The 60,948-nt window shown below is 47.0% G+C and overlaps 1 protein-coding gene across 1 annotated transcript; it reads right to left on the bottom strand.

Annotated features, from left to right (window-relative positions):
* Positions 1–230: 230 nt before the first annotated feature.
* On the bottom strand, positions 231–57,837 carry traf3ip2l (TRAF3 interacting protein 2-like). The gene is made up of 10 exons (XM_055943962.1): positions 57,685–57,837; positions 45,308–45,404; positions 39,522–40,171; positions 26,628–26,664; positions 26,425–26,510; positions 24,108–24,205; positions 22,853–22,921; positions 16,378–16,494; positions 14,199–14,273; positions 231–5,959 (listed from the first exon to the last, which is right to left on the bottom strand). Exons 2-10 carry the CDS (start codon positions 45,349–45,351, stop codon positions 5,813–5,815), a joined length of 1,323 nt encoding a protein of 440 aa, XP_055799937.1. The 5' UTR covers positions 45,352–45,404; positions 57,685–57,837; the 3' UTR covers positions 231–5,812.
* Between the last annotated feature and the right edge of the window lie 3,111 nt (positions 57,838–60,948).

The following is a 60,948-nucleotide window of genomic DNA, read 5'->3' as shown; positions in this document are numbered from 1 at the left end:
CTCAATGCTACAGATCCATAGACTAGTTGAGTCACCTGTAAACAGGGCCAGTTTGTCTGTGCAATCTTGCCAACTCATTGTTATGCAAAATCGTTTGGCTTGACAATAAGTAATGGAATCTACATGGAAATGATTATTGCAGTAATAACATTGTAGGAAGTCTAATTTTATTAAAGCTTCTGCTGAATCTGACAGTTCTGACCAACTAAACAAAGACAAAACAAAGGAAATAAAGTCAGGAACGGGACAGAAGTCTAATTTTATTAAAGCTTGTTTTGACCATTAACTAGCTGATAATACAAACATTCTGTTTACTGTCGGTCATCATCGTGTGTTATTGTATTTTATTTTGATGACAGTCACATGAATGACTAATTATATATCAGTGATGATACTGACATACAGTACAATCCATCATAAACATTTTCCAAACTCCCCAATGCGACTGCATCATTAACATATTCACAATTCTTAATTACAAAGAAAGACAGTGGGCAAACATAAAATGTAACATTAACACAATTTAAAATGTGTGTTTGTTTTGATTTTCTTTCTATGGTTGGATCGTGCAGGGCAGTCCTAAAAGACAACATGGTTGGATCAACATGGTTGGATCGTGCAGGGCAGTCCTAAAAGACAACATGGTTGGATCAACATGGTTGGATCGTGCAGGGCAGTCCTAAAAGACAACATGGGAAAAGGCATTACGTTTGCTGCTATTTGTACCTCCAGTACAGTTATTAAGAGGCGTTTCTTTGAAACTGGAACACTTCGTTGAAGGGAAGGTAACTTTGGAACACTTCGTTGAAGGGAAGGTAACTTTGGAAGACTTCGTTGAAGGGAAGGTAACTTTGGAACACTTCGTTGAAGGGAAGGTAACTTTGGAAGACTTCGTTGAAGGGAAGGTAACTTTGGAAGACTTCGTTGAAGGGAAGGTAACTTTGGAAGACTTCGTTGAAGGGAAGGTAACTTTGGAAGACTTCGTTGAAGGGAAGGTAACTTTGGAAGACTTCGTTGAAAGGAAGGTAACTTTGGAACACTTTGTTGAAGGGAAGGTAACTTTGGAACACTTCGTTGAAGGGAAGGTAACTTTGGAACACTTCGTTGAAGGGAAGGTAACTTTGGAACACTTCGTTGAAGGGAAGGTAACTTTGGAACACTTTGTTGAAGGGAAGGTAACTTTGGAAGACTTCGTTGAAGGGAAGGTAACTTTGGAACACTTCGTTGAAGGGAAGGTAACTTTGGAACACTTCGTTGAAGGGAAGGTAACTTTGGAACGTCAGTCATGTTGTTTTTCCCTGAGGATAGGTGTTCAGTCTGTCATCACACAGTTCAATATACACCTGAACTTTAACACACAGTACAGGTGAGTACAGTGTAGCTCGGGCTACATCCCAAAAGGCACCCTAATCTGTTTATAGTGCACTACGGTAGGACCCAAATCAAATCACCCGCGGACCGCCAGTTGGGGAACCCTGCTTTAGAATTATAGAGGGAAGAAGCCTCTGGCATGTGTCCTCTCATAATGATAAACAATAACAATATGCATCTCAAATGGCACCCTATTCTCCATATAGTACACTACTGTTGACCAGGACCCATAGGGAATATAGGGAACATGGCCCATAGGGAAAATAGGGATCAGGGCCCCACTATATAGGGATCAGGGCCCATATGGAATATAGGGATCAGGGCTCATAGGGAAAATAGGGATCAGGGCCCCACTATATGGGGAACATGGCCTATAGGGAAAATAGGGATCAGGGCCCCACTATATAGGGCATATAGGGATCAGGGCCCATATGGAATATAGGGATCAGGGCCTATAGAGAATATAGGGATCAGGGCCTATAGGGCATATAGGGATCAGGGCCCCACTATATAGGGCATATAGGGATCAGGGCCCATATGGAATATAGGGATCAGGGCCTATAGAGAATATAGGGATCAGGGCCTATAGGGAATATAGGGATCAGGGCCTATAGGGAAAATAGGGAACAGGGCCTATAGGGAAAATAGGGAACAGGGCCTATAGGGAATATAGGGATCAGGGCCTATAGAGAATATAGGGATCAGGGCCTATAGGGAATATAGGGATCAGGGCCTATAGAGAATATAGGGATCAGGGCCTATAGGGAAAATAGGGAACAGGGCCCATATGGAATATAGGGATCAGGGCCTATAGGGGATATAGGGATCAGGGCCTATAGAGAATATAGGGATCAGGGCCTATAGGGAATATAGGGATCAGGGCCTATAGGGAAAATAGGGATCAGGGCCCATAGGGAATATAGGGATCAGGGCCCCACTATATAGGGATCAGGGCCTATAGGGAAAATAGGGATCAGGGCCCCACTATATAGGGACCAGGACCCATAGGGAATATAGGGATCAGGGCCTATAGGGAAAATAGGGATCAGGGCTCATATGGAATATAGGGATCAGGGCCCCACTATATAGGGATCAGGGCCTATAGGGAATATAGGGATCAGGGCCCATAGGGAAAATAGGGATCAGGGCCTATAGGGAAAATAGGGATCAGGGCCCATAGGGAATATAGGGATCAGGGCCCCACTATATAGGGATCAGGGCCCCACTATATAGGGATCAGGGCCCATAGGGAATATAGGGATCAGGGCCCATAGGGAATATAGGGATCAGGGCCCCACTATATAGGGATCAGGGCCCCACTATATAGGGATCAGGGCCTATAGGGAAAATAGGGATCAGGGCCTATAGGGAAAATAGGGATCAGGGCCTATAGGGAAAATAGGGATCAGGGCCTATATGGAATATAGGGATCAGGGCCCATAGGGAATATAGGGATCAGGGCCCCACTATATAGGGATCAGGGCCTATAGGGCATATAGGGATCAGGGCCCCACTATATAGGGATCAGGGCCCATATGGAATATAGGGATCAGGGCCCCACTATATAGGGAATAGTGTGCCATTTGGGACTAATGAACTTGTCTGTCCTCCTCAGACAATACTTATACAGAGGCATAAACATGTCACAAGGCTCTTTGTTTGTGTTCAGTGCTGCTAGGGACAGACATACAGTTGAAGTCGGAAGTTTACATACACTTAGGTTGGAGTCATTAAAACTCGTTTTTCAACCACTCCACAAATGTCTTGTCAACAAACTATAGTTTTGGCAAGTCGGTTAGGACATCTACTTTGTGCATGACACAAGTCATTTTTCCAACAATTGTTTACAGACAGATTATTTCACTTATAATTCACTGTATCACAATTCCAGTGGGTCAGAAGTTTACATACAGTAAGGTGACTGTGCCTTTAAACAGCTTAGAAAATTCCAGAAAATGATGTCATGGCTTTAGAAGCTTCTGATAGGCTATTTGACATCATTTGAGTCAATTGGAGGTTTACCTGTGGATGTATTTCAAGGCCTACCTTCAAACTCAGTGCCTCTTTGCTTGACATCATGGGAAAATCAAAAGATATCAGCCAAGACCTCAGAAAAGAAATTGTAGACCTCCACAAGTCTGGTTCATCCTTGGGAGCAATTTCCAAAACGCCTGAAGGTACCACATTCATCTGTACAAACAATAGTACGCAAGTATAAACACCATGGGACCACGCAGCCGTCATACCGCTCAGGAAGGAGACGCGTTCTGTCTCCTAGAGATGAACATACTTTGGTGCGAAAAGTGCAAATCCATCCCAGAACAACAGCAAAGGACCTTGTGAAGATGCTTGTCACGTTCCTGACCTATTTATGTTAGTTTGTTATGTGTGTTAGTTGGTCAGGACGTGAGGTTGGGTGGGCATTCTATGTTTTCTGTTTCTGTGTTGGTTTTGGGTTGCCTGGTATGGCTCTTAATTAGAGGCAGGTGTTTGGCGTTCCTCTAATTAAGAGTCATATTTAGGTAGGCGTTGTCACAGTGTTCGTTGTGGGTGATTGTCTTCCGTGTCTGTGTAATTGTTTGCACCATACGGGACTGTTACGGTTTGTTCGGTTTGTGTAGTCTAATTGTCCTATTCGTGCGTTCTTCTTGTTTTATGTGAGTTCGTCGTATAGGTCTGTCTACACCGTTTGTTATTTTTGTTAGTTTATTCAAGTTCGTGTTTTTTTCGTTAATAAAATGTCATTTCACTACGCTGCGCCTTGGTTCCCTCAATACTCCTCCTCTTCCGAAGATGAAGAGGAGGAGGACCGCCGTTACAATGCTGGAGGAAACAGGTACAAAAGTATCTATATCCACAGTAAAACGAGTCCTATATCGACATAACCTGAAAGGACGCATAACAAGGAAGAAGCCACTGCTCCAAAACCGCCATTAAAAAGCCAGACTACGGTTTGCAACTGCACATGGGGACAAAGATCGTACTATTTGGAGAAATGTCCTCTGGTCCGATGAAACAAAAATAGAACTGTTTGGCCGTAATGACCATCGTTATGTTTGGAGGAAAAAGGGGGAGGCTTGCAAACCGAAGAACACCATCCCAACCGTGAAGCACGGGGGTGGCAGCATCATGTTTTGTGGGTGCTTTGCTGCAGGAGGGACTGGTGCACTTCACAAAATAGATGGCATCATGAGGCAGGAAAATGATGTGGATATATTGAAGCAACATCTCAAGACATCAGTCAGGAAGTTAAAGCTTGGTCACAAATGGGTCTTTCAAATGGACAATGACCCCAAGCATACTTTCAAAGTTGTGGCAAAATGGCTTAAGGACAACAAAGTCAAGGTATTGGAGTGGCCATCACAAAGCCCTGACCTCAATCTTATAGAAAATTTGTGGGCAGAACTGAAAAAAGCGTGTGCGAGTAAGGAGGCCTACAAACCTGACTCAGTTACACCAGCTCTGTCAGGAGGATTGGGCCAAAATTCACCCAACTTATTATGGAAAGCTTGTGGAAGGCTACCCGAAACGTTTGACCCAAGTTAAACAATTTAAAGGCAATGCTACCAAATACTAATTGAGTGTATGTAAACTTCTGACCCACTGGGAATGTGATAAAAAAAATGAAAACTGAAATAAATCATTCTCTCTACTATTATTCTGACATTTCACATTCTTAAAATAAAGTGATCCTAACTGACCTAACACACGGAATGTTTATGAGGATTTAATGTCAGGAATTGTGAAAAACGGAGTTTAAATGTATTTTATCTAAGGTGTATGTAAACTTCCAACATCAACTGTAGGTTATCACACTGTGTTCCAGGACTACAGTCAGTTCACAGAACAGTTAAAACACATCCAGCTGAACATGCAGAGACAGTCACAAGCTGCCGTGACTGAAGCAGAGAGGATTGAGGTCTGTGCCTCATATGTTCAGTCCTTCTGTGCGTTCTAGGACTGTAGATCAACACAGCAGATAAAACAGTTGATACAAATCAGAACAGATCAATAGAACAGAAGAGAATTAAAACAGTTGTTTACAACAAATCATAGAAGATCCGTCTCCGGTTGGATCCTATAAAGATCCAGGTAAAGTATTTCACTGGTCCCAGATCAGCAACAGGTTCTAATCTGGAGGGTGAGGATGTCTTCAGAGCAGAGGTCCATTCTGACTGTTAGGTCACTGACAAACAGAGATTTTGTGTCTGAAAATTACAGATTGACTGAAGGACCACAGAGATGGTCTCAAAGAACATCCACAACTTGTCCCGTCTTTTTATGGATGCAACTTGTCCGAAAATAGTTGACTTAAGTTTCATTTACGACAGACAAAAAACAGACATTATGATTGAATCCATATTTATGGGTCTTTGTGTGGCTGAAGCCTTATGGTTTAAATCTGCTGTTTGTCCTCCAGTCCAGTGGGGGCGCTGTGCTGTTAGATGGGGATAGAGACGATGGTCGGTAGCTTCCCGATAGGAGGAGGGTTGTATTTCTCTATTCTCATCAGTCGACGTAGGACGTCATCTCTGTCCCTAGGCCAGCTGTAGACATGAGTGTTCTGGAGCCACGTCGGGACGTGATACTGAGGGAGAGAGAGAGAGGAGTGAGCTTCACGAGAAACACAGATAGATGAGACAGAATATGATGAACGTGTATTATTATTGACGTCACTAAGTCATCTGACTGACATCTGACTGACCAATAAACGCGACTTTGAATAACCCATCTCAACACTTGATCCCGCCTACTCGGCTCACTTGCCTTCCATTGGAAACGGCAGGATGTGGTCTATCTTAGTAGAACATCTTTGACACAACTGTAGTACAAGTATGGGTCCCCCAATATAGTGACTGGAGTATGGGTAGCTGTCCCCCAATATGGGGACTGGAGCATGGGTAGCTGCAGCCCAATATGGTGACTGTAGTATGGGTAGCTGTTCCCCAATATGGTGACTGGAGCATGGGTAGCTGTTCCCCAATATGGTGACTGGAGCATGGGTAGCTGTTCCCCAATATGGTGACTGGAGTATGGGTAGCTGCAGCCCAATATGGTGACTGGAGTATGAGTAGCTGTTCCCCAATATGGTGACTGGAGCATGGGTAGCTGTTCCCCAATATGGTGACTGGAGCATGGGTAGCTGTTCCCCAATATGGTGACTGGAGTATGGGTAGCTGCAGCCCAATATGGTGACTGGAGTATGAGTAGCTGTTCCCCAATATGGTGACTGGAGCATGGGTAGCTGTTCCCCAATATGGTGACTGGAACATGGGTAGCTGTTCCCCAATATGGTGACTGGAACATGGGTAGCTGTTCCCCAATATGGTGACTGGAGTATGGGTAGCTGTTCCCCAATATGGGGACTGGAGCATGGGTAGCTGTTCCCCAATATGGTGACTGGAGTATGGGTAGCTGCAGCCCAATATGGTGACTGGAGTATGGGTAGCTGCAGGCCAATATGGTGACTGGAGTATGGGTAGCTGCAGGCCAATATGGTGACTGGAGTATGGGTAGCTGTAGGCCAATATGGTGACTGGAGTATGGGTAGCTGTAGGCCAATATGGTGACTGGAGTATGAGTAGCTGTAGGCCAATATAGTGACTGGAGTATGGGTAGCTGTCCCCCAATATGGTGACTGGAGTATGGGTAGCTGTCCCCCAATATGGTGACTGGAGTATGGGTAGCTGCAGCCCAATATGGTGACTGGAGTATGGGTAGCTGCAGGCCAATATGGTGACTGGAGTATGGGTAGCTGTCCCCCAATATGGTGACTGGAGTATGGGTAGCTGTAGGCCAATATGGTGACTGGAGTATGGGTACCTGTAGCCCAATATGGTGACTGGAGTATGGGTAGCTGTAGGCCAATATGGTGACTGGAGTATGGGTAGCTGCAGCACAGTATGGTGACTGGAGTATGGGTAGCTGCAGGCCAATATGGTGACTGGAGTATGGGTACCTGTAGCCCAATATGGTGACTGGAGTATGGGTAGCTGTAGGCCAATATGGTGACTGGAGTATGGGTAGCTGCAGGCCAATATGGTGACTGGAGTATGAGTAGCTGCAGGCCAATATAGTGACTGGAGTATGGGTAGCTGTCCCCCAATATGGTGACTGGAGTATGGGTAGCTGCAGCCCAATATGGTGACTGGAGTATGGGTAGCTGCAGGCCAATATGGTGACTGGAGTATGGGTAGCTGTCCCCCAATATGGTGACTGGAGTATGGGTAGCTGTAGGCCAATATGGTGACTGGAGTATGGGTACCTGTAGCCCAATATGGTGACTGGAGTATGGGTAGCTGTAGGCCAATATGGTGACTGGAGTATGGGTAGCTGCAGCCCAGTATGGTGACTGGAGTATGGGTAGCTGCAGGCCAATATGGTGACTGGAGTATGGGTAGCTGTAGCCCAATATGGTGACTGGAGTATGGGTAGCTGTCCCCCAATATGGTGACTGGAGTATGGGTAGCTGTAGCCCAATATGGTGACTGGAGCATGGGTAGCTGTAGCCCAATATGGTGACTGGAGTATGGGTAGCTACAGCCCAATATGGTGACTGGAGTATGGGTAGCTACAGCCCAGTATGGTGACTGGAGTAAGGGTAGCTGTAGGCCAATATGGTGACTGGAGCATGGGTAGCTGTAGCCCAATATGGTGACTGGAGTATGGGTAGCTACAGCCCAGTATGGTGACTGGAGTAAGGGTAGCTGTAGGCCAATATGGTGACTGGAGTATGGGTAGCTGTCCCCCAATATGGTGACTGGAGTATGGGTAGCTGTAGGCCAATATGGTGACTGGAGTATGGGTAGCTGTAGGCCAATATGGTGACTGGAGTATGGGTAGCTGTCCCCCAATATGGTGACTGGAGTATGGGTACCTGTAGCCCAATATGGTGACTGGAGTATGGGTAGCTACAGCCCAGTATGGTAACTGGAGTATGGGTAGCTGTAGGCCAATATGGTGACTGGAGCATGGGTAGCTGTAGGCCAATATGGTGACTGGAGTATGGGTAGCTGCAGGCCAATATGGTGACTGGAGTATGGGTAGCTGTAGGCCAATATGGTGACTGGAGTATGGGTAGCTGTCCCCCAATATGGTGACTGGAGTATGGGTAGATACAGCCCAATATGGTGACTGGAGTATGGGTAGATACAGCCCAATATGGTGACTGGAGTATGGGTAGCTGTCCCCCAATATGGTAACTGGAGTATGGGTAGCTGTAGGCCAATATGGTGACTGGAGTATGGGTAGCTACAGCCCAATATGGTGACTGGAGTATGGGTAGCTGTAGCCCAATATGGTGACTGGAGTATGGGTAGCTGTCCCCCAATATGGTGACTGGAGTATGGGTAGCTGTAGGCCAATATGGTGACTGGAGTATGGGTAGCTGTAGGCCAATATGGTGACTGGAGTATGGGTAGCTGTAGGCCAATATGGTGACTGGAGTATGGGTAGCTGCAGCCCAATATGGTGACTGGAGTATGGGTACCTGTAGGCCAATATGGTGACTGGAGTATGGGTAGCTGTCCCCCAATATGGTGACTGGAGTATGGGTAGCTACAGCCCAATATGGTGACTGGAGTATGGGTAGCTGTCCCCCAATATGGTGACTGGAGTATGGGTAGCTACAGCCCAATATGGTGACTGGAGTATGGGTAGCTGCAGGCCAATATGGTGACTGGAGTATGGGTAGCTGTAGGCCAATATGGTGACTGGAGTATGGGTAGCTGTCCCCCAATATGGTGACTGGAGTATGGGTAGATACAGCCCAATATGGTGACTGGAGTATGGGTAGATACAGCCCAATATGGTGACTGGAGTATGGGTAGCTGTCCCCCAATATGGTAACTGGAGTATGGGTAGCTGCAGCCCAATATGGTGACTGGAGTATGGGTAGCTGTCCCCCAATATGGTGACTGGAGTATGGGTAGATACAGCCCAATATGGTGACTGGAGTATGGGTAGCTGCAGGCCAATATGGTGACTGGAGTATGGGTAGCTGTAGGCCAATATGGCACTGGAGTATGGGTAGCTGCAGCCCAATATGGTGACTGGAGTATGGGTAGCTGTCCCCCAATATGGTGACTGGAGTATGGGTAGCTGTAGGCCAATATGGTGACTGGAGTATGGGTACCTGTAGCCCAATATGGTGACTGGAGTATGGGTAGCTGTAGGCCAATATGGTGACTGGAGTATGGGTAGCTGCAGCCCAGTATGGTGACTGGAGTATGGGTAGCTGCAGGCCAATATGGTGACTGGAGTATGGGTAGCTGTAGCCCAATATGGTGACTGGAGTATGGGTAGCTGTCCCCCAATATGGTGACTGGAGTATGGGTAGCTGTAGCCCAATATGGTGACTGGAGCATGGGTAGCTGTAGCCCAATATGGTGACTGGAGTATGGGTAGCTACAGCCCAATATGGTGACTGGAGTATGGGTAGCTACAGCCCAGTATGGTGACTGGAGTAAGGGTAGCTGTAGGCCAATATGGTGACTGGAGCATGGGTAGCTGTAGCCCAATATGGTGACTGGAGTATGGGTAGCTACAGCCCAGTATGGTGACTGGAGTAAGGGTAGCTGTAGGCCAATATGGTGACTGGAGTATGGGTAGCTGTCCCCCAATATGGTGACTGGAGTATGGGTAGCTGTAGGCCAATATGGTGACTGGAGTATGGGTAGCTGTAGGCCAATATGGTGACTGGAGTATGGGTAGCTGTCCCCCAATATGGTGACTGGAGTATGGGTACCTGTAGCCCAATATGGTGACTGGAGTATGGGTAGCTACAGCCCAGTATGGTAACTGGAGTATGGGTAGCTGTAGGCCAATATGGTGACTGGAGCATGGGTAGCTGTAGGCCAATATGGTGACTGGAGTATGGGTAGCTGCAGGCCAATATGGTGACTGGAGTATGGGTAGCTGTAGGCCAATATGGTGACTGGAGTATGGGTAGCTGTCCCCCAATATGGTGACTGGAGTATGGGTAGATACAGCCCAATATGGTGACTGGAGTATGGGTAGATACAGCCCAATATGGTGACTGGAGTATGGGTAGCTGTCCCCCAATATGGTAACTGGAGTATGGGTAGCTGTAGGCCAATATGGTGACTGGAGTATGGGTAGCTGTAGGCCAATATGGTGACTGGAGTATGGGTAGCTACAGCCCAATATGGTGACTGGAGTATGGGTAGCTGTAGCCCAATATGGTGACTGGAGTATGGGTAGCTGTCCCCCAATATGGTGACTGGAGTATGGGTAGCTGTAGGCCAATATGGTGACTGGAGTATGGGTAGCTGTAGGCCAATATGGTGACTGGAGTATGGGTAGCTGTAGGCCAATATGGTGACTGGAGTATGGGTAGCTGCAGCCCAATATGGTGACTGGAGTATGGGTACCTGTAGGCCAATATGGTGACTGGAGTATGGGTAGCTGTCCCCCAATATGGTGACTGGAGTATGGGTAGATACAGCCCAATATGGTGACTGGAGTATGGGTAGATACAGCCCAATATGGTGACTGGAGTATGGGTAGCTGTCCCCCAATATGGTAACTGGAGTATGGGTAGCTGCAGCCCAATATGGTGACTGGATTATGGGTAGCTGTCCCCCAATATGGTGACTGGAGTATGGGTAGATACAGCCCAATATGGTGACTGGAGTATGGGTAGATACAGCCCAATATGGTGACTGGAGTATGGGTAGCTGCGGCCAATATGGTGACTGGAGTATGGGTAGCTGTAGGCCAATATGGTGACTGGAGTATGGGTAGCTGTAGGCCAATATGGTGACTGGAGTATGGGTAGCTGTAGGCCAATATGGTGACTTGAGTATGGGTACCTGTAGGCCAATATGGTGACTGGAGTATAGGCGAATGAGTGTGCCGAAAGGAATGGGTATATGGAAAGCGAATCAGCTAATTGGGCAAATTTGTTGTCACTCAAGACCGTTTTACGTGGCTGTTTGGGATTCACAACGAGTTGATAAGCCGGCGACCAGTGCACCATCAACATGCTCCCTACTGGGCACCTGTATCACGGGCATGTCACCATCAACATGCTCCCTACTGGGCACCTGTATCACGGGCATGTCACCATCAACATGCTGCCTACTGGGCACCTGTATCACGGGCATGTCACCATCAACATGCTCCCTACTGGACACCTGTATCACGGGCATGTCACCATCAACATGCTGCCTACTGGGCACCTGTATCACGGGCATGTCACCATCAACATGCTCCCTACTGGGCACCTGTATCACGGGCATGTCACCATCAACATGCTCCCTACTGGGCACCTGTATCACGGGCATGTCACCATCAACATGCTCCCTACTGGGCACCTGTATCACGGGCATGTCACCATCAACATGCTCCCTACTGGGCACCTGTATCACGGGCATGTCACCATCAACATGCTCCCTACTGGGCACCTGTATCACGGGCATGTCACCATCAACATGCTGCCTACTGGGCACCTGTATCACGGGCATGTCACCATCAACATGCTGCCTACTGGGCACCTGTATCACGGGCATGTCACCATCAACATGCTGCCTACTGGGCACCTGTATCACGGGCATGTCACCATCAACATGCTCCCTACTGGACACCTGTATCACGGGCATGTCACCATCAACATGCTCCCTACTGGGCACCTGTATCACGGGCATGTCACCATCAACATGCTCCCTACTGGGCACCTGTATCACGGGCATGTCACCATCAACATGCTCCCTACTGGGCACCTGTATCACGGGCATGTCACCATCAACATGCTCCCTACTGGGCACCTGTATCACGGGCATGTCACCATCAACATGCTCCCTACTGGGCACCTGTATCACGGGCATGTCACCATCAACATGCTCCCTACTGGGCACCTGTATCACGGGCATGTCACCATCAACATGCTCCCTACTGGGCACCTGTATCACGGGCATGTCACCATCAACATGCTCCCTACTGGGCACCTGTATCACGGGCATGTCACCATCAACATGCTCCCTACTGGACACCTGTATCACGGGCATGTCACCGGTGCTAGCTAACTTGGCATGATTTTAAAAGTTGACAGCAGTGTAATGTTGTGTTGACTATAAAGCAGCTACAGCAGCAGAGAGACAGAGAGATGGAGAGAGAGAGACAGAGAGCCAGAGAGAGAGAGACAGAGAGCCAGAGAGAGAGAGACAGAGAGCCAGAGAGAGAGAGACAGAGAGCCAGAGAGAGAAAGACAGAGAGCCAGAGAGAGAGAGACAGAGAGACAGAGAGAGCCAGAGAGAGAGAGACAGAGAGAGAGACAGAGAGAGCCAGACAGAGAGAGAGACAGAGAGAGAGACAGAGAGCCAGAGAGAGACAGAGAGAGACAGAGAGAGCCAGAGAGAGCCAGAGAGAGCCAGAGAGAGCCAGAGAGAGCCAGAGAGAGCCAGAGAGAGAGACAGAGAGAGAGACAGAGAGAGAGACAGAGAGAGACAGAGAGAGACAGAGAGAGACACAGAGAGAGAGAGAGAGCCAGAGAGAGACACAGAGAGACAGAGAGACAGAGAGAGACAGAGAGACAGAGAGACAGAGAGAGACAGAGAGAGACAGAGAGAGACAGAGAGACAGAGAGACAGAGAGCCAGAGAGAGACAGAGAGCCAGAGAGAGACAGAGAGCCAGAGAGAGACAGAGAGCCAGAGAGAGACAGAGAGCCAGAGAGAGACAGAGAGCCAGAGAGAGACAGAGAGCCAGAGAGAGACAGAGAGCCAGAGAGAGACAGAGAGCCAGAGAGAGACAGAGAGCCAGAGAGAGACAGAGAGACAGAGAGCCAGAGAGAGAGAGACAGAGAGACAGAGAGACAGAGAGAGAGCCAGAGAGAGAGAGACAGAGAGACAGAGAGCCAGAGCAGAAAGACAGAGAGCCAGAGAGAGAGCCAGAGAGACAGAGAGAGAGACAGAGAGCCAGAGAGAGAGACAGAGAGCCAGAGAGAGAGAGACAGAGAGACAGAGAGCCAGAGCAGAAAGACAGAGAGCCAGAGAGAGAGACAGAGAGACAGAGAGCCAGAGCAGAAAGACAGAGAGCCAGAGAGAGAGAGACAGAGAGACAGAGAGACAGAGAGAGAGAGAGACATAGAGAGAGACAGAGAGACAGAGAGACAGAGAGAGAGAGACATAGAGAGAGACAGAGAGACAGAGAGCCAGAGAGAGAGACAGAGAGACAGAGAGAGAGACAGAGAGACAGAGAGAGAGACAGAGAGACAGAGAGAGAGACAGAGAGACAGAGAGAGAGACAGAGAGAGCCAGAGAGAGAGAGAGCCAGAGAGAGAGAGCCAGAGAGAGACAGAGAGCCAGAGAGAGACAGAGAGACAGAGATAGACAGAGAGACAGAGATAGACAGAGAGCCAGAGAGAGACAGAGAGCCAGAGAGAGACAGAGAGCCAGAGAGAGACAGAGAGAGACAGAGAGAGACAGAGAGAGACAGAGAGAGACAGAGAGAGACAGAGAGAGCCAGAGAGAGCCAGAGAGAGCCAGAGAGAGCCAGAGAGAGCCAGAGAGAGAGACAGAGAGAGCCAGAGAGAGCCAGAGAGAGACAGAGAGAGCCAGAGAGACAGAGAGAGACAGAGAGAGCCAGAGAGAGAGAGCCAGAGAGAGAGAGACAGAGAGCCAGAGAGAGAGACAGAGAGCCAGAGAGAGAGACAGAGAGACAGAGAGACAGAGAGAGAGAGAGAGAGACAGAGAGAGACAGAGAGAGACAGAGAGAGCCAGAGAGAGACAGAGAGAGCCAGAGAGAGCCAGAGAGAGCCAGAGAGAGAGAGATAGACAGAGAGACAGAGAGACAGAAGTATATATTTTACCTTGTTGGCCCCAGGAAACAGGATAGGGATGAACCGGAAGTTCTTACTGCCGTTCTGAATGAACTCATTCTGCAGCTGCAGCACAAACACACAGAACATGTGACCCAGCGTTATGACACGGTCACAACCACATCATAATGACATAACATGTCATAAGCTGTTTTAATGACACTGTCATGGCACATTCACACCTGTTGTGACATATAGTGCGTTATTTTATGGCTGGTTATAACACCTACATGAGAGTGTCAAAAGCCACCAGACCTACCACACAAGGCAAACCATTTAACTACACCAAAATCTACATGTCAACAGTATGTTTGTTATAGAAAAAATAAAATGTAATTGACCATATTAAATTATCATTGTAATTGCGCACACATTGATGCCAGACAGCTGTTATGACATGGTTATAACCGTGTCATGTGTTATGACACTTGGTGTCAAGTAAAGAGTTACCAAAATGTTTGAATTCACCTCATTTTAACATCTGTCATTAAAAATAACTAGTTTTCCCATCTCAAGGTAAAAAAATTATGACTACAGTAAGTGTCTATTAAGTGTCAAATAAAGTAACAAGGTGGACCGTAACAGGGTGGACCGTAACAGGGTGGACCGTAACAGGGTGGACCGTAACAGGGTGGACCGTAACAGGGTGGACCGTAACAAGGTTGACCGTAACAGGGTGGACCGTAACAGGGTGGACCGTAACAGGGTGGATCGTAACAGGGTGGACCGTAACAGGGTTGACCGTAACAGGGTTGACCTTAACAGGGTTGACCTTAACAGGGTTGACCTTAACAGGGTGGACCGTAACAGGGTGGACCGTAACAGGGTGGACCGTAACAGGGTGGACCGTAACAGGGTGGACCGTAACAGGGTGGACCGTAACAGGGATGACCGTAACAGGGATGACCGTAACAGGGATGACCGTAACAGGGATGACCGTAACAGGGATGACCGTAACAGGGTGGACCGTAACAGGGTGGACCGTAACAGGGTGGACCGTACCAGGGTGGACCGTAACAGGGTGGACCGTAACAGGGTGGACCGTAACAGGGTGGACCGTAACAGGGTGGACCGTAACAGGGTGGACGGTAACAGGGTGGACCGTAACAGGGTGGACCGTAACAGGGTTGACCGTAACAGGGTTGACCGTAACAGGGATGACCGTAACAGGGATGACCGTAACAGGGTGGACCGTAACAGGGTGGACCGTAACAGGGTGGACCGTAACAGGGATGACCGTAACAGGGATGACCGTAACAGGTTTGACCGTAACAGGGTGGACCGTAACAGGGTTGATGATTTCATCTTAAATCAACCATAAATCCCCTTGTGACAGGGGGACAGAGACATTGTAGCCAAAATGCAACAGACTCAGTTTAAAGGTTACGTGAAGGCCTGGGGTGTATTCACTAAGGACCAAACAGAACCAAACAGGGAGGGACCTACCTGAATTTGTCCAATAAAAACGAGTTTCCGTTGCTAAGCTTTTTCTGTTTGGAGTAAACTGTTTTTGCTGCAATATTTTGCAACAGTGACCGACTAAAGAATACACCTCTGACCTGTTTGTGTATGTAGATTGTGTTGAGGTCTGACAGTGTTGAGGTACCTGTTTGTGTATGTCGACTGTGTTGAGGTCTGACAGTGTTGAGGTACCTGTTTGTGTATGTAGATTGTGTTGAGGTCTGACAGTGTTGAGGTACCTGTTTGTGTATGTCGACTGTGTTGAGGTCTGACAGTGTTGAGGTACCTGTTTGTGTATGTCGACTGTGTTGAGGTCTGACAGTGTTGAGGTACCTGTTTGTGTATGTAGATTGTGTTGAGGTCTGACAGTGTTGAGGTACCTGTTTGTGTATGTAGATTGTGTTGAGGTCTGACAGTGTTGAGGTACCTGTTTGTGTATGTCGACTGTGTTGAGGTCTGACAGTGTTGAGGGACCTGTTTGTGTATGTAGATTGTGTTGAGGTCTGACAGTGTTGAGGTACCTGTTTGTGTATGTAGATTGTGTTGAGGTCTGACAGTGTTGAGGTACCTGTTTGTGTATGTAGATTGTGTTGAGGTCTGACAGTGTTGAGGTACCTGTTTGTGTATGTAGATTGTGTTGAGGTCTGACAGTGTTGAGGTACCTGTTTGTGTATGTAGATTTTGTTGAGGTCTGACAGTGTTGAGGTACCTGTTTGTGTATGTAGACTGTGTTGAGGATCCTCTCGTCGTTCTCTAAGCTGACCGGTGATGAGGTCACAGTCTCATGGTACTTTGGACTGATGATGATGATAATGAGGTATTCCTTCTGTAAGGATGAGGCACGGAGGAGTTAGACACCTGTCTGACTGTCTCTTACACTGTGTTACTAACCTGTCTGACTGTCCTTACACTGGCCTGTTACTAACCTGTCTGTCTGACTGTCCCTTACACCGGCCAGTTACTAACCTGTCTGTCTGTCTGTCTCTTACACTGGCCTGTTACTAACCTGTCTGTCTGTCTCTTACACTGTGTTACTAACCTGTCTGTCTGTCTCTTACACTGTGTTACTAACCTGTCTGACTGTCCTTACACTGGCCTCTTACTAACCTGTCTGACTGTCCTTACACTGGCCTGTTACTAACCTGTCTGTCTGTCTCTTACACTGGCCTGTTACTAACCTGTCTGTCTGTCTCTTACACTGGCCTGTTACTAACCTGTCTGTCTCTCTGTCTCTTACACTGGCCTGTTACTAACCTGTCTGTCTGTCTCTTACACTGGCCTGTTACTAACCTGTCCGTCTCTTACACTGGCCTGTTACTAACCTGTCCGTCTCTTACACTGGCCTGTTACTAACCTGTCCGTCTCTTACACTGGCCTGTTACTAACCTGTCCGTCTCTTACACTGGCCTGTTACTAACCTGTCCGTCCCTTACACTAGCCTGTTACTAACCTGTCTGTCTCTTACACTGGCCTGTTACTAACCTGTCTGTCTTTCTCTTACACTGGCCTGTTACTAACCTGTCTGTCTGTCTCTTACACTGGCCTGTTACTAACCTGTCCGTCTCTTACACTGGCCTGTTACTAACCTGTCTGTCTCTTACACTGGCCTGTTACTAACCTGTCTGTCTGTCTCCTCCACTGGCCTGTTACTAACCTGTCTGTCTGTCTGTCTCTTACACTGGCATGTTACTAACCTGTCTGTCTGTCTGTCCCTTACACTGGCCTGTTACTAACCTGTCTGTCTGACTGTCCCTTACACTGGCCTGTTACTAACCTGTCTGTCTGTCTTTCTCTTACACTGGCCTGTTACTAACATGTCTGTCTGTCTGTCTCTTACACTGGCCTGTTACTAACCTGTCTGTCTGCCTGTCTCTTACACTGGCCTGTTACTAACCTGTCTGTCTGTCTCTTACACTGGCCTGTTACTAACCTGCCTGTCTGTCTGTCTGTCCCTTACACTGACCTGTTACTAACCTGTCTGTCTGTCTCCTACACTGGCCTGTTACTAACCTGTCTGTCTGACTGTCCCTTACACTGGCCTGTTACTAACCTGTCTGTCTGTCTTTCTCTTACACTGGCTTGTTACTAACATGTCTGTCTGTCTGTCTCTTACACTGGCCTGTTACTAACCTGTCTGTCTGTCTGTCTCTTACACTGGCCTGTTACTAACCTGCCTGTCTGTCTGTCTGTCCCTTACACTGGCCTGTTACTAACCTGTCTGTCTGTCTCCTACACTGGCCTGTTACTAACCTGTCTGACTGTCCCTTACACTGGCCTGTTACTAACCTGTCTGACTGTCCCTTACACTGGCCTGTTACTAACCTGTCTGTCTGTCTCCTACACTGGCCTGTTACTAACCTGTCTGTCTGTCTCTTACACTGGCCTGTTACTAACCTGTCTGTCTGTCTGTCCCTTACACTGGCCTGTTACTAACCTGTCTGTCTGTCTGTCTCTTACACTGGCCTGTTACTAACCTGTCTGTCTGTCTGTCTCTTACACTGGCCTGTTACTAACCTGTCTGTCTGTCTCTTACACTGGCCTGTTACTAACCTGTCTGTCTGTCTGTCTCTTACACTGGCCTGTTACTAACCTGTCTGTCTGTCCCTTACACTGGCCTGTTACTAACCTGTCTGTCTCTTACACTGGCCTGTTACTAACCTGTCTGTCTCTTACACTGGCCTGTTACTAACCTGTCTGTCTCTTACACTGGCCTGTTACTAACCTGTCTGTCTCTTACACTGGCCTGTTACTAACCTGTCTGTCTGTCTCTTACACTGGCCTGTTACTAACCTGTCTGTCTGTCTGTCTCTTACACTGGCCTGTTACTAACCTGTCTGTCTCTTACACTGGCCTGTTACTAACCTGTCTGTCTTTCTCTTACACTGGCCTGTTACAAACCTGTCTGTCTTTCTCTTACACTGGCCTGTTACTAACCTGTCTGTCTGTCTCTTACACTGGCCTGTTACTAACCTGTCCGTCTCTTACACTGGCCAGTTACTAACCTGTCTGTCTGTCTGTCTCTTACACTGGCCTGTTACTAACCTGTCTGTCTGTCTCTTACACTGTGTTACTAACCTGTCTGTCTGTCTCTTACACTGTGTTACTAACCTGTCTGACTGTCCTTACACTGGCCTCTTACTAACCTGTCTGACTGTCCTTACACTGGCCTGTTACTAACCTGTCTGTCTGTCTCTTACACTGGCCTGTTACTAACCTGTCTGTCTGTCTCTTACACTGGCCTGTTACTAACCTGTCTGTATGTCTCTTACACTGGCCTGTTACTAACCTGTCTGTCTTTCTCTTACACTGGCCTGTTACTAACCTGTCTGTCTGTCTCTTACACTGGCCTGTTACTAACCTGTCCGTCTCTTACACTGGCCTGTTACTAACCTGTCTGTCTCTTACACTGGCCTGTTACTAACCTGTCTGTCTGTCTCTTACACTGGCATGTTACTAACCTGTCTGTCTGACTGTCCCTTACACTGGCCTGTTACTAACCTGTCTGTCTGTCTTTCTCTTACACTGGCCTGTTACTAACATGTCTGTCTGTCTGTCTCTTACACTGGCCTGTTACTAACCTGTCTGTCTGCCTGTCTCTTACACTGGCCTGTTACTAACCTGTCTGTCTGTCTCTTACACTGGCCTGTTACTAACCTGCCTGTCTGTCTGTCTGTCCCTTACACTGGCCTGTTACTAACCTGTCTGTCTGTCTCCTACACTGGCCTGTTACTAACCTGTCTGTCTGACTGTCCCTTACACTGGCCTGTTACTAACCTGTCTGTCTGTCTTTCTCTTACACTGGCTTGTTACTAACATGTCTGTCTGTCTGTCTCTTACACTGGCCTGTTACTAACCTGTCTGTCTGTCTGTCTCTTACACTGGCCTGTTACTAACCTGTCTGTCTGTCTGTCTCTTACACTGGCCTGTTACTAACCTGCCTGTCTGTCTGTCTGTCCCTTACACTGGCCTGTTACTAACCTGTCTGTCTGTCTCCTACACTGGCCTGTTACTAACCTGTCTGACTGTCCCTTACACTGGCCTGTTACTAACCTGTCTGACTGTCCCTTACACTGGCCTGTTACTAACCTGTCTGTCTGTCTCCTACACTGGCCTGTTACTAACCTGTCTGTCTGTCTCTTACACTGGCCTGTTACTAACCTGTCTGTCTGTCTGTCCCTTACACTGGCCTGTTACTAACCTGTCTGTCTGTCTGTCCCTTACACTGGCCTGTTACTAACCTGTCTGTCTGTCTGTCTCTTACACTGGCCTGTTACTAACCTGTCTGTCTGTCTCTTACACTGGCCTGTTACTAACCTGTCTGTCTGTCTGTCTCTTACACTGGCCTGTTACTAACCTGTCTGTCTGTCTGTCTCTTACACTGGCCTGTTACTAACCTGTCTGTCTGTCCCTTACACTGGCCTGTTACTAACCTGTCTGTCTCTTACACTGGCCTGTTACTAACCTGTCTGTCTCTTACACTGGCCTGTTACTAACCTGTCTGTCTGTCTCTTACACTGGCCTGTTACTAACCTGTCTGTCTGTCTGTCTCTTACACTGGCCTGTTACTAACCTGTCTGTCTCTTACACTGGCCTGTTACTAACCTGTCTGTCTTTCTCTTACACTGGCCTGTTACTAACCTGTCTGTCTTTCTCTTACACTGGCCTGTTACTAACCTGTCTGTCTGTCTCTTACACTGGCCTGTTACTAACCTGTCCGTCTCTTACACTGGCCTGTTACTAACCTGTCTGTCTGTCTCTTACACTGGCCTGTTACTAACCTGTCTGTCTGTCCCTTACACTGGCCTGTTACTAACCTGTCTGTCTGTCCCTTACACTGGCCTGTTACTAACCTGTCTGTCTCTCTGTCTCTTACACTGGCCTGTTACTAACCTGTCTGTCTTTCTCTTACACTGGCCTGTTACTAACCTGTCTGTCTTTCTCTTACACTGGCCTGTTACTAACCTGTCTGTCTGTCCCTTATACTGGCCTGTTACTAACCTGTCTGTCTGTCCCTTACACTAGCCTGTTACTAACCTGTCTGTCCCTTACACTGGCCTGTTACTAACCTGTCTGTCTGTCCCTTACACTGGCCTGTTACTAACCTGTCTGTCTTTCTCTTACACTGGCATGTTACTAACCTGTCTGTCTCTTACACTGGCCTGTTACTAACCTGTCTGTCTTTCTCTTACACTGGCCTGTTACTAACCTGGCTGTCTGTCTGTCTCTTACACTGGCCTGTTACTAACCTGTCTGTCTGTCTGTCTCTTACACTGCCTGTTACTAACCTGTCTGTCTCCTACACTGGCCTGTTACTAACTTCACTATTGCCATTGCCTGTCTGTCTGTCTGTCTGTCTGTCTGTTACACTGGCCTGTTACTAACCTGTCTGTCTGCCATTGATGGGTTTTGTTCATAGCATAAACTCATGCCATATGTCACCCTATTCCCTACATAGTGCACCCTATTCCCTGCATAGTGCACCCTATTCCCTGCATAGTGCACCCTATTCCCTGCATAGTGCACCCTATTCCCTGCATAGTGCACCCTATTCCCTACATAGTGCACCCTATTCCCTACATAGTGCACCCTATTCCCTACATAGTGCACCCTATTCCCTACATAGTGCACCCTATTCCCTACATAGTGCACCCTATTCCCTGCATAGTGCACCCTATTCCCTGCATAGTGCACCCTATTCCCTACATAGTGCACCCTATTCCCTACATAGTGCATTACCATCTTTAAATGTTATGTAACCTTTATTAACCTTTAACTAGGCAAGTCAGTAAATAACTCATTCTTATTTACAATGACGGCCTACCCCGGCCAAACCCAAACCCGGACGACCAGGGCCAATTGTGCGCCGCCCTATGGGACTCCCAATCACGGCCGGTTGTGATACAGCCTGGAATCAAACCAGGGTCTGTAGTGTTGCTTCTAGTACTGAGATGCAGTGCCTTAGACCGCTGCGCCACTCAGGAGCCGTATGGGCCCAGGGCACCCTATTCCCTAACCCTATTCCCTAACCCTATTGCCTAACCCTATTCCCAACATAGAGCACCCTATTCCCTAACCCTATTGCCTAACCCTATTCCCTAACCCTATTCCCTAACCCTATTCCCTAACCCCAACACAGAGCACCCTATTCCCTAACCCTATTCTCTAACCTATTCCCTAACCCTATTCCCAACATAGAGCACCCTATTCTCTAACCCTATTCCCTAACCCTATTCTCTAACCCTATTCTCTAACCCTATTCCCTAACCCTATTCCCTAACCCTATTCTCTAACCCTATTCCCTAATCCTATTCCCTACATAGAGCACCCTATTCTCTAACCCTTTTCCCTAACCTTATTCCCTAACCTTATTCCCTAACCTTATTCCCTAACCCTATTCCCTATTCCCTAACCCTATTCCCTATTCCCTATACCCTATTCCCTATACCCTATTCCCTATACCCTATTCCCTATACCCTATTCCCTAACCCTATTCCCTAACCCTATTCCCTAACCCTATTCCCTAATCCTATTCCCTACATAGAGCACTCTATTCTCTAACCTTATTCCCTAACCTTATTCCCTAACCTTATTCCCTAACCCTATTCCCTAACCCTATTCCCTAACCCTATTCCCTATTCCCTAACCCTATTCCCTAACCCAATTCCCTAACCCTATTCCCTAACCCTATTCCCTAACCCTATTCCCTATTCCCTAACCCTATTCCCTAACCCTATTCCCTAACCCTATTCCCTAACCCTATTCCCTAATCCTATTCCCTACATAGAGCACTCTATTCTCTAACCTTATTCCCTAACCTTATTCCCTAACCTTATTCCCTAACCCTATTCCCTATTCCCTAACCCTATTCCCTAACCCTATTCCCTAACCCTATTCCCTAACCCTATTCCCTAACCCTATTCCCTATTCCCTAACCCTATTCCCTAACCCTATTCCCTAACCCTATTCCCTAACCCTATTCCCTAACCCTATTCCCTAACCCTATTCCCTAACCCTATTCCCTAACCCTATTCCCAACATAGAGCAATACCTTTGACCAGAGCCTTATAATGTTGAACTTTAGAATCGTCCTTTAATGTACCAGCCGTGAACAGGAACGTGGAGCCCAACTATCATGAAGTTAACAAGAAGAGATGGTGAGATGGAATGACAGGTGGGTCCTTTACCTCGCTGAGGTAGCGCTCCATGAAGTCGATCTTACTGATGCTCCGGAACTGCTGCTCAAACATATCGATCTGAAACAGGAGGATATACAGCTGACTAGTGAGGTGTAGTATTACAGAGAGAAGGATTACTACGGCAGGTAGCCGAGTGTTGGGCCAGTAGCCGAAAGGTCGATGGTTCGAATCCCCGAGCTAACTAGGATAAAACAATCTGTCCATGAGCTCTTGAGCAAGGTACTCAAACCCAATTGCTCCTTGGATAAGAGATTTACATTTTTAAAACCTTTTTTTTCCAGACTTCATTTTAGGAAAATCTTAGGTGTTTGTTGTGCAAAGCTGTCATCAAGGCAAAGGCTACTTTGAAGAATCTCAAATATATTCCAATATATTTTTTATTTATTTATTTTTTAAAGTTTTTTTTCTCCCCAATTTTGTGGTATCCAATTGGTAGTTACAGTCTTGTCCCATCGCTGCATCTCCTGTACGGACTCGGCGAAGGTCGAGAGCTGAAACCCAACCCAGCCAAGAGGCACTGCTTCTTGAAACGACGCCCGCTTAACCCGGAAGCCAGCCGCACCAATGTGTCGGAGGAAACACGGCCGGCTGCGACACAGCCTGGATTCGAACCAGGATCTCTAGTGGTACAGCTAGCACTGTAGACCACTGTGCCAGTCTGGAGGCTATTTTGATTTGTTTAACACTTTTTTGGTTACTACATGATTCCATAGCTGTTATTTCACAGTTTTGATGTCTTCACTATTATTCTACAATGTAGAAAATAGTAAAAATAAAGAAAAACCCTAGAATGAGTAGGTGTGTCCAAACTGTTGACTGGTCCTGTATGTATAAAAGGTCAGTTATAATTCCTAAAAGTAGAAGCTCTTCATTGGTCTTCCACTGCCTCTACTAGGAGAATCCAGCATTACATGTGTGTGTGTGTTTTCGTGTGTGTGTGTGTGTGTGTGTGTGTGTGTGTGTGTGTGTGTGTGTGTGTGTGTGTGTGTCTGTGTGTGTGTTTACATGTGTGAGTGTGTGTGTGTGCTTACGTGTGTGAGTGTGTGTGTGTGCTTACGTGTGTGAGTCTGTGTGTGTGCTTACGTGTGTGAGTCTGTGTGTGTGAGTGTGTGTGTGTGAGTCTGTGTATGTGCTTACGTGTGTGAGTCTGTGTATGTGCTTACGTGTGTGAGTCTGTGTGTGTGAGTGTGTGTGTGTGAGTCTGTGTATGTGCTTACGTGTGTGAGTGTGTGTGTGTGCTTACGTGTGTGTCGAAGCCATTGTGTCTCAGCAACGCCACAAAGTTGATGATCTGTTTGACGTGTTTATCGCTGTCGGCTTCGTACGTCACAAACACCCTTCCTACGGTGATGAAGGGTTTCAATAGAGGTTAGAGGTTACAAACACTTCTCCTACGGTGATAAAGGATTTAAATAGAGGTTAGAGGTTACAAACACCCTTCCTACGGTGATGAAGGGTTTAAATAGAGGTTAGAGGTCACAAACACCCTTCCTACGGTGATGAAGGGTTTAAATAGAGGTTAGAGGTCACAAACACCCTTCCTACGGTGATAAAGGGTTTAAATAGAGGTTAGAGGTCACAAACACCCTTCCTACGGTGATGAAGGGTTTAAATAGAGGTTAGAGGTCACAAACACCCTTCCTACGGTGATAAAGGGTTTAAATAGAGGTTAGAGGTCACAAACACCCTTCCTACGGTGATGAGGGATTAAAGAGGTTACAAACAATTCTACTGTGATGAAGGATATAAATAGAGGTTAGAGGTCACAAACACTCGTCCTACGGTGATAAAGGGTTTAAATAGAGGTTAGAGGTCACAAACACCCTTCCTACGGTGATAAAGGGTTTAAATAGAGGTTAGAGGTCACAAACACCCTTCCTACGGTGATGAAGGATATAAATAGAGGTTAGAGGTCACAAACACCCTTCCTACGGTGATGAAGGGTTTAAATAGAGGTTAGAGGTCACAAACACCCTTCCTACGGTGATGAAGGGTTTAAATAGAGGTTAGAGGTCACAAACACCCTTCCTACGGTGATAAAGGGTTTAAATAGAGGTTAGAGGTCACAAACACCCTTCCTACGGTGATAAAGGGTTTAAATAGAGGTTAGAGGTCACAAACACCCTTCCTACGGTGATGAAGGGTTTAAATAGAGGTTAGAGGTCACAAACACCCTTCCTACGGTGATAAAGGGTTTAAATAGAGGTTAGAGGTCACAAACACCCTTCCTACGGTGATAAGGGATTAAAGAAGTTACAAACAATTCTACTGTGATGAAGGATATAAATAGAGGTTAGAGGTCACAGGGAGGGAAAGATCTTAGCACACACATCACACATCACTATACATTTCACTATACACACACCCACACATATCAATACACACACACACACACACACACATCACTATACACACACATCACTATACACACACACACACATCAATACACACACACACACATCAATAAACACACACACACATCAATATACACATCACTATACACATCACTATACACACACATCACTATACACACACACACATATCAATACACACACATCACTATACACACACATCACTATACACACACACACATCAATACACACACACACACATCAATATACACACACACACATCAATATACACACACACACATCAATACACACACACACACACATCAATAAACACACACACACATCAATATACACATCACTAGACATTTCACTATACACATCACACATAAATATACACATCACTATACACATCACTATACACACACACATATATATATATATATATATATATATACCCTATGATCACTTGGCTACATAGCTGATGCCTGCTGGACTGTTCTTTAATCACGATACTCCACTTTGTTTACCTTAGTTTATCTGTCGTCCCCGAACTCAGGCTCTGTGTGTAGTTAACCGATCCTCTCTGCCCATTCATCGCCATTTTACCTGTTGTTATTGTCTTAGCTGATTAGCTGTTGTTGTCTTACCCGTTGTTGTCTTAGCTAGCTCTCCCAATCAACACCTGTGATTGCTTTATGCCTCGCTTTATGTCTCTCTCTAATGTCAATATGCCTTGTATACTGTTGTTTAGGGTAATTATCATTGTTTTAGTTTACTACGAAGCCCCTAGTCCCACTGTACATGCCTTGTATACCTCCTTTGTCCCACCTCCCACACATGCGGTGAGCTCACCCATTATAACCAGCTTATCCAGAGATACAACCTCTCTTATCATCACCCGGTGCCTGGGCTTACCTCCGCTGTACCCGTGCCCCACCATACCCCTGTCTGCACATTATGCCCTGAATCTATGCAGGGGTTAGGATGGGGACTCATGTACTTACTTTGTTCCACAGAGAGTGGGGCACTGCAGGGGTTAGGATGGGGACTCATGTACTTACTTTGTACCACAGAGAGCGGGGCACTGAAGGGTTGTTCCACAGAGAGTGGGGCACTGACGGGTTGTTCCACAGAGAGTGGGGCACTGCAGGGGTTGTTCCACAGAGAGTGGGGCACTGCAGGGGTTAGGATGGGGACACATGTACTCACTTTGTTCCACAGAGAGTGGGGCACTGACGGGTTGTTCCACAGAGAGCGGAGCACTGCATGGGTTAGGATGGGGACTCATGTGGCCACTAGAAAGAAGATCCAACATGAGTCACCATTTCAGAAACAAAAGTTAATCTCTTTGCAAACAGGGATTTCTGAGACCTTTGCTCTTGGTAATGCAGATCATATGCTCGCTAGCTTACCTTTGCACGTCGCCTGCACCTGGCAGTCTGTAGTTATCTGAGAGAGAGAGAGAGAGAGACCTGATAAATCTGTCAATAAGTACTACACAGAGGGGTGGATAAAGGCACTGGTAACACCCAGTTTTAAAATGGGGTGAAGTTGACCAGGCATGTACAGGCCAATTAGCATTTTCCCAGTTCTATCAAAAGTAGTGGAGACAGCTTCAACAGAGAAATTAATGGCCTACTTGTAGAATCAATTCCTGCATTCACAGCAATTCGGCTTTAGACGTAAAACACTCAATTTTTTTATTTTATTTAACCTGGCAAGTCAGTAAAGAACACATTTTTATTTACAATGACGGCCTACCCCGGCCAAACCCAGACGACGCTGGGCCAATTGTGCACCGCCCTATGGGACTCCCAATCCCGGCCGGATGTGATGCAGCCTGGATTCAAACCAGGGACTGTAGTGACGCCTCCTGCACTGAGATGCAGTGCCTTAGACAACTGCGCCACTCGGGAGCCTCAACAGACACAAAAAACTGTTTTCTGATTGATGATTTTGAATGTTGGACAAAGGCAATGTGGTTGGTGCTATTTTTCTCGATTTAAGCAAAGCTTTTGACACCGTTAATCACAGCATCCCGGTCTCAACACTCAAGGTAAAAACATTTTCTAAAAAAGCCCTTAGATGGTTTGAATCATATCTCAAGAACAGGGAACAAAGTGTAGTGATCAATAACATGTCTACAGCTCAGAAAAACAGAATTGGTGTTCCACAAGGATCGGTTCTAGGTCCGCTTCTTTTTAGTTCATACATGATCTTCCTGAGGTAAGTGCAGGGGCTAGTGTTCAGATGTACGATGACCACATTGTAGTTTATATGTAGTTCATGTCGTTACTGATGTGTTGACACAACACATGGTTTCAATTGTAGAATAGCTTAATAACTCATGTTTGACATTGAATATCAAGAAGACCTCTGTGGTTTGTTTTTCCTCCAGAAAACTGCCAATGATAGAGTCACTCAACGTTATGATCAAAGAGGAGTGAATCAAGCAGGTTCCTGATGTTAAATATCTTTGAATCATTTTAGACCCGGGTTCTAGATGTTAAATGTGTGAAATGTTTTTTTTAAATTGTGAAAAACTTGATAATGTATGTGGTATCAACAGAGGTATATTTTCTGGGTGATTTAAATTTTGACTGGGTTTCATCAAGCTGCCCACTCAAGAGAAAGCTTCAAACAGTAACCAGTGCCTGCAACCTGGTTCAGGTTATCAGTCAACCTACCAGGGTATTTACAAACAGCACAGGAATGAAATCATCCACATGTATTGATCACATCTTTACTAATGCTGCAGAACTCTGCTCTAATCAGATGTATTGATCACATCTACTGATGCTGCAGAAATGTGTTTTAAAGCAGCATCCAGATCCATAGGATGTATTGATCACAATATAGCAGCCATATCTAGGAAAACCACAGTTCCAAAGGCCTAATATATATACAGCCATATCTAGGAAACCACAGTTCCAAAGGCCTAATATATATACAGCCATATCTAGGAAACCACAGTTCCAAAGGCTGGGTCTAATATAGTGTATAAGAGGTCATACAATAAGTTTAGTAGTGATTCCTATGTTGTTGATGTAAAGAATATTTGTTGGTCCGAAGTGTGTAATGAGGAGCAAACAGACGTAAGCACGCACCCGTTAAGAAAATTACTGTAAAAACGGTTCAATCCCAGTGGAATTGAACAATTATATGGAATGGCAAATAAGTCTGGCTGCACAACCGATTGGCAAACGTACTGCAAATTGAGAAATCATTTGACTAAAATGAATAAAAATAAGAATCTATACTATGAAACAAAAATATTGACAAAGAACGATAGCAAACTCAGCTGCATCAAAACTGACTGATATTGCCAACTACTTTAATTATTTTTTAATTGGTGAACTTAGGCATGACATGCCAGCAACAAACGCTGACCAAAGACAAGAACTGTAATTTAGAATTCCGTAAAGTGAGATTTTTTAAAAATGATTGTCTATCAACAAGACAAGCCACCAGGGTCTGACAACTTGGATGGGAAATTACTGAGGATAATAGCGGAAGATATTGCCACTTCTATTTGCCAGATTTTCAATCTAAGCCTACTAGAAAGTGTGTGCCCACAGGCCTGGAGGGAAGCAAAAGTCATTGCTCTACCCAAGAATAGTAAAGCCCCCTTTACTGGCTCAAATAAGCCTGTTACCAAAAATAGTGTTTGACAAGATACCATGCTATTTTATAGTGAACACATTTACAACAGACTTTCACAGAAGGACATTCAACAAGCATCGCACTTACAGAAATTACTGCTGATTGGCTGAGAGAAATTAAGGCATTTGTGAAAATTCTATAGCAATATAGAGTGTGAAAGCAGCTGTGCGTTTGGACAATAGACACTGCAGTAAATAAAACCTAATATACACATCTGTCTTGTCCATGAATGGAGTCTACACAGACCAGTGTGCTATAGCCAATCAAAGCTACAGTAGGCCTTTATTCAAACAAGCCATTTGCCACACAGGCCTGTCATCATTCACTATGAACTGGACTGTGTGTTTACAGGAAGTAGGACCTGCCATCATTCACTTTGAACTGGGCTGTGTGTTTACAGGCAGTAGGGCCTCTACATCATTCACTATGAACTGGACTGTGTGTTTACAGGCAGTAGGGCCTGTCATCATTCACTATGAACTGGACTGTGTGTTTACAGGCAGTAGGGCCTGTCATCATTCACTATGAACTGGACTGTGTGTTTACAGGCAGTAGGGCCTCTACATCATTCACTATGAACTGGACTGTGTGTTTACAGGCAGTAGGGCCTGTCATCATTCACTATGAACTGGACTGTGTGTTTACAGGCAGTAGGGCCTCTACATCATTCACTTTGAACTGGACTGTGTGTTTACAGGCAGTAGGGCCTCTACATCATTCACTTTGACCTGGACTGTGTGTTTACAGGCAGTAGGACCTGCCATCATTCACTTTGAACTGGACTGTGTGTTTACAGGCAGTAGGGCCTGTCATCATTCACTATGAACTGGACTGTGTGTTTACAGGCAGTAGGGCCTCTACATCATTCACTTTGAACTGGACTGTGTGTTTACAGGCAGTAGGGCCTCTACATCATTCACTTTGAACTGGACTGTGTGTTTACAGGAAGTAGGACCTGTCATCATTCACTATGAACTGGACTGTGTGTTTACAGGAAGTAGGGCCTCTACATCATTCACTATGAACTGGACTGTGTGTTTACAGGCAGTAGGGCCTCTACATCATTCACTTTGAACTGGACTGTGTGTTTACAGGAAGTAGGGCCTGTCATCATTCACTTTGAACTGGACTGTGTGTTTACAGGCAGTAGGACATGTCATCATTCACTATGAACTGGACTGTGTGTTTACAGGAAGTAGCAACAGCGCGAATTTAGATCATTAGAACACATTCGCTAAAAGACACAAAAAACACCTGAATGGATTTCTGCTAATATGTGAACACCACGGGAGTCCTCTTACATTTGGGAACTTTACAGTCCTACTGATCAAACAACCATTAAAAGACAGGCTCTCTCTCCCTCTAGGCTCTCTCTCCCTCAGTTATGCACATCAACAAGATCAACAACTAATGCTAGGCAGAGCAAGATGTGCTCAAATCTAACGAAGGAACATTAGATAAACCCTATCAATTTTTTTCAGCTAGTTGGCCGTCAAAATTGCGCTGATAAACAAATGGGGAATAGTAAGAATGGATTCTGAATACCAAGGTGGTGTACTGAACACACTGGTGCAAATCGCCTCAAGATAAATAGGTAATATTCAATATCAGTAAGTCAGACTAAATATTAGTACTTCATATACTCGTGGGTAATAACAATCAATCTGGATATTAACACAAAACAAGTCATAAGGATAGAGAAATGTATCGACAAATATTATGAAAACAAGCAACACTCAAACATGACGGAGAGTAAACGTGGAGAATCAATCTCCAAAAGAACTCCTCGATTTAGGCTTTTCACCACTGGAACTGGTAAGTGTGGAAAGCGATCTGTTAAAGTCGATAAATGACAAACTGGGCATACTTGAATTAGTCAGTAAAGATATAAAGGAGTTGAAGGCGAGTCTTGAAATGAGTGACGAAAGAGCTTCTTTCTTACAAAGCTTCAAATCCCACTCGATGCTGTCGATAAGATCCAACTCGAACGTGTAAACCGTTTCGGACAGAGATATGAGCGTCCAATCGTTGCCAAATTTTCTTTCTATAAGGGTAATGTGATGGTTAAAAGCCTGGGTGAAACACTCGCTGGTCCGGCCTCCTGAGTGGCGCAGTGGTGTAAGGCACTGCCTCACAGTGCTAGCTGTGCCACTAGAGATCCTGGTTCCAGTCCAGGCTCTGTCTCAGCGGTGTAAGGCACTGCCTCACAGTGCTAGCTGTGCCACTAGAGATCCTGGTTCCAGTCCAGGCTAATACTTTTTTAAAGACTCGCTGGCATGAAAATAGGCATGAATGATCAGTTCCCGAGGGAGAATACACAGGCCGCTGGGCCAGACGGATTACCAGGACGTGTACTCCAAGCATGCGCTGACCAACTGACATTTTTAACCTATCCCTGACTAAGTCTGTAATATCAACATGTTTCAAGCAGACCACCATAGTCCCTGTGCCCAAGAACACTAAGGTAACTTGCCTAAATGACTACCGACCCGTAGCACTCACGTCTGTAGCCATGAAGTGCTTTGAAAGGCTGGTCACGGCTCATACCAACACCATTATGAACCCCTAAACCCACTCCTATTTGCATACCGCCCCAACAGATCTTCAAAAAGTTCTACAACTGCACCATCGAGAGCATTCTGACTGGTTGCATCACCGCCTGGTATGGCAACTACTCGGCCTCCGACCGCAAGGCACTATAGAGGGTGGTACGTACGGCCTAGTACATAACTTGGGCCAAGCTTCCTGGCACCCAGGACCTGTATACCAGGCGGTGTCAGAGGAAGGTACAAAAAAAATGGTCAAAGAATCCAGTCTCCCCAGTCATAGACTGTTCTCTCTGCTACCGCACGGCAAGTGGTACAGGAAGTAAAGTCAAGGTCCAAAAGGCTTCTTAACTGCGTCTACCCCCAAGCCATAAGACTCCTGAACAGCTAATCAAATGGCTACCCAGACTATTTACATATTCTACCCAGAATATTTACATATTCTACCCAGAATATTTACATATTCTACCCAGAATATTTACATATTCTACCCAGAATATTTACATATTCTACACGGACTAATTGCATTGCATTTTACTGCTGCTCTTTTCTACTCAACACTTATTTTTCATAAAACTACATTGTTGGTTAAGGGCTTGAAAGTAAGAATTTCACTGTTGTATTCGACGCATGTGACAAATAGCAATTTGATATACTCAAATCTTGCCAAAACAGTTCTCAAACGACCCGGCCGGCGAAGGAAAGGCACCCTGCGTGAAAAATCCAATGTTTTTTTAATGAGTTTTCCTCTAGATTTTTAAAATTTTCATTCTCAAATTCAAAAATTTAAAAAATAAATAAAATAGTGATGTCAAAGCCCAAAACAATGCTTAAACCACATCAATCTGAGTGGGTAGGCCTGTGCCCATCCAGGCCCATCCATGTCTGATGCAAACAGCCATAATGACAATTGCACATCACAAATAGTCTACAAACCAACCCTTCGGACTAAACTTTTTCATTACCTGGTTTGCACACACATTGTTGCCTCCGTTAGTATTTACTAGTGATGGACACAGGCCTAGTATTTACTGTCTTTCCTACCCTACCGGCTACCGATGTCATTCTTCTGTGAGCTGCTCCATGCCAAAACCAGCTGAGAGCTGAACACTCTGCCTGCAGATGATATTCAGCTGAAACTAGGCTGTGTGCGGCGCGCATGTGAATATATTTAACATGCTTTGTGATTGTGTAGGCTACTTCGTGCATGATTTGTGTTTTACAAAAAGTGCACTCTCCTACATGAATGTGCAGGTATTCCAGTTGCTGTCCTTTCAGAATCCCCAGCCTGTTACACACTGGAGACCTATAGCAGGGTTTCCCAACTGGCGGCCTGTCATTGTTGGACCTAGAAGACTGTAAAAATACCAATCCCACGCATAACAGAGAGACACGTGATAGTTTACAACTGTAAAAATACCAATCCCACGCATAACAGAGAGACACGTGATAGTTTACAAATGTAAAAATACCAATCCCACGCATAACAGAGAGACACGTGATAGTTTACAACTGTAAAAATACCAATCCCACGCATAACAGAGAGACACGTGATAGTTACAACTGTAAAAATACTAATCCCACGCATAACAGAGAGACACGTGATAGTTTACAAATATACCAATCCCACGCATAACAGAGAGACACGTGATAGTTACAACTGTAAAAATACTAATCCCACGCATAACAGAGAGACACGTGATAGTTACAACTGTAAAAATACTAATCCCACGCATAACAGAGAGACACGTGATAGTTTACAACTGTAAAAATACCAATCCCACGTGATAGTTTACAAATGTAAGCAAGGTTTGAAACTATTTTATTTTAGTCAAACATTATATCTGTTTAGGCTTCTTGCGGTCAATTTGCAGACTACAAATTATTTGTAATTATGTTCCGGCCCCCCAGGTCCCCCCCGGGCCACCGGCCCCCCGACCATCCACTCAAGAAAACATTTGGCCAGTGGCTGAACCTAGTTAATGATCCCTAGCCTATAGGGGTCCCCCACTGAAGGACTAGGTCCTATAGGGGTCCCCCACTGAAGGACTAGGTCCTATAGGGGTCCCCCACTGAAGGACTAGGTCCTATAGGGGTCCCCCACTGAAGGACTAGGTCCTATAGGGGTCCCCCACTGAAGGACTAGGTCCTATAGGGGTCCCCCACTGAAGGACTAGGTCCTATAGGGGTCCCCCACTGAAGGACTAGGTCCTATAGGGGTCCCCCACTGAAGGACTAGGTCCTATAGGGGTCCCCCACTGAAGGACTAGGTCCTATAGGGGTCCCCCACTGAAGGACTAGGTCCTATAGGGGTCCCCCACTGAAGGACTAGGTCCTATAGGGGTCCCCCACTGAAGGACTAGGTCCTATAGGGGTCCCCCACTGAAGGACTAGGTCCTATAGGGGTCCCCCACTGAAGGACTAGGTCCTATAGGGGTCCCCCACTGAAGGACTAGGTCCTATAGGGGTCCCCCACTGAAGGACTAGGTCCTATAGGGGTCCCCCACTGAAGGACTAGGTCCTATAGGGGTCCCCCACTGAAGGACTAGGTCCTATAGGGGTCCCCCACTGAAGGACTAGGTCCTATAGGGGTCCCCCACTGAAGGACTAGGTCCTATAGGGGTCCCCCACTGAAGGACTAGGTCCTATAGGGGTCCCCCACTGAAGGACTAGGTCCTATAGGGGTCCCCCACTGAAGGACTAGGTCCTATAGGGGTCCCCCACTGAAGGACTAGGTCCTATAGGGGTCCCCCACTGAAGGACTAGGTCCTATAGGGGTCCCCCACTGAAGGACTAGGTCCTATAGGGGTCCCCCACTGAAGGACTAGGTCCTATAGGGGTCCCCCACTGAAGGACTAGGTCCTATAGGGGTCCCCCACTGAAGGACTAGGTCCTATAGGGGTCCCCCACTGAAGGACTAGGTCCTATAGGGGTCCCCCACTGAAGGACTAGGTCCTATAGGGGTCCCCCACTGAAGGACTAGGTCCTATAGGGGTCCCCCACTGAAGGACTAGGTCCTATAGGGGTCCCCCACTGAAGGACTAGGTCCTATAGGGGTCCCCCACTGAAGGACTAGGTCCTATAGGGGTCCCCCACTGAAGGACTAGGTCCTATAGGGGTCCCCCACTGAAGGACTAGGTCCTATAGGGGTCCCCCACTGAAGGACTAGGTCCTATAGGGGTCCCCCACTGAAGGACTAGGTCCTATAGGGGTCCCCCACTGAAGGACTAGGTCCTGTAGGTTCTCCACTGAAGGACTAGGTCCTGTAGGTTCTCCACTGAAGGACTAGGTCCTGTAGGTTCTCCACTGAAGGACTAGGTCCTGTAGGTTCTCCACTGAAGGACTAGGTCCTGTAGGTTCACCACTGAAGGACTAGGTCCTATAGGTTCACCACTGAAGGACTAGGTCCTATAGGTTCACCACTGAAGGACTAGGTCCTATAGGTTCTCCACTGAAGGACTAGGTCCTATAGGTTCACCACTGAAGGACTAGGTCCTATAGGTTCACCACTGAAGGACTAGGTCCTATAGGTTCACCACTGAAGGACTAGGTCCTATAGGTTCACCACTGAAGGACTAGGTCCTATAGGTTCACCACTGAAGGACTAGGTCCTATAGGTTCACCACTGAAGGACTAGGTCCTATAGGTTCACCACTGAAGGACTAGGTCCTATAGGTTCACCACTGAAGGACTAGGTCCTATAGGTTCACCACTGAAGGACTAGGTCCTATAGGTTCACCACTGAAGGACTAGGTCCTATAGGTTCACCACTGAAGGACTAGGTCCTATAGGTTCACCACTGAAGGACTAGGTCCTATAGGTTCACCACTGAAGGACTAGGTCCTATAGGTTCACCACTGAAGGACTAGGTCCTATAGGTTCACCACTGAAGGACTAGGTCCTATAGGTTCACCACTGAAGGACTAGGTCCTATAGGTTCACCACTGAAGGACTAGGTCCTATAGGTTCACCACTGAAGGACTAGGTCCTATAGGTTCACCACTGAAGGCCTAGGTCCTATAGGTTCACCACTGAAGGCCTAGGTCCTATAGGTTCACCACTGAAGGCCTAGGTCCTATAGGTTCACCACTGAAGGCCTAGGTCCTATAGGTTCACCACTGAAGGACTAGGTCCTATAGGTTCACCACTGAAGGACTAGGTCCTATAGGTTCACCACTGAAGGACTAGGTCCTATAGGTTCACCACTGAAGGACTAGGTCCTATAGGTTCACCACTGAAGGACTAGGTCCTATAGGTTCACCACTGAAGGACTAGGTCCTATAGGTTCACCACTGAAGGACTAGGTCCTATAGGTTCACCACTGAAGGACTAGGTCCTATAGGTTCACCACTGCTCAAACATGTCTATAATAGATACATATTTTTTATCTATTGTTATTGACTACGTTTGTTTATTCCATGTGTAACTCTGTGTTGTTTGTGTCACACTGCTTTGCTTTATCTTGGCCAGGTCGCAGTTGTAAATGAGAACTTGTTCTCAACTGGCCTACCTGGTTAAATAAAGGTGAAATAAATAAAAAAAATATATAGATATAAAGGCTGCTAAGATATTCATGTTTCAAGAAAGGAATGCACATATTTGGCCTGGTAAAGCTGTTTTATGCAGTCATAGTCGTGGGCTGGGTTTGGGTGAAACTATGCACTGCAGGCTTCATGTCAGGCATATGAACAAGCCTCGTCAGATTAGATAACAGGCGTCATGTCAGGCATATGAACAAACCTCATCAGATTAGATAACAGGCGTCATGTCAGGGATATGAATGAGCCTCATCAGATTAGATAACAGGCGTCATGTCAGGGATATGAACAAACCTCATCAGATTAGATAATACAGGCGTCATGTCAGGGATATGAATGAGCCTCATCAGATTAGATAACAGGCGTCATGTCAGGGATATGAACAAACCTCATCAGATTAGATAACAGGCGTCATGTCAGGCATATGAATGAGCCTCGTCAGATTAGATAACAGGCGTCATGTCAGGGATATGAATGAGCCTCATCAGATTAGATAACAGGCGTCATGTCAGGGATATGAACAAACCTCATCAGATTAGATAATACAGGCGTCATGTCAGGGATATGAATGAGCCTCATCAGATTAGATAACAGGCGTCATGTCAGGGATATGAACAAACCTCATCAGATTAGATAACAGGCGTCATGTCAGGGATATGAACAAACCTCATCAGATTAGATAATACAGGCGTCATGTCAGGGATATGAATGAGCCTCATCAGATTAGATAACAGGCGTCATGTCAGGGATATGAATGAGCCTCATCAGATTAGATAACAGGCGTCATGTCAGGCATATGAATGAGCCTCGTCAGATTAGATAACAGGCGTCATGTCAGGCATATGAATGAGCCTCATCAGATTAGATAACAGGCGTCATGTCAGGGATATGAATGAGCCTCGTCAGATTAGATAACAGGCGTGATGTCAGGCATATGAACAAGCCTCGTCAGATTAGATAACAGGCGTCATGTCAGGCATATGAACAAGCCTCGTCAGATTAGATAACAGGCGTCATGTCAGGCATATGAATGAGCCTCATCAGATTAGATAACAGGCGTCATGTCAGGGATATGAATGAGCCTCATCAGATTAGATAACAGGCGTCATGTCAGGCATATGAACAAGCCTCGTCAGATTAGATAACAGGCGTCATGTCAGGCATATGAACAAGCCTCGTCAGATTAGATAACAGGCGTCATGTCAGGCATATGAACAAGCCTCGTCAGATTAGATAACAGGCGTCATGTCAGGGATATGAATGAGCCTCATCAGATTAGATAATACAGGTTTCATGTCAGGCATATGAATGAGCCTGATCAGATTAGACACTACAGTTGATTGACATGGTGATGGCCCGATAGTATTGGAGAAAAGTTTTTTTTTATTTTTTTTTTTTTTTTTTAAACAGACCCCTCTGACGATATACGTTAAATTGTGACGTGTCATGACGTAACGTACAGCACACATAAAGCAACTCATTCTGTGTTGTACAGCCTCCCTCCACCAGGTGTAGATCTTCTCTCAAGAGATTAAAAACAAGGGAAAGGGACAGGGACAGGGGGGACAGGGACAGGGACATAGTAAGGGGGGACAGGGACATAGTAAGGGGGGACAGGGACATAGTAAGGGACAGGGTAAGGGACATAGTAAGGGACAGGGACATAGTAAGGGACAGGGTAAGGGACATAGTAAGGGGGGACAGGGACAGGGACATAGTAAGGGACAGGGTAAGGGACATAGTAAGGGGGGACAGGGACAGGGACATAGTAAGGGACAGGGACAGGGACATAGTAAGGGACAGGGTAAGGGACATAGTAAGGGGGGACAGGGACAGGGACATAGTAAGGGACAGGGACAGGGGGGGTCAGGGACAGGGTCAGGGGGGACAGGGACAGGGGGGGACAGGGACAGGGTAAGGGACAGGGTAAGGGACAGGGTAAGGGACAGGGTAAGGGACAGGGTAAGGGGGGTCAGGGACAGGGGAGGACAGGGACAGGGTAAGGGACAGGGTGAGGGACAGGGTAAGGGACAGGGTAAGGGGGGTCAGGGACAGGGTAAGGGGGGTCAGGGACAGGGTCAGGGAGGACAGGGACAGGGTCAGGGTCAGGGACAGGGTAAGGGACAGGGTAAGGGACAGGGTAAGGGGAGGACAGGGTCAGGGGGGGACAGGGTCAGGGGGGGACAGGGTCAGGGGGGGGGACAGGGACAGGGTCAGGGGGGACAGGGACAGGGTAAGGGACAGGGACAGGGGGGGACAGGGACAGGGTAAGGTACAGGGGCCGGGTCAGGGACAGGGTCAGGGACAGGGTCAGGGACAGGGTCAGGGACAGGGTCAGGGACAGGGTCAGGGGGGGACAGGGTCAGGGGGGGACAGGGTCAGGGTCAGGGGGGACAGGGACAGGGACAGGGGGGGACAGGGACAGGGTAAGGGACAGGGTAAGGGACAGGGACAGGGTCAGGGGGGGGACAGGGACAGGGTCAGGGGGGACAGGGACAGGGGGGGACAGGGACAGGGTAAGGGACAGGGAGGGACAGGGTAAGGGACAGGGGGGGACAGGGACAGGGTAAGGGACAGGGAGGGACAGGGGGGGACAGGGACAGGGACAGGGTCAGGGACAGGGTCAGGGGGGTCAGGGACAGGGACGGGGGGTCAGGGACAGGGACAGGGGGGTCAGGGACAGGGACAGGGGGGTCAGGGACAGGGACAGGGGGGGTCAGGGGGGGGTCAGGGGGGACAGGGTCAGGGGGGGGGACAGGGTCAGGGGGGGACAGGGAAAGGGTCAGGGGGGGACAGGGAAAGGGTCAGGGGGGGACAGGGAAAGGGTCAGGGGGGGACAGGGAAAGGGTCAGGGGGGACAGGGACAGGGTCAGGGGGGACAGGGGGGACAGGGACAGGGGGGACAGGGTCAGGGTAAGGGACAGGGGGGTCAGGGTCAGGGGGGAGAGGGACAGGGTCAGGAGGGGACAGGGACAGGGTAAGGGACAGGGACAAGGACAGGGTCAGGGGGGACAGGGACAGGGTAAGGGACAAGGTAAGGGACAGGGAGGATACCTAGTCAATTGTACAACTGAATGCATTCATTGTTTGCACCATCACTGTAAGCATCATGACTCTCAAAAGCCACGACAGCCGCTGTTAACTTCTGAAGATAACATTAGCGCCACACTGAAAAACAGATTCAAATTCGACACAAACTTTCAAATAGGTATGTAATGACACATTATATAAACTCTTTATAGTGTTTTATTTACATTTTAGAGGTGAAAAAAGCCATTTCCCCACACAACATCTCTCCCCCTGCCACGCAGTAGGTTTCACTTCCCCACCCGCCATTTAAAGAAAAGACCCGATGGAGCTCATTGCCTTCTTTAATCATGCAGAGACGGGCAGCATGAAAGCCTCGTCATTGATTTTGTTGGAAAGGGGAGATATTGTGCTTTACAATAGTATTCATATTACATTTGACCTGGAACTATTACCTTTTTTGGGCACTAAAATAAGGTCAATCGTACGGAACAGTGCGATGTACAACAGTTTGTTAGCTAGCGTTACTCACACATGGGCCTGGAGGGTAGGCGGTAACCAGCGATGGGCCGGGGGCTGTGGTAGTGGCCCATGTTGAAGCCATCCACAGGGCACTGGGCACAGCAGGTGTATGGAGTCTGAGAGTGGTGGTAGAGGCCTGCTGAGGGGGGGGTGGAATGAAGGGAGTGAGGCTGCTCCAGGCTGGTCATACTAGGGCTGTAACGGCCCGGCAGGGACCTTCCCCGGGAGTAGCAGCTCTCCCCTGGGTAGCTGGGGTAGTTTGGGGGGGTGAGGCAGGAGGGCAGGCTGCTGGGGTAAGCAGGTCCAGGACCAGACCAGGCGCTGGTGTAGCTGGGGTGAAGCCAGGAGCCATCAGCCTGGCTGGGGAACGGGGTAGGCTGGCTGTACCCGACTGGGAGGCCTACAGGAGGCTGATACGGTGTGTAGTTGGGCCCCGCCCTCCGACTGCTGAAGGCGGAGCCAGCCATGGAGCTGGGGTCGTCACGCTGGAGGTCGGGGTGGTGGTCGGGGCGGAGGTCAGAGCGGAGGTCGGGGTGGTGGTCGGGGCGGAGGTCAGAGCGGAGGTCGGGGTGGTGGTCGGGGCAGGGGGTAGAGGTTTCGTCATCCTCCTCTGGAGTGTTCTGGAACTCTCTACGGCAGCAGATCAGCTGGGGGCCACGCCTACTGGGACAGAGGTCAGTTAGGGGTCAAAGGTTAGGGTTAGGCCTGGGACAGAGGACAGGCTTCAGTTACATCATGTACTGTGCCCTCAGGAAGTATACACACACATTGATTTATTCCACATTTTGTTGTGTTACAAAGTGGGATTAAAATAGATTGTAGTTTTTTTAATCAACGATCTTCACAAAATACTCTGTCTAAGTTAATTCAAAATGTGAATATTTGTAAAAAAAAAAAAACTAATATACAGTATGATTAGATAAGTATTCAACCCTGAGTCAATACACGTTGGAATCCCCTTCGGAAAGGGCCTCCCGAGTGGCACAGTGGTCTAGCTGTGCCACTAGAGATTAGCTGTGTCACCGACTGGGTAGCTGTGCCACTAGAGATTCTTGGTTCGAGTTCAGGCTCTGTCACAGCCAGCCACGACCTCGCACAATTGCCCCAGCGTGGTCCGGGTCAGGGGAGGGTTTGGCCGGCAGGGATGTCATTGTCCTATCGCTCACTAGCGACTCCTGTGGCGGGCGGAGCGCAGTGCACGCTGACACGGTCGCCAGGTGTACGGTGTTTCCTCCGACACATTGGTGCGGCTGGTTTCCGGGTTAAGTGGGCTGCGTTTTGGAGGACGCATGGCTATCGGCCTTCGCCTCTCCCGAGTCCATACGGGAGTTGCAGCGATGAGACAAAACTGTAACTACCAATTGGATACCACGAAATTGGGGAGAGAAAGGGATAAAAAATAAATAAATGCTGCACTAACCCTAACCCTAACTACAATGTTGTTGATCCATCCTCAGTTCTCTCCTATCACATCCTTCTCCTATCCTGAGCCAAAGGGACCAACGCTGGCCTGGAGTGGCCCAGAAGTAGATGGTCATCGTGGAAGGAGTCCTGAGCCAAAGGGACCAACGCTGGCCTGGAGTGGCCCAGAAGTAGATGGTCATCGTGGAAGGAGAGCCCTGCTGGACCATGGGTTGGGTCCGGTTAAGTGGTCAACTTTACTATAGCATTGATAAGAAAAATGCCTTTTAAGACTATGACCAACAATGTTCTATGAATCTTAATGGATTAAATGCTTGCACTGTTGGGTTTGTGGTGACATCGATGAGAACCGTTCCAAGCAATGAGAAGGATCTGAAGGCTCCATTTAAGAGACTACAAACCTCCTGGAATGAGGAGAGATAAGAGGTCTCCCACTGCCATCACTCAGGCACCTTCCTCCAGGTTCTGTAATGTGTTTTTCCCTGGATACGGAGGGTAAACCGGCTCTGTAAAACAGAGTTTCTTTTGGCAGGTCAAGGACGGCACTCGTGCAATCATTGGCGATGAATGTTGTACTTTTGTCCCAGATCTTCTAATATGACTGATCTCGCCGAATACGTTACCACTGTTGTTAAGAATAATTCTCCACAACCAGAGTGGACGCTTGCAACTTGGTTTCGAGTCCCTGTTTAGAAGTTAGGGATCCCAAATTGCCAAATGAGCTGCAGCTATGGCTGTTGCAGTGACCGTATTACCGCCACACCAGCGGTCACGAGTCATGAAGGCAGGCAAATTCCACGTGACCATTTAGTCACGGTGATTAGGCTTCTCCAAGCTCTGATGCTGCTGATGGTCATTAGTAGTCTACCAAACTGCCTGGTACTCAGCACTCTATTGTCCCTCTAATCACTCTGACATCAATGCAAATATATTTGAAAATCTAACCAAACACTTAATGAGAGCCCCTGAGCTCATGTTGCGCAACATTTCTATAGGCTATGCATGAGAAAACAGAGTGATGGCCTCTATTAAAAAGATGAGGGTCCTACCAGCTTTCTATAGGCCAGGCCTACTATATTTATTTCTCAACATCCCTATTATTAAGCACATTGCTTGTCTTTACAACAGGAGTAGAGCCTACCTGGCTAAAATGAACCACAGAAAAAGCACCCTCCATTTGCTATTTAATGCAGAGATGACAGGTATTTTTTCCCAGCTGCCCCTGTTTCAGGACAGGTGTATAATAATGGTCCATCATAAATCAAAACAAATGTCACACATATATAACTTACTATATGTAAAGACAACTGATGGGTGACAATATTAGCCTATCACTTGTGAATGATGCCCAGCTTGTGTGCCGTAAGTCTTTCCCCCCCCCCAGAGTTTTTCAAATTATAGTTGCACACCTCATGTAGCATAGCCCATAGGCCTATATGTTTTGATATGGTTTATATTACAACTAAAATGGGCGAATAACTTTTAAAACTAAGCACATTAATCTGCTTTACAAGGGGTGTAGAGCCTAACTACATATATAAGCAGCATGTGAGTTTCAAGTTTGGGGAAGATCATTGTCACCATAAAAATTCCCCTTTATAATAAAAGCATTACCTGCATAATCTCATTTGTGGTCACTTGTGATCATGGTGTTTTCCAGCTAATGGAACATTTGCGCTTATAGCCTACTGCCATGTCCGCATTGCTGCGTTTATAATGTGAAGAAATAGCCTAATAGTTCATCAACATTTTAGCTAAACTTTCTGTTTTTTTTATGCTAGTGGTTGTATTAATTTGGGATCTATCGCATCCCACAACTGTCCCAGACTATGTTAGAAAATTGATTTCTTGCACAGAATAGAAAAGGTCAGCTGTTGTACTATGGGGGAGAGTAGATTGACACAGGCTAGTGCTTTTGCTGTTCGTTAGGACTACTCATCTTGTTGGCTGATGAAAAGTAAATGTGGACAGTTCTTCCAATATCTTCACTATGCACCTGGGAATTGGATAAGATGTGTCTGTCTTCACTTGTAGCCTGTGAGAAAGACCCGATCACATGAGCCATGTGAGTGACAGGTTCTTCGGTGCAGGCAGCACTCAGGGAAAAGGGCACAACGGCCACTGGCCGCAAAAGGCATGGATTGTTTTAGGGTGCACTCTGGCCACACAAAGGGGATGCCGCTGGGAAATTCAAGGGATTATCAAGTGCTTGTCTCATTGTGAATGAGAGACTGATGTAGTGTGTACAGCCTGCTTAAAAAAACAAAGCAGAGCTCATGCCTTTCAAGTGATTTTTTTTCAAATCATCATTAGAGTCTCATCATGCAGCCTTACAATGTATTTAACATCAAAACATATATAGCCCAACGTTTGTAGAACAACTAAAGTTACATTAGTAACTCTAAATGAAGCATATAGGAGGACCTGTTTCTTTGTTAACCGCTCAACACAGAATAGCAGCATGTGAACACTCCCTCAAATCATTTGGAGAAAATATCCTGTCTATTTTATTCAGCTTTGATCAACTATATTCTTCATACTATAAAATACTATAAAATAATGATATCGAATTCTCAGCAAATCTTGTGTGCTAAAGTAAGCCAGGAGATGCTAAATGTGTTAATGTTAATTATGGTGAATTACCGTGCGACAGACAGTCTGACTGAGGAAGTGTTGTCACCACCACAGGCTCAGCTGCAGCATGTTTTGTTTTTTCTTAGTTTGTCTTAACATGCTGTGTGTGTATTTTTGCTCAAATTCACTCCCGTTAATAGAAGTATAACCTTTATTAGGATGACAGTATCACCATACTAATTAGATTGTATAATCCAGAAGGGTTTGAAAGTGTTTATCGATTTTTTTTACCATTATTATCATAGAAGTTGATAAAAGTAGGAAACGTGGAGGAAAAATGTATGGTCTGGAGACAGCCTTGAACATCTAGTCTCATACTATGCACTCGCACATCTGAGCAATCTATTTTTTGCAGGTGCATGTCAACATTTGAACAAGATTAAATTCCACAGGCCACAATCAACAGCCTGATCAACTCTATGCGAATGAGATGTGTTGCGCTGCACGAGGCAAATGGTGGTCAGATACTGACTGGTTTTCTGATCCACACCACTACCTTTTTTTTTAAGGTGTCTGTGACGAACAGATGCATATCTGTATTCTCAGTCATGTGAAATCTATAGATTAGGGCCTCATTAATTTATTTGCAATCAAACGCCAGAACCTTCTCCGTCTGCTTAGCGATCATACTCTAATTCCACTGGGCATTCCTCAGCTATCATACTCTAATTCCACTGGGCATTCTTTAGCTATCATACTCTAATTCCACTGGGCATTCTTTAGCGATCATACTCTAATTCAACTGATTTCAAAACTCGGTCCTCCAGAAAGTGGAGAGGAACACTTATGCAGTTCTACTACGTGATATCTTTCAAAAAAATCTGCGGAAAATGTATTTGACTTAGTAAAAATCTGTGTTTTTGGACTGAACTTGCTTAACACTTTTTCCATGTGGTTTCTTCCTTCACAGACTCCATGAAATGGTGACTTGGTTTCCTAGAAACAAGTGGTGAATTAACTAACCCTTTGGCTACCACACTCTCCCCTACAAATGTTTCAGTAATTCCGTTACCAATTTAGTGACAGTAAAAATACTCTAACTAATTGGTAGGTCTACCTTGTTATTTCTGTAAACTTTCATGATGCTTCCTCTTCATGAAGGAGAGAAATTAGAAATATCTTCAAGATACAGTATGTGGCATTTCTGTCCCCCCCAGTTTTATCATTGGAATGTGATACAAAACGAGGCAACGGACCATGTGGACGAGGCGGTCAGGCTGTTTGGAGCGTTTATCCGACTGGATAAACAAAGTTATAATAATTATATCGTCCCCCCATTTCTAAAACCAAAGTTGCGCCGCTCGTTTTTGGTAATAGAATGACAAGGCAATGTTTCTCCAAACTTACAGATGGCAAATCGTTTCTCCAAACTAAACGTTGATGTTAGTTGGCAGGGTGCTTTACCTCAACATTATTGTGTATTGATGTTTTCTAATATCTTTTAAGACTTTTTCTGCTAGACGTTTTCTAAGACCGCTTCTCAATCTGTTCGACCAGAAATTAAAGACTTTTGCAAAATTATTAGGATGGAAAATGATTGAAAAATGTATATACACCTCAAGCTCCTATGAATTTCACATGTTGGTGCTCATGTGTCCTTTTACATGGAAATGTACTATAGTAGGACATACATGGTAACGGAATTACTGAAACATTTGTAGGGGAGAGTGGGGTAAGTTTAGCCAAAGGGTTAGTTAATTCACCACTTGTTTCTAGGAAACCACGTGTATGTAGGCCTACCTGTTAGTAGCTGTGGGTGAATAACAGGGAGTGGGCAGCATCATTCTGTCTGCCACAGTGGAGGATCAGCTGCTGTCAAGTCCCAGCAACACACAGCCTGCCAAATTAAACATCACATGTAACTTATAGCAACACACAACATCCTGTTAGCAAAGAATGAGGGCAATTCTACAGTAACAGAATGACTGATTTAGCTAAAATCAATGATTTCAAAGTTCAACAAACCATACAACTCCATGCACAAGGACTTCTTCGAAAACAATTTACACTGAACATTTTTACAAAAACACATTTACTCCAACAGTGCAGATGCAAAGTTTAGTAACAGAATGACGGTAAAATTCCCCTATGTGGGCAGGTTTTCCCAAAACTCCTAAATATCTACTCCGAGTTAGGATTCAAAGATGTCTATATGTATAAACAATGGAGTGTCACCTAAATCTATTTTGGTTATTGAACTACGGTAAGTGAAGTAGATTTACACCCGGTAACAGAATTACGGTAACGGAATTACATCATGATCCCTGATCTGTAGTACACAGAAATGCATAATTATGAATAAGAATGTTTTATTTTTTTAACTAGGTAAGTCAGTTAAGAACTAATTATTATTTACAATGGCGGCCTCCTGCGGGGACGGGGGCGGAGATTAAAAATGTAGGACAAACAAACGGTGTCCTGGCTAAATTCCCAATCTGGCCCTCAAACAATCATGGTCACCTAATAATCCCCAGTTTACAATTGGCTCATTCATCCCCCTCCTCTCCCCTGTAACTATTCCCCAGGTCGTTGCTGCAAATGAGAACGTGTTCTCAGTCAACTTACCTGGTAAAATAACGGTAAAATAAAAATAAATAAAAATAAATAAAAACATCATGACAGTAACACAATTCTCTTCATAGTGATGTATCCTGAATAGGTACACAAAGGTAGAAACATCATAGACGTCTGTGATTCACTTCAGACAGGACACATATCCCAGGACATACTTCAGACAGGATACATATCCCAGGACATACTTCAGACAGGACACATATCCCAGGACATACTTCAGACAGGACACATATCCCAGGACATACTTCAGACAGGACACATATCCCAGGACATACTTCAGACAGGATACATATGCCAGGACATACTTCAGACAGGACACATATCCCAGGACATACTTCAGACAGGATACATATCCCAGGACATACTTCAGACAGGACACATATGCCAGGACATACTTCAGACAGGACACATATGCCAGGACATACTTCAGACAGGACACATATGCCAGGACATACTTCAGACAGGACACATATGCCAGGACATACTTCACAGGACACATATGCCAGGACATACTTCAGACAGGACACATATCCCAGGACATACTTCAGACAGGACACATATGCCAGGACATACTTCAGACAGGACACATATGCCAGGACATACTTCAGACAGGACACATATCCCAGGACATACTTCAGACAGGACACATATCCCAGGACATACTTCAGACAGGACACATATCCCAGGACATACTTCAGACAGGACACATATCCCAGGACATACTTCAGACAGGACACATATCCCAGGACATACTTCAGACAGGACACATATCCCAGGACATACTTCAGACAGGACACATATGCCAGGACATACTTCAGACAGGACACATATGCCAGGACATACTTCACAGGACACATATGCCAGGACATACTTCAGACAGGACACATATGCCAGGACATACTTCAGACAGGACACATATCCCAGGACATACTTCAGACAGGACACATATCCCAGGACATACTTCAGACAGGACACATATCCCAGGACATACTTCAGACAGGACACATATGCCAGGACATACTTCAGACAGGACACATATGCCAGGACATACTTCAGACAGGACACATATCCCAGGACATACTTCAGACAGGACACATATGCCAGGACATACTTCAGACAGGACACATATGCCAGGACATACTTCAGACAGGACACAGGCTATGGTTATTGTGAGTAACCTTATCTATGTTCCTTTAACACCACCTTCTGGTGAGTTTATACAAACGTATCTCCTACCATTCTGATAGAGACGGTCAGAAAACATGGTTACCCCTTTTTCTCCACAATTTCGTGGTATCCAATTGGTAGTTACAGTCTTGTCTCATCGCTGCAATTCCCGTACGGACTCGGGAGAGGCGAAGGTCGAGAGCCATGCGTCCTCCGAAACACAATCCAACCGAGCCGCACTGCTTCTTAGCACAGCGCGCATCCAACCCGGAAGCCAGCCGCACCAATGTGTCGGAGGAAACACTGTACACCTGGCGACCGTGTCAGCGTGCACTGCGCCCGGCCCGCCACAGGAGTCGCTAGTGCGCGATAGGACAAGGACATCCCTGCCGGCCAAACCCTCCCCTAACCCTGATGACGCTGGGCCAATTGTGCGCCGGTCGCGGACAGCTGTGACAGAGCCTGGACTCGAACCCAGATTCTAGTGGCACAGATAGACCACCGCGCCACTCAGGAGGCCCTAGTAAAACCTTTCTTATGAATGACCTCATTACTGAGTGCAAAGTTGATTGCATGTCTCTCACTGAAACATGGCTGTCTTCAGACTGTAGTGCCTCTCTTATTGAAGCCGTCCCCCCAGACTACAGCTTTCAGTGTTTAAATGTCAGCCACCAGTGCTGGCCATAACCCTGTATAGGCCACCAAAGCACTGCCCCACTTTCTTTACTGATATCTCTTAACTATTGTCCTTGAGAATTATGATAAAATCATTGTGTTGGGCGATTTTAATATTCATGTTGACAAAAAGATTGATAAATTAAATGGCCTTGGAGTCAATCTTTTGAGCTCTATGGACTTTATCCAACATGTTACTGGGCCCACCCATAACCACAGCCATTCTCTGGACCTGGTTATTACCAAGGGGCTTTCTACTGGACCTGGTTATTACCAAGGGGCTTTCTACTGGACCTGGTTATTACCAAGGTGCTTTCTACTGGACCTGGTTATTACCAAGGGGCTTTCTGCTGGACCTGGTTATTACCAAGGGGCTTTCTGCTGGACCTGGTTATTACCAAGGGGCTTTCTGCTGGACCTGGTTATTACCGAGGTACTTGTCGTTGGGGCCAAAGCACCGAGGTACTTGTCGTTGGAGCCAAAGCACCGAGGTACTTGTCGTTGGAGCCAAAGCACCGAGGTACTTGTCGTTGGAGCCAAAGCACCGAGGTACTTGTCGTTGGAGCCAAAGCACCGAGGTACTTGTCGTTGGAGCCAAAGCATAGAGAGAATCTGGACGCACATTTTAATGCACAGGCAATAAAGATAAAAGAGCAGGTAAAAAAAAAACGAGTTATTTTAGATTCTTACATTTCAAATCACACATTAGTAATGTGACCAAAATAGCTTTTTGCCACCTGAGGAACATCTCCAAGGTGTGGTCGTTTCTCTCTTACGCTGATACAGAAAGACTCAATACTTTTACTACAAGCAGGCTTGACTCCTGTAATGCTCTCCTGTCTGGTCTACCCAAGAAAGCCATTGGTCAACTGCAAAACATACAGCATGCTGCAGCACTGGTTCTGACCAAGACCAGACGGAGAAAACACATTACACCGGTTTTAAGGTCTCTGCACTGGCTGCGAGTTTTAGAATTCATTTGAAGATTATTCTATTGGTTTTCAACTCACTCCATGATTGTGCACCCCAATACATGTCAGACATGCTTTTAAGTTATGTACCCAGTAGGTCCCTCGGGTCCTCTGGCCTTTTAACTATCCCAAAGCCTAGGACCAAGAGGCATGGAGAGACAGCCTTATAACCATCCCAAAGCCTAGGACCAAGAGGCATGGAGAGACAGCCTTATAACTATCCCAAAGCCTAGGACCAAGAGGCATGGAGAGACAGCCTTATAACTATCCCAAAGCTCAGGACCAAGAGGCATGGAGAGACAGCCTTATAACTATCCCAAAGCCTAGGACCAAGAGGCATGGAGAGACAGCCTTATAACTGTCCCAAAGCCTAGGACCAAGAGGCATGGAGAGACAGCCTTTTAACTATCCCAAAGCCCAGGACCAAGAGGCATGGAGAGACAGCCTTATAACTATCCCAAAGCCTAGGGACCAAGAGGCATGGAGAGACAGCCTTTTAACTATCCCAAAGCCTAGGACCAAGAGGCATGGAGAGACAGCCTTATAACTATCCCAAAGCCTAGGGACCAAGAGGCATGGAGAGACAGCCTTTTAACTATCCCAAAGCCTAGGGACCAAGAGGCATGGAGAGACAGCCTTTTAACTATCCCAAAGCCTAGGGACCAAGAGGCATGGAGAGACAGCCTTTTAACTATCCCAAAGCCTAGGACCAAGAGGCATGGAGAGACAGCCTTTTAACTATCCCAAAGCCTAAGACCAAGAGGCATGGAGAGACAGCCTTATAACTATCCCAAAGCCTAAGACCAAGAGGCATGGAGAGACAGCCTTATAACTATCCCAAAGCCTAGGACCAAGAGGCATGGAGAGACAGCCTTATAACTATCCCAAAGCCTAGGGACCAAGAGGCATGGAGAGACAGCCTTATAACTATCCCAAAGCCTAAGACCAAGAGGCATGGAGAGACAGCCTTATAACTATCCCAAAGCCTAGGGACCAAGAGGCATGGAGAGACAGCCTTTTAACTATCCCAAAGCCTAGGACCAAGAGGCATGGAGAGACAGCCTTATAACTATCCCAAAGCCTAGGGACCAAGAGGCATGGAGAGACAGCCTTTTAACTATCCCAAAGCCTAAGACCAAGAGGCATGGAGAGACAGCCTTATAACTATCCCAAAGCCTAAGACCAAGAGGCATGGAGAGACAGCCTTAACTATCCCAAAGCCTAGGGACCAAGAGGCATGGAGAGACAGCCTTATAACTATCCCCGAAGCCTAGGACCAAGAGGCATGGAGAGACAGCCTTATAACTATCCCAAAGCCTAGGACCAAGAGGCATGGAGAGACAGCCTTATAACTATCCCAAAGCCCAGGACCAAGAGGCATGGAGAGACAGCCTTATAACTATCCCAAAGCCCAGGACCAAGAGGCATGGAGGCAGCCTTTAGTTACTATGCCCCCAGCCTCTGGAATAGTCTGCCAGAGAACCTGAGGAGACCAAGAGACATGGAGGCAGCCTTTAGTTACTATGCCCCCAGCCTCTGGAATAACCTGCCAGAGAACCTGAGGAGACCAAGAGACATGGAGGCAGCCTTTAGTTACTATGCCCCCAGCCTCTGGAATAGCCTGCCAGAGAACCTGAGGAGACCAAGAGACATGGAGGCAGCCTTTAGTTACTATGCCCCCAGCCTCTGGAATAGCCTGCCAGAGAACCTGAGGAGACCAAGAGACATGGAGGCAGCCTTTAGTTACTATGCCCCCAGCCTCTGGAATAGCCTGCCAGAGAACCTGAGGGGGACCAAGAGACATGGAGGCAGCCTTTAGTTACTATGCCCCCAGCCTCTGGAATAGCCTGCCAGAGAACCTGAGGAGACCAAGAGACATGGAGGCAGCCTTTAGTTACTATGCCCCCAGCCTCTGGAATAGTCTGCCAGAGAACCTGAGGAGACCAAGAGACATGGAGGCAGCCTTTAGTTACTATGCCCCCAGCCTCTGGAATAGCCTGCCAGAGAACCTGAGGAGACCAAGAGACATGGAGGCAGCCTTTAGTTACTATGCCCCCAGCCTCTGGAATAGCCTGCCAGAGAACCTGAGGAGACCAAGAGACATGGAGGCAGCCTTTAGTTACTATGCCCCCAGCCTCTGGAATAGCCTGCCAGAGAACCTGAGGAGACCAAGAGACATGGAGGCAGCCTTTAGTTACTATGCCCCCAGCCTCTGGAATAGCCTGCCAGAGAACCTGAGGAGACCAAGAGACATGGAGGCAGCCTTTAGTTACTATGCCCCCAGCCTCTGGAATAGCCTGCCAGAGAACCTGAGGAGACCAAGAGACATGGAGGCAGCCTTTAGTTACTATGCCCCCAGCCTCTGGAATAGCCTGCCAGAGAACCTGAGGAGACCAAGAGACATGGAGGCAGCCTTTAGTTACTATGCCCCCAGCCTCTGGAATAGCCTGCCAGAGAACCTGAGGAGACCAAGAGACATGGAGGCAGCCTTTAGTTACTATGCCCCCAGCCTCTGGAATAGTCTGCCAGAGAACCTGAGGAGACCAAGAGACATGGAGGCAGCCTTTAGTTACTATGCCCCCAGCCTCTGGAATAGCCTGCCAGAGAACCTGAGGAGACCAAGAGACATGGAGGCAGCCTTTAGTTACTATGCCCCCAGCCTCTGGAATAGCCTGCCAGAGAACCTGAGGAGACCAAGAGACATGGAGGCAGCCTTTAGTTACTATGCCCCCAGCCTCTGGAATAGCCTGCCAGAGAACCTGAGGAGACCAAGAGACATGGAGGCAGCCTTTAGTTACTATGCCCCCAGCCTCTGGAATAGCCTGCCAGAGAACCTGAGGAGACCAAGAGACATGGAGGCAGCCTTTAGTTACTATGCCCCCAGCCTCTGGAATAGCCTGCCAGAGAACCTGAGGGGGACCAAGAGACATGGAGGCAGCCTTTAGTTACTATGCCCCCAGCCTCTGGAATAGCCTGCCAGAGAACCTGAGGAGACCAAGAGACATGGAGGCAGCCTTTAGTTACTATGCCCCCAGCCTCTGGAATAGCCTGCCAGAGAACCTGAGGAGACCAAGAGACATGGAGGCAGCCTTTAGTTACTATGCCCCCAGCCTCTGGAATAGCCTGCCAGAGAACCTGAGGAGACCAAGAGACATGGAGGCAGCCTTTAGTTACTATGCCCCCAGCCTCTGGAATAGCCTGCCAGAGAACCTGAGGAGACCAAGAGACATGGAGGCAGCCTTTAGTTACTATGCCCCCAGCCTCTGGAATAGCCTGCCAGAGAACCTGAGGAGACCAAGAGACATGGAGGCAGCCTTTAGTTACTATGCCCCCAGCCTCTGGAATAGCCTGCCAGAGAACCTGAGGGGGACCAAGAGACATGGAGGCAGCCTTTAGTTACTATGCCCCCAGCCTCTGGAATAGCCTGCCAGAGAACCTGAGGAGACCAAGAGACATGGAGGCAGCCTTTAGTTACTATGCCCCCAGCCTCTGGAATAGCCTGCCAGAGAACCTGAGGAGACCAAGAGACATGGAGGCAGCCTTTAGTTACTATGCCCCCAGCCTCTGGAATAGCCTGCCAGAGAACCTGAGGGGGACCAAGAGACATGGAGGCAGCCTTTAGTTACTATGCCCCCAGCCTCTGGAATAGCCTGCCAGAGAACCTGAGGAGACCAAGAGACATGGAGGCAGCCTTTAGTTACTATGCCCCCAGCCTCTGGAATAGCCTGCCAGAGAACCTGAGGAGACCAAGAGACATGGAGGCAGCCTTTAGTTACTATGCCCCCAGCCTCTGGAATAGCCTGCCAGAGAACCTGAGGAGACCAAGAGACATGGAGGCAGCCTTTAGTTACTATGCCCCCAGCCTCTGGAATAGTCTGCCAGAGAACCTGAGGAGACCAAGAGACATGGAGGCAGCCTTTAGTTACTATGCCCCCAGCCTCTGGAATAGCCTGCCAGAGAACCTGAGGAGACCAAGAGACATGGAGGCAGCCTTTAGTTACTATGCCCCCAGCCTCTGGAATAGCCTGCCAGAGAACCTGAGGAGACCAAGAGACATGGAGGCAGCCTTTAGTTACTATGCCCCCAGCCTCTGGAATAGCCTGCCAGAGAACCTGAGGAGACCAAGAGACATGGAGGCAGCCTTTAGTTACTATGCCCCCAGCCTCTGGAATAGCCTGCCAGAGAACCTGAGGAGACCAAGAGACATGGAGGCAGCCTTTAGTTACTATGCCCCCAGCCTCTGGAATAGCCTGCCAGAGAACCTGAGGAGACCAAGAGACATGGAGGCAGCCTTTAGTTACTATGCCCCCAGCCTCTGGAATAGCCTGCCAGAGAACCTGAGGAGACCAAGAGACATGGAGGCAGCCTTTAGTTACTATGCCCCCAGCCTCTGGAATAGCCTGCCAGAGAACCTGAGGAGACCAAGAGACATGGAGGCAGCCTTTAGTTACTATGCCCCCAGCCTCTGGAATAGTCTGCCAGAGAACCTGAGGAGACCAAGAGACATGGAGGCAGCCTTTAGTTACTATGCCCCCAGCCTCTGGAATAGCCTGCCAGAGAACCTGAGGAGACCAAGAGACATGGAGGCAGCCTTTAGTTACTATGCCCCCAGCCTCTGGAATAGCCTGCCAGAGAACCTGAGGAGACCAAGAGACATGGAGGCAGCCTTTAGTTACTATGCCCCCAGCCTCTGGAATAGCCTGCCAGAGAACCTGAGGAGACCAAGAGACATGGAGGCAGCCTTTAGTTACTATGCCCCCAGCCTCTGGAATAGCCTGCCAGAGAACCTGAGGAGACCAAGAGACATGGAGGCAGCCTTTAGTTACTATGCCCCCAGCCTCTGGAATAGCCTGCCAGAGAACCTGAGGGGGACCAAGAGACATGGAGGCAGCCTTTAGTTACTATGCCCCCAGCCTCTGGAATAGCCTGCCAGAGAACCTGAGGAGACCAAGAGACATGGAGGCAGCCTTTAGTTACTATGCCCCCAGCCTCTGGAATAGCCTGCCAGAGAACCTGAGGAGACCAAGAGACATGGAGGCAGCCTTTAGTTACTATGCCCCCAGCCTCTGGAATAGCCTGCCAGAGAACCTGAGGAGACCAAGAGACATGGAGGCAGCCTTTAGTTACTATGCCCCCAGCCTCTGGAATAGCCTGCCAGAGAACCTGAGGAGACCAAGAGACATGGAGGCAGCCTTTAGTTACTATGCCCCCAGCCTCTGGAATAGCCTGCCAGAGAACCTGAGGAGACCAAGAGACATGGAGGCAGCCTTTAGTTACTATGCCCCCAGCCTCTGGAATAGCCTGCCAGAGAACCTGAGGGGGACCAAGAGACATGGAGGCAGCCTTTAGTTACTATGCCCCCAGCCTCTGGAATAGCCTGCCAGAGAACCTGAGGAGACCAAGAGACATGGAGGCAGCCTTTAGTTACTATGCCCCCAGCCTCTGGAATAGCCTGCCAGAGAACCTGAGGAGACCAAGAGACATGGAGGCAGCCTTTAGTTACTATGCCCCCAGCCTCTGGAATAGCCTGCCAGAGAACCTGAGGAGACCAAGAGACATGGAGGCAGCCTTTAGTTACTATGCCCCCAGCCTCTGGAATAGCCTGCCAGAGAACCTGAGGAGACCAAGAGACATGGAGGCAGCCTTTAGTTACTATGCCCCCAGCCTCTGGAATAGCCTGCCAGAGAACCTGAGGGGGACCAAGAGACATGGAGGCAGCCTTTAGTTACTATGCCCCCAGCCTCTGGAATAGCCTGCCAGAGAACCTGAGGAGACCAAGAGACATGGAGGCAGCCTTTAGTTACTATGCCCCCAGCCTCTGGAATAGCCTGCCAGAGAACCTGAGGAGACCAAGAGACATGGAGGCAGCCTTTAGTTACTATGCCCCCAGCCTCTGGAATAGCCTGCCAGAGAACCTGAGGAGACCAAGAGACATGGAGGCAGCCTTTAGTTACTATGCCCCCAGCCTCTGGAATAGCCTGCCAGAGAACCTGAGGAGACCAAGAGACATGGAGGCAGCCTTTAGTTACTATGCCCCCAGCCTCTGGAATAGTCTGCCAGAGAACCTGAGGAGACCAAGAGACATGGAGGCAGCCTTTAGTTACTATGCCCCCAGCCTTTAGTTACTATGCCCCCAGCCTCTGGAATAGCCTGCCAGAGAACCTGAGGGGGGCTGAAACTGTGAACATATTTAAAAAGGATCTTAAAACACCTTTTTAGCTTTGCTTTTCCTCAGGGGGCTTTTTAGTTGTTCAGTTTGTGTCATTCTTTTGTTTATCGTATGTTTGTTGTGAAGTAAATATTTCCGCTTTTATTTCCATTGTGTTTTGTTAGTTTTGCATTCCATGTCTGAAATGTGCTGTATAAATAAAGCTTGATTTGATAGTCAGATTAATGATACACTATTTTGGCTAATTCATTTAAAAATGGAAAGGCTATTGAGTCAACGTTGCCATGCCACCTACAGCTCCTCTGCTCTGAGGGACTTTTCTGAACCTGTAGCAGTAATTTACCAGCAGTATAGTCTGTTATCGAGTAGCAACAGTTGGGAGGAGGAGGACGCGATGCGAGTTCAGTGGAAATTTCAAACTCGACTCTCACTGATGGGAAACCAAACCACCAACATATCCTCATCTAATGTTAATATGTGTCTTGACTGTAGAGGCCTACATGTCCTCAAATGGCTCTCTATTCCCTGTTTAGTGCAAAAGAAGGGCACTATGTAGGGTGAAGGGTGTCATTTGGGACACATCGCGCAGACACACAGTCCATGGTTCTAACTTCTAGGTTAGAACCCATACAGTCAGTCCATGGTTCTAACTTCTAGGTTAGAAACCATACAGTCAGTCCAGGGTTATAAAAGTTCAAGTTTATGATATGTGAGAAAGCTGGCTGGCCTCAGGTAGTCTAGGGGCTATATTCAGGTACACAAACGTTCACAGCATTCCAGCTCTTTTACCAAGTTCTGTGTTTTTACATAGACGGTTAACCAACAATCAGAAGTCAGAAGTATATTTACATTGGTGCAATGAAACCTGAGTCATGTAATAAAATATTTAAGGTGAGGACCGGTTTGGGTTTGACAGCTTGATTGAATAAGAGTATTTATAATTTGCTATGGTTTGGGAAAGAGGTATTTGTTCCGTCTCCAGATGTGATGCACAAAGCCTAGAGTAACTAGATTCAGCTGTCAGAGCAAATGGTCAGGGGATGGAAAATAATTAACACACTGCAAATTGACCATAACTAAGGCCATAAAGAGAATGTAAAAGAAAAATCACTCGCGGGCTGGTTTTGGCCCGCAGGCCGCCTGTTGCAGACCCCTGACCTAGAGGCTATACATCTCGCTGATGAAGTCAGTCACGTTTTCCACTGAAGCAGCGGTGGCAGTAGCGTTGACCCTGATTCAGAACAGAAGCTGAACTTATATTTTCCAACAGTTTCACATTCTGCTTGACATGGTCACACACTGCGCATGCAAAGGTGCACAGAAACTGCCCCCGAGACATCTATCTTATCTACCGCAAAAAATCTGCGTCGAGCGCAATTTCGATTGGTGCCTCTTCCTGTCGCTTTCCTGTGTTCAGAACTACGGTCTTTCAGTTATCAACATGAACTTTCAGAAGCCTTTATTGTGACACTGAATTTAAAAATGTCAGAAGTTGACTTTCTGATTCTCGACATGGAAAATACTACAGGCACGTTCGTTACACCCTGGACTAGAGCTAGACGCGCCTTGCAATTGTACTTTCAGAACAAAATATTCAGGAAATTATTCGTTTTTTTGTTGCAACAAATCTTTACCGATAACATTTAAACGTTGTGAAAGAAACATGAACAGATCCCGTTCTGCGGTGGATACATAAAGGCATTGGATTGGTGTGAACTACATGCACGTCAACTAGTAATTTAGCTCCATTTTTTGCAGTAGCTTGGTGGTAGTTGAACAAATTCAAATCTAGGTAGTGTTTTCAGTAGTTGATTACTTTATTGCCATCTAGGGGTGTAGGTAACTACTGGAATTACACAATACTTGTTTAGCCACCGTCACAAGTGCCTAATTGTCACTTTTAAAAAGTTGTTTTTAAAAGGCTAAATTACACTGTGGTAAAGTATGGCCCAATAGTGATCTGTTCGTGCAATTTGTATTCAATGACATTCCAGATTTGCATAAAATAATTTTTCACAAAGTATTTGGATGTAGCAAACGCCTTTTTAAAAGTAACTTCAGTTATGTAAACTAAACTTTTTTGGGCGACCGCACCAAATTCACATAGAAATGTGAGTCATAGATCATTCATTATCTTTGAGAGCAAATCTAAGAAGCAGTAGAGCTGTTCTATGTGTGCTATTTCTATGCTCCGTTCTTAAGATTAGTTTGAGTCTTTTACTTTCAGTTTTGTACACCAGCTTTAAAACAGCTGAAAATACAATATTTAGTTATGGAAAATATATTTCACAGGGGTGTAGACGGTACAATGATTCTCTACACCATGACTGCTCTGTTACATACACTGACATTAATTAGGTGAACTACGATCATTTTAGCAACCAGGAGCAATTTCTGCAGTGCATATTTAAGGGTAGCTTTAGTGCAGTTTTAACTTCTTCCATTGTGAAGTAATTGATAAACTATATTTTCAGAGTAGCTTCCTGGTGTAAGTGAAAAAGATGAGATCCACATCTCATATTAACCAGGGCACAGTGCTCTAGAAAGGCTATTTCACCTACCTCATGTTCAAATTACGGATTTTAATCCAGATGTGACGGTTTGTTCCAAATCCTATGCGTAAAAAGTTGAAAATCGAAGAGCCGGTATGGTATGTATGTCTCGACACTCGCACTCACTCAAGTGACACTGTGAAGAGAGAAACGTTTACCGCGCAGCCGCCCCTCTTCGGTCAATAACGGACGTTGTTTGCATAGTTCTGTAAACGTCACGACAAACTCAACACGTTGATGGCGGCATGAGAGGTCGTAACATTTATAGCTGAGGAACAATTACGGTTCTCACGTTAATCATTTTAGGTTGCAACGATCAAAAATATATACCCATACAATGTAGCTATTTTGAATCATTTTGTCATTGATCAAGCCATCGCTAACATCTTCATTACTAGCAGTATGGATTAAGGTCATAACCAAACTGTTGCGGAGATATTGGATGTTGAGACTTCCAAGGAGAAAATAGCTTTTGCTGAAACTCATTTATATGCTTGCAGTCATACCGGAATACCCCAACCAGGGAGCAACTTCCAAAGAGGCGGACAAGTGAACCATCACTGAGTCAGCAACAGGACATCATCCGTATCCTCGCAGCTAAAATCAGAGAGCGAAGATGACATAATGGATTTGGTGAAATAACACTGTCAGCACCGTTAACCTGAAGAAGGCGATTGATTTCAATTCTGAGGAAGTAAATACTCTGAAGCAGCAGAACGCAACATTGAAAACTCAGGTTGCAAAGCAGGAGAAGAAACTCACTGAAATGGAGTAAATGGTAAACGAGACTGACCGATAGGGTCGGAGATGGAATCTTCGAATTTACGGAATCTGAGGAGAACATCAACGCAAAGTGAAGGACATTTGCAGGACAATAGTCCACGAGCATAAATTATTTGGGATCCACGTTAGACGTCATAAATGAGGACCGGAAAAAGAAAGTGGAGGAAAACTCTACTTACATTAAAACAATTACAGATGTGCTCCTATTAACTTTAACTCGAAATATAGAGCAGAGGTCATCGAGAGTTCTTGAGGGCTGAGCTGAGAAAGCCTGACCGCCTCATAGAGAAAAGGGTGCATGCATGTGGCTGAGCTGAGATGGTACAAAGTGAACTAATGAGAGAAGTAAAAGAAAGTGAAGTTTTTAGTGTCATTTCAGATGAAACCAAAGATTGAAAGAAAAAAATAACAAATGTCTTTAGTTGTGAGGTACTATTACATCCACTAAAGCTTTTTACACTTTCAGTCCGCTGAAAGTTTCGATGCAACAGGTCTCACATCGATTGCTTTGAATAACATGGTCTGGGCTACAGGAATAATCTTGTGTGGGCAAGGCTATGACGGTGCATCCGTCGTGAGCGGAAAGCATTCTGGTGTGTCTGCATGGATTAAAAACAGTGCAAGATATGCATTGTATGTGCACTGTAATGCACATTGTTTGAATGTGGTTCCTGTCGATGCTGTAAAATCAGTGCCCGAGGCAGTTCACTGTTTTTCTCTCCTGCTGAAGCTTTTGTACTTTGTATCTGGCTCTTACGTCCATCTCAAGTGGCTTGCAGTAGACTGTATCCACAGCAGCAGCCCGGGGAACTACGGATGTAAGGTGGGCATGCAGATACATGGCATGCCGTAATCTGAGGGACAGGCTTCCTGCAGTTCTGAGAGCGCTACAGGATATCACACTTGAAAATAGTGGTGATGGATCAGTGGAGGCAAGGAGGCCTTCTTTCTCAGATTTACATTTCATAGGGCTTTTGGTTACCTTCTGGAATGTTCTTGGTGATGCCAAATGTCTTCCTGACATGCTCCAGTCAGGCTCTATTGACCTAGCAAGGGCTGTGGATCTAGTAGGTGCCCTGACAGACACAGCAAGGGCTGTGGATCTAGTAGGTGCCCTGACAGACACAGCAAGGGCTGTGGATCTAGTAGGTGCCCTGACAGACACAGCAAGGGCTGTGGATCTAGTAGGTGCCCTGACAGACACAGCAAGGGCTGTGGATCTAGTAGGTGCCCTGACAGACACAGCAAGGGCTGTGGATCTAGTAGGTGCCCTGACAGACACAGCAAGGGCTGTGGATCTAGTAGGTGCCCTGACAGACACAGCAAGGGCTGTGGATCTAGTAGGTGCCCTGACAGACACAGCAAGGGCTGTGGATCTAGTAGGTGCCCTGACAGACACAGCAAGGGCTGTGGATCTAGTAGGTGCCCTGACAGACACAGCAAGGGCTGTGGATCTAGTAGGTGCCCTGACAGACACAGCAAGGGCTGTGGATCTAGTAGGTGCCCTGACAGACACAGCATGGGCTGAGGATCTAGTAGGTGCCCTGACAGACACAGCAAGGGCTGAGGATCTAGTAGGTGCCCTGACAGACACAGCAAGGGCTGAGGATCTAGTAGGTGCCCTGACAGACACAGCAAGGGCTGAGGATCTAGTAGGTGCCCTGACAGACACAGCAAGGGCTGTGGATCTAGTAGGTGCCCTGACAGACACAGCAAGGGCTGTGGATCTAGTAGGTGCCCTGACAGACACAGCAAGGGCTGAGGATCTAGTAGGTGCCCTGACAGACACAGCAAGGGCTGTGGATCTAGTAGGTGCCCTGACAGACACAGCAAGGGCTGAGGATCTAGTAGGTGCCCTGACAGACACAGCAAGGGCTGTGGATCTAGTAGGTGCCCTGACAGACACAGCAAGGGCTGAGGATCTAGTAGGTGCCCTGACAGACACAGCAAGGGCTGAGGATCTAGTAGGTGCCCTGACAGACACAGCAAGGGCTGTGGATCTAGTAGGTGCCCTGACAGACACAGCAAGGGCTGTGGATCTAGTAGGTGCCCTGACAGACACAGCAAGGGCTGTGGATCTAGTAGGTGCCCTGACAGACACAGCAAGGGCTGAGGATCTAGTAGGTGCCCTGACAGACACAGCAAGGGCTGTGGATCTAGTAGGTGCCCTGACAGACACAGCAAGGGCTGTGGATCTAGTAGGTGCCCTGACAGACACAGCAAGGGCTGTGGATCTAGTAGGTGCCCTGACAGACACAGCAAGGGCTGTGGATCTAGTAGGTGCCCTGACAGACACAGCAAGGGCTGTGGATCTAGTAGGTGCCCTGACAGACACAGCAAGGGCTGTGGATCTAGTAGGTGCCCTGACAGACACAGCAAGGGCTGTGGATCTAGTAGGTGCCCTGACAGACACAGCAAGGGCTGTGCATCTAGTAGGTGCCCTGACAGACACAGCAAGGGCTGTGGATCTAGTAGGTGCCCTGACAGACA

This window comes from Salvelinus fontinalis, chromosome 14 (assembly GCF_029448725.1).
Source record: "Salvelinus fontinalis isolate EN_2023a chromosome 14, ASM2944872v1, whole genome shotgun sequence".
In the NCBI taxonomy this organism is placed as follows: Eukaryota; Metazoa; Chordata; class Actinopteri; order Salmoniformes; family Salmonidae; genus Salvelinus; species Salvelinus fontinalis.
This window is presented reverse-complemented; position numbering and strand designations above follow the sequence as displayed.

Excerpts from the sequence above, each read along its gene's own strand:
- traf3ip2l (XM_055943962.1), bottom strand. The coding sequence starts at position 45,351 with ATGATGCTGCCCACTCCCTGTTATTCACCCACAGCTACTAACAG. Across the intron at positions 26,665-39,521 it reads CCTACCCTCCAGGCCCATGT|ATAACTACAGACTGCCAGGT; the intron begins GTGAGTAACGCT and ends TCTCTCTCTCAG. Across the intron at positions 22,922-24,107 it reads ACAATGGCTTCGACACACAC|ATCGATATGTTTGAGCAGCA; the intron begins GTAAGCACACAC and ends CTCCTGTTTCAG.